Genomic DNA, 72,089 nt, shown 5'->3' with positions numbered 1-72,089 from the left:
CTTCCGGTTATAAGAGAAAAACTACATAATAGGGGTTTTGAATTTTCCCCAACATATCGCTTATAGATAGAGTTCTTTAAATGATTTTTATATATGTTATTCAGACTGCAGATGTCTAGAGTGACGTGAAATATCTTAGTAAACTTCACTTCCGGTCGCGTGTTTTCTTGTCCTCAAAATGAAAAGTTATTTCGGCGAGATCTCGGAAAAGGCATGAAAGTAAGACAGCAAACTTATAGGAGTAATAAAACTTGGTGAGAAGGCAAAACACATAGGGTTAAAAGCATCAGCCGTCACTTCCGGTCATCACAGGAAGTGATTAAAGAAATAGAAAATTTCAACTTTTCTTTTTAAAATTAAAACTTTCATCACTTTCTTGCTTCCCTTTCGCTGTTTTGAAATATGTTAGATTCCACCGGAAACAAAAACTTTAAACTTCCGGTTTTAAGAGATAAACTACGTTATTTCGTGGTTTAACTTTCTCATAAATATCACTTACAGATTGGTATTTGAAATGTTTTTTACATATGCTGTAGATACTGCAAAAGTCAAGAGAAAACTCAGAGATTTTTATTCAGTTTACTTCCGGTCGTGTGTTTTCCTGTCCTCAAAATTAGAATTTGTTCTCACAATTGTTCGGCAACAGTAAAAGACTGAAGTCTAAGACTTTCAGGACTTATAGTCAGTCATCAGTTCATTTGCTTCGTGTAAAGATCGTGTGTCGTCATTACTTCCGGTCGTGACATGAAACGAAGCAAAAAAGAATTTTTAAAGTTATTTTGTTTCTACATAAGTTTTAGGCTAATACCGACGTTGAAAAAGACATTTTCGTTCAAAGAGGAAGTAGTATAACGGAAGACCTTCTCATTACTAGTAATGAGTCTCTAGTTATTATTATTTTTCTTCCTGGGTACTTTTTTGTCCGTGAGTGATCTCCGAAACTACACATCCGATTGAGGTGAAACCTTTTTAGGGTTAATAGGAATGTTATGTAGATTTGCGGAACGAAGGTCATTTTGCGCGCACGCGCATGCACGTGCGTGCGCGTGCAATGAGTAAAATGACCAATATACTTGATATAGCCATAACTTTCATATCTTTTGATGAAATACTTTGATACTCGGAATATAAGGATATATTAATAGTGTAGACAAGATGACATGGTAAGAATGCACATGCATGCACGTGCGCGCATGCGTATTGATTGAAATAACCAATACAATTGATATAGACTTAACTTGTATATTTTTTGATGAATTGCTTTGAAACTCAGAATATAAATATATATTAGAAGTGTACACAAGATGACATGATCAGCGCACACATGCATGCACTTGCATGCACGTGCGTGCGCTTGCAATGAGTAAAATGACCAATATACTTGATATAGCCAAAACTTTACATATCTTTTGATTAAATACTTTGATACTCAGAATATAAGGATAAATTAATAGTGTAGACAAGGTGACAAGGTCAACATGCACATGCATGCACGTGCACGCGTGCGCAATGATTTAAATCACCAATACAATTTATATAGATTTAACTTGTAATGTTTTTAAGAAATTGCTTTGAAACTCAGAATATAAAGATATATTAAAGTGTAGACAAGATGACATGGTCAGCACACACATGCATGCACGTGCGTACGCGTGCAATGAGTAAAATTACCAATATACTTGATATAACCATAACTTTTACATTTTTTGATGTAATGCTTTGATACTCAGAATATCTAGACATATTATAAATGTAGACAAGACGACATTGTCAACATGCACATGCATGCACGTGCGCGTGCACGCAATGCTAAAATGACCAATATACTTGATATAGCTGTAACTTTTATACTTTTTGATAAAATGCTTTGATACTGAAAATATTTAGATATGATAGTAGTGTTGACAAGATGACATGGTCATCATGGACATACATGCACGTGCGCGCGCGTGCAATGCGTATAATGACAGATATACTTAATATAGCCGAATTTTTTTTTCATCTTTTGATGAAATTTGAATATAAAGATGTATTAAAAGTGTAGACAAGTTGACATGGTAATTTTGTACATGCATGCCCCTGCACGCGCGTGTAATGCATAAAAAAACCAATATACTTAATTGCCTTATTTAATGAAGCTTACAGGGAATAAGACACCAAAAGGAAGTTGGGGAGCGTTTGGGGAACATCTGTAACGGTCCCCGTTACAATTAATACTAGTTATAGTTTATCATTGGTGTACTAACTTTGAAATATGTCATTCCACTTGTGGATGATATTCATTCTCATTTAAGTTACTCCCGCGCAAGCGGGGAATTGAATTTATACCACTGAGGACAGAAAATATATAATTGTAGTTTCTACCGACAGCCTACAGGCTTATAACAAGAGGAAATACTTTGTTCAAAATCCCGCATGAAGTAGATGAATGTCTCCACCGCCCCCCCCCCCCCCCCCGCCCCTACCCCACCCCTTTCTGTAAAAACTTGAAAAATAACAATTTCGATAATTGACGTTTATTGTGAAACCTGTTATACTATTTATGGATGTTGTACTTCAGATGCTCTTATTTCATTTCCGTCAAGGATAAAAGCAGCGAATATGCACATTTTACTGATAAACTGCATGATTTTTTTTTCGGGGGGGGGGGGGACAATTCACAAATACTTGGGTCTTGGTTTATAAATATGTATGTACCTTATTTATACGTAAAAAATGTAGTTTACTTTTTTTTACACATCAATAGGGTACATACATATTTATAAACCAAGACCCAAGTAAAGGGTCTGTGTAAAAATTAGTTTTTAACGCCCTATGACTAGGCCGAGTATTTGATACAAAAGACTGTATTCAAAAAAAAACTGAAATGTATTGATTAAAGCACAATATTTTACACAGCTTTAATTGTATTTGAACAATACTTTATTCATTAATTTTCTCTTTTCATGTTAGCAAGTTTATTACGAAGTACAAATTGTACTTCGAGTTCGTTGCGACGATGCTCTCAGTAAGGAATACATGTATATATAATTTTACCGATAAATTTATTAGATAAACCTACTACATACATGAAATAGTCTTTTGATATATAAATATATTCAAAACTTATAGTGTTAACAATGATTTACCATTATTTCAATGACCATTCATACAAAAGTTGTTTTTTTTAAATGATCGCCTCGTTTTTCTTTTTAACATCGGGCTCGATGCTATATGATGTTCTAGAAGCTTCCGTCAATATACAGATCGGTGAATGACGAAAATAATTTGCATATTTCCCTCTTTAATCGGTTATCACAACTTATTTCTTTTATATCATTTAAATCAAGTTTGATTGAATAATCCAGTGATGACGTTTAATTAAATAAATAAATGATTGCTTGTTGTCAGTTTCATTAAAAATTGCTAGTATCTTAGATCCACCAACCGGAAACGCCACCGTACTCAAGTTTTTGCTATTTCATGGCTGTTTATAGAAAATAAAAGTACACTTTTAATTTGATGTACGATATGCGAGTGAAATCTAAGTATAGTTTACGGACATCATCTTGTATACAGTGTATTGTTAGAGGAGTAAGTAAGAACTCTGGTGCACCCGTTTCGAAGTTTATTTGCAAAATTTATTAATTTATAAGTATAGAAGTATTAAACTTGCAAAGATTTAAATGAAACGGGTTACTCCTGATTGTTTGCAGCACCATGATGTGCTGACTGGCGTTTTTCATACTAATTGTTAGGTCAATATATATACACTGAACTGTCTACGGATTTTCCCGTTTTTTCCCGATCATGACAAGGAGCACACGCCAACAAACCCCGGGGTAGAATATCAGGGGGAGGTGTTCCTGTCCACAAGTACCTGTGATGACTTGCCACATTTTTTATTTTTATTTTGTTTATCATAGTTTTAACGAATCATGCATACAAAGATTGTAGGTATACCATGAATTTTCTTTTGATTTATAAATAACACAAGAGAAAAAAGATGAAAGTTTGAACTACACATATAAATCATTTCAGAAGTGATACTAATATATTTTGCCTTTATAGAATAGTTTAACTTAATACATAAATTGCCTAAACCCGCTTTGAGTGGGTATTGAAACAGATGTTTCTCTCCTGGGACTTATCGAAAGGCTATTGCTCAATAGTGCTCTTAAAACATTCATAGGGAATTCTTTAAAAAACATTAATTACAAATTCCAAAAAAGAATATAGGTGGAAAAAACGTGACATCTACACTGTTTTCGTCGTAAACTGCATATAATTGAACACATCAAGTATGAATCATGTGTTAAAATAAAACTGATAAACGATGAAATCACATTTCTATATCCTCTTGGGTTCCGTCTAAACATATTTGATTGAAGGAAATAAATGCAGAACTTTCTCATCGCCATGTTTGGGAGAACATTGAATATGTTCATACTTAGACTATGTCATTTACTCCGAGTAATTATCATGTCCATAGTCTGAAAAATCTTAGAAGCCAGAAAAGAGTCTAAAAATACCATATCTTTCACTGAAATGACAAAATATGCACGTCTTTCTTTGCTTGTGAAAATATCCATGCAAGGAAAAACACTACAGAGTTTAGGAAACATTGATATTACTATGTTAGCAAATTTTATGTTTATTTTGTCTAATTGTAATAATTTAGGTATATGTTTGAATCAATGCAAAATCTGACAAGCTCATTTCTGTTTTTCTTCTGAACCCATTATTAGTTATATTGTAACTATTATAAAAGATCAAATTAGTGTTGATAACAGTTTTCTCTATAGCTACTTTCCACTCCCTTTTTTCAGTCTCCTAGCAATGACACCGGGGAAACTAGAGGTTTCTATGTCACTTCATTTTTAATTTGCTAGCAAATTTTATTCGAGTATCAAGATAATTCGTCATGTTTCATTCGTCATTTTTACCGCGTAACTCCAATTTCTTTAGATCCGCAATTATGAAAAGCCCATGGTTTTGATATGATAATTCATTACCTTGGAGGCCGTTCATCGTCCAATACAGAGTCTCTAAAACAAAAAAAAAATAATCCTGTGATATTTATATAATTTTTTAAATGTATTTTTTGCTTCTTTCAGTTTTTTTTTAATTGTTAGGGAATTTTGTCGACTGCAGCACAAAATTGCATCGTCCGTGACGTCACACGACGTCATCTTTTTTTTGTCCTTTCCATTAAGGATTACTTGGCTTCTGCAACTGATTTCTGTTCAACAAAACAATATATAATACCACGATTGGCACAGGAAATGATGTAACCATATTCAATCTTAGTATCTAATTTTTATTTTGTTTTAATGCCATTTGAAATAGATATGGCTATAGACATAACATTTTAAGGTATGTTGCCATTACAGCACTGAATTTTGGCTCAGTTTTGCAATTTTTTAGCTCACCTCAACGAAGTTGGGGGGAGCTTATGTAATACCCTCGGCGTCGGCGTCCCAGGTTAAGGTTTTTGGAGCAGTTTTCTTTTCAAGTACTTCTATAGCCTATATTAGTCAGAGATGCATGGAGGATGCTTCTAGTGTGTTTTATTATACCAGTCAAGGTTTCAGATGCTGCAATTTCAGCTAAAGAATGACCAGGTTAATGTTTTTGGAGCAGGTCTCATTTCCAAGTAACTATAAGCCCTATATTGACCAAACTTGCATGGATGATACATCTAAGGATGCACACTACTGAACTTGCTTCGGATGCTGGATCTGACCTACATTTTCCGGATGAGTGACTAGGTTAAAGTTTTTGGAGTAGATTTCATTTCCAAGTAACTATAAGCCCTATATTGACCAAACTTGCATGGATGATACATCTAAGGATGCACACTACTGGACTTGCTTCGGATGCTGAATCTGACCTATATTTTATGGATGAGTCACCAGGTTAAAGTTTTTAGAGCAGATGTCATTTCCAAGTATCTATAAACCCTATATTGACCAAACTTGCATGGATGATACATCTAAGGATCACACTACTGAACTTGCTTCGGATGCTGGATCTGACCTACATTTTCCGGATGAGTGACTAGGTTAAAGTTTTTGGAGTAGATCTCATTTCCAAGTAACTATAAGCCCTATATTGACCAAACTTGCATGGATGATACATCTAAGGATGCACACTACTGGACTTGCTTCGGATGCTGAATCTGACCTACATTTTCGGGATGAGTGACTAGATTAAAGTTTTTGGAGCAGATGTCATTTCCAAGTATCTATAAACCCTATATTGACCAAACTTGCATGGACGATACATCTAAGGATGTACACTACTGGACTTGCTTCGGATGCTGGATCTGACCTATATTTTACGGATGAGTAACCAGGTTGAAGTTTTTGGAGCAGATCTCATTTCCAAGTAACTGCAAGCCCTATATTGACTAAACTTGCATGGATGATACATCTAAGGATGTACACTACTGGATTTGCTTCGGATGCTGAATCTGACCTATATTTTATGGATGAGTGACCAGGTTAAAGTTTTTGGAGCAGATGTCATTTCCAAGTAACTATATACCCTATACTGACCAAACTTGCATGGATGATACATCTAAGGATGCACACTACTGGATTTGCTTCGGATGCTGGATCTGAGTTACATTTTCTGGATGAGTGACCAGGTTAAGGTTTTTGGAGCAGATCTCATTTCCAAGTAACTATAAGGCCTATCTGAACCAAACTTGCATGGATGATGCATCAAGGGACAAACAATCTCAAAACTTGCTTCGGATGCTGGATTTGACTTACATTTTCTGGATGAGTGACTAGTTTTAAGTTTTCAGATAAGTCTATTCCCAAGTAACTGCAAGCCCTATCAGACCAAAATTGCATAAATGTTGCATCTAGGGATGCACACTCCTAGATTATTAGTTTAGTGTAGGACTTTACCTTACTTAAAGACAACATTCGTTGAGGTGAGCTCTGTAATCTCTGATTACCTATGTTTAAAATATATCATGATATATTCAGATTTTTATGCCCCCGGATCGAAAGATCCCGGGGGTATATTGTTTTTGTCCTGTCTGTCTGTTTGTCTCATTATCTGTTTGTTTATCTGTTTGTCTGTCTGTCTGTTGTCAACTTTAACCTTGCCCATAACTTTTGATTGGTTGGAGCTATGACTTTCATGTTTCACATGTGTATTCCTTGTGACAAGATCTTTCTTTGGGTACCATCATTTTTGACCTTGACCTTGGAGTTTGACCCACTTTTGCAAAATTTTATGAGACTTTAACCTTGGCCATAACTTCTGAACAGTTGGTGCTTGGGGTTTCAAACTTCAAATGTGTATTCTTTGTGACAAGGCCTTCCTTTGGATACCAACAACTTTGACCTTTTGACCTTGACGTGTGACCTACTTTTGAAAAACTTTAACCTTGGCCATAACTTTTGAACAGTTGGTGCTAAGGGTTTCAATCTTCACATGTGTATTCCTTGTGACAAGACCTTCCTCTGGATATCAACTTCTTTGACCTTGACCTAGGAGTTTGACCTACTTTTGAAAAACTTTAACCTTGGCCATAACTTTTGCACGGTTAGAGCTAGGGCTTTCATATTTCACATATGTAATTCCTGTGACAAGACATTCCTTTGGATACCAACCACTTTGACCTTTTGACCTTAACCTAGGAGTTTGACCTACTTTTGAAAAACTTTAACCTTGGCCATAACTTTTGAATGGTTGGTGCTAGGGCTTTCATACTTCACATATGTAATTCTTGTGACAAGACATTCCTTTGGATACCAACCACTTTGACCTTTTGACCTTGACCTAGGAGTTTGACCTACTTTTGAAAAACTTTAACCTTGGCCATAACTTTTGAATGGGTGGTGCTAGGGCTTTCATACTTCACATATGTAATCCTTGTGACATCACCTTCCTTTGAATACCAACCACTTTGATCCTTTGACCTTGACATAGGAGTTTGACCTACTTTCGGAAAACTTTAACCTTGGACATAACTTTTGAATGGTTGGTGCTAGGGCTTTCATACTTTACATATGTAATCCTTGTGACAAGACCTTACTTTGGATACCAACAACTTTGACCTTGACCTTGATGTTTTACTTACTTTTAAAAAAACTTTAACCTTCGCCATAACTTTTGAACAGTTGCAGCTGGGGCTTTCAAATTTAACATTTTTTATCTTTTGGCCTGGATTTTGACTTGCATTTGAGAAACTTTAATCTTCGCCATAAGCTGCCATACGGGGGCATCAGTGTTTCAGAAACACATCTTGTTAAATTCATTTTTTTTGGGGATTTATTGTTGAAATATTTCTACCAACTTTGGTCATACTATGGCGTTAAATAAAAAGTTATTTTTGAATAACCCTCTTATATTAAAAGCTCATTTTTTGTATGTGAGTCTATCGTTGCATATTTATCGCGGGTTCGAATCCCACTACGGGGCTTGGAGACCGGTCTTTCGAATGAAACCGTACAAACCAAGGTCTCGAGTCGCAGGTGTTGGCAAAAAAAGATCCCTCACTACTGACAGGCCGCAACTTCCTAATACAGGTCTAACTTTGCAGCCCTCAACCGGGAAGCGGTGAGTGAAAAATTCTCGAAGAAACGTTTAAAAAATACAAACGAAGAATTAATTTCCAACTGTTTTCTCTGTGATCACCTTGAAAGTTAAGTATGCTGATTTCTCGATCTTTAAAACTGAAAGTAAATTTCACAAAGTAAAAGGTAAACAGTTTAATACGCATGTCAATCTCTCGCGGCTGTCTTTGCCTGACGTCAGTGGGCGAGGACTATAGAAATGACCATGGAATGCCTTGTGTATTCTAAATGTTTTTGAGAGAATTTTTTATTATACCCCCCGTAAACGAAGTTTAAGGGGGGGGGGGTATATTGGAATCACCATGTCCGTCTGTCTGTAGACAAGATTTTGTCCTGAGCGTTTCTCAGAAACTATTGCATAGATTTGTCTGAAAATTTGTAAACTTATTATTCACCATATAAAGGTGTGCACCTGGTATTTTCATCATGATTAAATAATTTTTCTGCATTTTACAGGTGGTTTTTTTTTTTCATTTTTATTATGTGGTTTTGTCCTGACCTTTACTCAAAGACTTTTTCATAGAATTATATGAAAATTTGTACACTCATTATTTACCATATGAAGATGTGCACCTGGTATTTTCAACATTATTTGATAATTTTTCTGCATTTTACAGGTTTTTTTTCTCATTTTTATTGACTTAGTCAATTTGGGTTTATTTCTAAGATTTGAGACACAGAATATAGAACATCTGTACAAAAATGTGAACTACAGCTTAAAGCTATTCATTAAAACAAAAAACAAAGTCACCAAGTATTAAAAACACTTTTTACATTACATAGCAGATAGTGTAAATCCATCTCTCCCTTGGGACTAATGAGTGGACATCATCCAGTTAGAGATAAATTAATGAGTTCAGTGTGGGAAGATGTTAGGGCATCTCTGATCAAGCATGTGTTTTCTATATCTCCTGGGAATTTAAAGATCTCTGTTCTTTAATTCTCTTAAGGTAGTATGGGATACCTCCACGTTATGACGTATTTCCGTTTGAAGTATTGTTTTGATTTGCATGAGTGCTTATTATCGGGTCAAAATTTGTAGTTACACCGTTGAAAAGAACACTCTGAAGCCTATTTCAATGCAAGTTCTCACAAGTCGGCATTTTAAGTAAAAACAGACAAAAAAATCGCAAGTATATAAATTTACTTATAATTGTACAACGGACATTTAAAAAAGCAAACCTCGGTAAAAGGTAGTTTCAACATTGCTGCTTTTGAACACTTTTAAGCAAAAGCTGTATTTCAATTGTTTGAGTAACTGTACAGCACCCTGTGTGCGGTGAGGCATGGATAAGTGCGATTACTTCACATTGTGCTGAATTATCACCAATCAATTATCACGTTAACCACAGCTGGACTTTTTTGTTATTTAATTCAAGAAGTAACTGTTTGGTCACAAATCAGCTAGCTGTTGTAGATAGTCCCAAAACGTTCAGATGAATGCAATTGCTCTGAACAAGACACGTCCTGGAAAGCGATTGTCCATGCATTGTTTTCAAAACCGCTCAAAGTTGAAAACTACGCGATTTTTTTATGGTTGGGAAAAAATGCTCATCATTTCTAAAATAGCACCCAGGTTTTTTCAACCCTTGGAAAATAAAGAAGGATAACTCTTCCGCTCGGATCTTTTAATTCAAAAAATTTTAAATGCATTTTATATTTTCCATTTATACATATATTTTCAATTTGTTTATTTCACTTTGCTAACATATTAAGATACATTCTTATTGTAGACTTTCATGAAATGTTATCCGTCTGTTTTCAAGAAATAAAGTTTTCCCAGTTTTTTTACGCTTATTTTTTGTTGAAAATTAAAAAAATACTAAGACATATTTCTTGTCATTTTTGTTTTTATATACACTTTATATTAGCAAACGCCTGCCTATAATATTAAGCTTATGAAAAAAGAATTATGCAAGAAAAAAATCATTTTTGTATTTCTCATTAAAATAATAAAAAAATTATTAAAATTACACTTTAATATACTGAAAGGTGGGGGTATTTCAAATCCTTCTAATTTGGGTACATAAATATGTAGGAGAAGTTTCGTTTGGTATCCCATACCACCTTAATTGTAATTCATTGTCTGTCATAGTACATAGTTACTGGATGACCAGCCTTTCATTTTTAAAATGAATTTGATATAAAGTTATCAAGATTAATTTGATTTTGTAATTTATTGATTTTTTTTTCCAACAAACAATGCAGAATACCATGTCTCAAAAAGATGACAGAAAGTTGCAATTTATTAGCTCACCTGAGCTGAAAGCTCAAATGAGCTTTTCTGATCACCCATTGTCCGCCGTCCGTCCGTCTGTCTATCTGTCCGTCCGTCTGTAAACTTTTCACATTTTCAACTTCTTCTCAAGAACCACTTGGCCAATTTTAACCAAAATTGGCACAAAACATCCTCTGCTGAAGGGGAAGTTAAATTGTTAAAATGAAGGACCAAGCCCCCTTACAAGGGGAGATAATCAAGAAAAGACAAAAATAGGGTGGGGTCATTAAAAAATCTTCTCAAGAACCATTGGGCCAGAAAAGCTGACACTTATGTGGAAGCATCCTGGGGTAGTGTAGATTCTAAATTGTTAAAATCATGACCCCCAGGGGTAGGGCAGGGCCACAATAGGGAAACCAAGTTTTACTTTGAAATATATAGAAAAAATCTTTAAAAATCTTCTTCTCAAGAACCACTGGGCCAGATAAGCTGAAACTAATGTGGAAGCATCTTGGGGTAGTGTAGATTCTAAATTGTTAAAATCATGACCCCCGGGGATAGGACGGGGCCACAATAGGGAATCCAAGTTTTACATTGAAATATATAGAAAAAATCCTCTTCTCAAGAACCACTGGGCCAGAAAAGCTGAAACTAATGTGGAAGCATCTTGGGGTAGTGTAGATTCTAAATTGTTAAAATCATGACCCCCGGGGATAGGGCAGGGCCACAATAGGGAATCCAAGTTTTACAATGAAATATATAGAAAAAAATCTTCTTCTCAAGAACCACTGGGCCAGAAAAGCTGAAACTAATGTGGAAGCATCTTGGGGTAGTGTAGATTCTAAATTGTTAAAATCATGACCCCCGAGGGTAGGGCAGGGCCACAATAGGGAATACAAGTTTTACATTGAAATATATAGAAAAAATCTTTAAAAATCTTCTCCTCAAGAACCATTGGGCCAGAAAAGCTGAAACTAATGTGGAAGCATCTTGGGGTAGTGTAGATTCTAAATTGTTAAAATCATGACCCCCGAGGGTAGGGCGGGGCCACAATAGGGAATCCAAGTTTTACATTGAAATATATAGAAAAAATCTTTAAAAATCTTCTTCTCAAGAACCACTGGGCCAGAACAGCTGAAACTAATGTGAAAGCATCCTGGGGTAGTGTAGATTCTAAATTGTTAAAATCATGACCCCTGGGATAGGCAGAGTTGTGGAAAACTGCCGGTCATGCCGGCAAAACCGACAAAAAATGTGTGTGACCGGTAAAAATGCTATCGATGTCTGTCCAAATGACCGGCCCCTTTTTAGCTCACCTGAGCCAAAGGCTCAAGTGAGCTTTTCTGATCAAAATTTGTCCGTTGTCTGTCGTCGTTGTCGCTGTTGTTGTTGTAAACTTTTCACATTTTCATCTTCTTCTCAAGAACCACTTGGCCAAATTCAACCAAACTTGCTACAAAGAATCTTTGGGTTAAGGGGATTCAAGTTTATTCAAATGAAGGGCCACGTCCTCTTTCAAGGGGAGATAATTAGGAATTAGTGAAAAAATAATGGCATCATTTAAAAATCTTCTCAAGAACAACCACTGGGCCAGGAAAGATGAAACTTATGTGGAAACATCCTCAGGTAGTGTAGATTCAAGTTTGTTCAAATATCATGATCCCGGGGGTAGGGTGGGGCCACAATGGGGGATCCAAGTTTTACATAGAAATATATAGGAAAATATCTTTAAAAATCTTCTTCTTAAGAACAGTAAAGCCAAGATTGGTCATATTTATATGGAAGCCTCCTCAGGTAGTGTAGATTCAAGTTTGTTCAAATCATGATCCCCGGGGGTAATGTGGGGCCACAATGAGGGATCCAAGTTTTACATAGATATATATAGGAAAATATCTTTAAAAATCTTCTTCTTAAGAACAGCAAAGGCATGATTGGTCATATTTATATGGAAGCATCCTCAGGTAGTGTAGATTCAAGTTTGTTCAAATCATGACCCCCGGGGGTAGGGTGGGGCCACAATGGGGGATCAAAGTTTTACATAGATATATATAGGAAAATATCCTTAAAAATCTTCTTAAGAACAGCAAAGGCATGATTCGTCATATTTATATGGAAGCATCCTCAGGTAGTGTAGATTCAAGTTTGTTCAAATCATGACCCCGGGGGTAGGGTGGGGCCACAATGGGGGATCAAAGTTTTACATAGAAATATATAGGAAAATATCGTTAAAAATCTTCTTAAGAACAGTAAAGCCATGATTGGTCATATTTATATGGAAGCATCCTCATATAGTGAAGATTCAAGTTTGTTCAAATCATTACCCCGGGGATAGGTTGGGGCCAGAATGGGTGATCAAAGTTTACAGAGGAATATATATGAAAAGGTATTTTTCTCAAGAACAGAAAAGCCATGATTAGTCAAATTGAGATGGAGGCATCTTTAGGTAGTGTAGAATGAAATTTGTTCAAATGAGGGCCCCCGGGGGTAGGGTCGGGCCACAATGGGGGATCAAATTTTTACAAATGAATATATGGGAAAAAAATCTGCTGCTCAAGAACAACAAAGCCATTTGTTATATTGATATGAAAGCATCATCGGATAGTTTAAAATTTAACACCCCCCTCCCTGTAAACTTTTCAATACTGTATTGATTTTTGCTTTTTTTTCCCTAGCCAATGTGCTCAGGTGAGCGATGTGGCCCATGGGCCTCTTGTTTTTTTCAATGTATTAAAAAACAATATAACTACAATATCTTGGTATTGATGTTTTATTAGGTTGTTCCTTGGTTTCATTCATTAAAAAATATAATGAGCAATTATTTTTTCACTCTAAATGTTAATAAGAAAACACCTCTTAGATCCATAAAATAGTAGTGATTTGGCACCTCTGAAAAACCCAGCGGGGGGTATTTGTCCCTTTTGGACAGTTCTAGTTCAAATTTACATTTTTATTTCACATACAAATATAAGGAATCAATGTCTAGTTTGTTGGGTATGCCAGGGACAACAACGACAGTTGTAAACGTGCGATAATATATGCATAACGGTCTTCGCCCGTTATCCAAAATTATTCCACGTTTTCAACAGTCGCTGATGTCCTAGCATACCAAACAACAGTGATTCCTTAAGAATTGCAGATCAAGTTTGCACTCCGATTAAGTTACGACCCATACCATCTTGGTATATCAGTCCATACCATACCCGCTCGACCAGTGGTTAGAGCGTTTTCTTCAGAGTCTCGGAATAAGGAGTTCATCTTTACCCACTGCGGGACGGGCATGGAGACCGGTCCTTCGGATGAGACCGTATAAACCGAGGTCCCGCGTGTTGCAGTAGTTGCTGTCACGAAAAAGATCACTCACTGCTCAATGGCCCTCAGTACCGCGTACAGGTCTAAATTTGCAGCCCATCACCGGCAATTGGTAGCGTCTCAATATGATTGAAAATTTCTCGAAAGAGACGTTACATGAACAAACAAACGGCCCATACAGTGTGGATACGTAGTTACCATCTTGGTATATCAGTCCATACCATACTCGCGTGACCAGTGCTTAGAGCGTTTTCTCCAGAGTCGCGGAATAAGGAGTTCATCTTTACCCACTGCGGGACGGGCATGGAGACCGGTCCTTCGGATGAGACCGTATAAACCAAGGTCCCGCGTGTTGCAGTAGTTGCTGTCACGAAAAAGATCACTCACTGCTCAATGGCCCTCAGTACTGCGTACAGGTCTAAATTTGCAGCCCATCACCGGCAATTGGTAGCGTCTCAATATGATTGAAAATTTCTCGAAAGAGACGTTACACGAACAAACAAACGGCCCATACAGTGTGGATACGTAGTTATCCTTAAGCAAAATATTCTCGGAATGTTTCTTTCTTTTTTTAAAATGTAAAATACCCAATTTATTACGTTTGTTTATGGTTTAACTTCACCTGATATTTTTGAAAAAGATTGTTATATTGATTGGGCTAATATTCCGATTATTGTCATTGTAATATCTGACTTACTTTCTAAATTTGAAGTTGATTTGTTGGTTGTAAGGGACCAATGTTCTTCTTTATTTTTAATTTTTTTGGATATTAGTGTATATCCCGTAAAGTTAATCGATGAAGAAGTTCCATTAATAATGATTCATTCTTCGTGTCGGGGGGAAATCCCTTTAATTGCTTTGAAATGAGTTTTTTCTACAAAATCTTTCTATATATTTCTCTCTCCAAAGATTTTCTATTAGAATAGGTCGGCATATAGTGCATTGATTGCTTTTAGTCAATTTAAAACAAACAAAAAGAAACTGCACCAGATAGAACTTTATGTTGAACCCTTTCCAAGTTTTAAAAGTGTGAAATTCAAAATTATAAATAGCAACCACGTTAGCTTTGATCAAGTGTCTATGTTCAAAACATTTTGTTTCTTATATTCTTGTTTCCTGCTATCTTTTTCTCTCTATCGTTTTACAATATCGGAAGTATGAAAGAGAGCAGATTTTAACACAAAATTTTATTTCGAAATTATCGGAGAAACTCCGCGTCGAATTTACGATAAACCTTTTAACACTGCCTTCAACTTGCAAATCTTTTTTTTTGCATTAATAAGTTCTTTGAATGTTTAGTGCATTAAGTAAAGACTAAAGATAATTTTTTTTTTCAATGGAAGCCAACTATAAGTCAAAATTTACGTAGGACAGTCACTTGACTATTGTGTAAATGACACAGGCTCGATTGAATGTATAGAATCATCTCTCTGGTAGAATTATATTAGGGTCATACATGTATGTTTGTCGTTGGACAGTCAAACAAATTGATTTCGATGGTTTCAAAGTATCCTTCAACGAAGGTTGTATATCACTTATGTTAAGGTATTCAATGTATAATGAAGGGATCTTGCACAATTTTGAATCATTTCAAAATAGTTAAAAATTCATCGCTAGATAACGATGAAAGTGAAATGAACCAAATTCACATCTCTGATAGCATGTAAGAAGCCGGTTATTTTATACTTCGACGTCTTTGAAGAGTTATCTACCCTTAATGAAAAGAAGAAAATTTTAATTCTTTCAAAATATCTGTGGCAAATAATTCATTTTATTTCACAATTGAATAAGGAGATAAGTTATGCATATCTTAACCAAAAGATTTGTATGAAATTCAAATTACTTTTTACAGTATCTTAATAACATATGTACTGCCCATAGAATTCAATGTAAAATTCAAGGTGCAATTAATTGGACCATAAACAAAATTTTGTAAATTCCTCTGGTGGAGTATTTTTTTGATAACAACTTCAAAATGCTACCATGATTAAAAATATCAGACCATTCATTTATGCGGTACAAAATATGGTTGTTATACATTGCATACCTTAACATCACCACATCTCCTCCATCTAAAATAATAATTTCTTACAAATTTTTTTTATTCCTTCAATTTGTTCAGGTAAAACTTCTAAGAAATTATTCAACTCCTTTAAACAAATGTGATATGATTTCAAATCAGATTAAAAATAAAAATAAAGAAAAATAAAGTACTAAATTTGTTATATTTATATATGAGTAATCAGAAACAGAGAATTTGTTCTATTTGTTCTTTGAAGAGCTGACAAGATTATAAACTCTAACACCCTCTCTAACGATCAGCTTGACACAGGTCTTTTATTAGTCTTATATGAGGAACGTGATGAAACCTAAGCTGTTGATTTTATTTGTGAACAAGAAATGGCTTTGACGTAATTTAGCTGCAATCTCATAATTTATCGAATAAAAAGTTGCTGCTGCTCCTGAAGCCGTTAATTATTCTATCTCATGCAACGCAGAGAAATTTCACTCTTCTAACAACACTGGATGAAGCAGGGGAGGCATGAACCCCCCCCCCCCCCCCCATAAAAAACTTACAGATGAAGGAAATGTTATTTACAGTAATACGTAATGAATCTACCATGAACCTGGGTGCTAGTAACCCTTTATGTAAATCACTTTACGGGCCTTTAGTGCTCTGACACATTTAAAGAAATATTTGATTTATATACTGTAAAAATAAATAAAATCACATATAAAGTTCTCTTACAACTGAATGCCATAGATGATGCAACAGAGATAGCAAGGATTAAAAGATTTGATTTGTGAGTGTAAATGCAATTTTCTGAAGAGAATAGAGCTATGCAAACTTTGTACCTAAGGAGAAGAAAATATACCATGACCTGAATTGAAATGCATTTGACATTTATAAAGTCCTAAAACTAAATGAAATATATGGAGATAACGAACAGTATTCAAGCTCAAAAGTCCATTAATCAATACAAAATAGGAGCAGAGCAAACACGGACCTCCAAACATCGGAGGTGGGATCAGGTGCCATGGAGGAGTGAGCATCCCCTGCCGACCGGTCACACCCGCCGTGTGCTCCTTGTCATGATCGGGAAATAACGGAAAAATCCGTCGACAATTCAGTGTGTAAATAATGGCCTAACAGTTAGTGTGAAAAACGTCAGTCAGCATTTGACTCGATGATAAATTGTATTTGCTGACAAGGTCATTGTATCGACCATAGAACTTACGAAATGATGACTTTAAACGAGACAGCTGATATTCTTGTTTCATCAACTTATTTGTCAATAATTTACCTCATTTTAGAAATTGTACATACGTAGAGCATGCTCTTGCGTATCGAATCAACTGAGAGATATATACCCTGTATGCAGGTGATGAAGGTATATTGCTGCATAAGTAAGGGAAGTTGACGATTGAAAAGTTAAAGTCATCACGTTTATCATAAAGCTTTGTTGTTAGATTACCATTAACGTCTTTTTCAAGTAAAATATCCAAATATGAAACAGATGTGTCAGACTCCGTGGTATCTTTTATCTCAAGTTCACAAGGATATATCGCATCGACATAAGAATGGAAATAGCTATTGTTAATTGACAATACGTCGTCGATATATCTAAATGTCGAGTTGAAGGCCACAGCAGTGTTTTCTTCTTTTCACGTACAAGATTTTGGACAAATTCTGCTTCATATGAATACAAAAAAAGGTCTGCTAATAACTGGGCGCAATTGGTAACCATGGGAATTCCAATAGATTGTTGGAAGACCTGGTCTCCAAAAACCACATAGATATTATCAATCAGAAACTCAAGCATCTTTTTAATGTCAACTTCAGAGTACTTGTGTGAACAATCAGAATGTTTTTTAACAAAATAATTTTGCAAATGACCAATGACAAGGTAAGTATATTTACGAGTTCCATTTTTATTGAAAAAGCAGCTGTCAATGATATCAAAAAGCCTGGACTTTAATTTATCGTGGGGAATGGTTGTGTACAAAGTTGAAAAGTCGTAAGTTTTTAAGCTGTTGATTTTGGTAAAATCTTGTGATTTCAAATTTTCCAAAAGTTCCTTGGAATTTTTAAGTATCCACATCTGATTTACACCACTTCTCGAATATATAGTTGCACAGTACTCTTGAAGTTTCTCCTTCACCACTGTTAATATCTTAGTGAGGAGTAAAGATAGAGGCTTGGTTGAACATTTACTGGAACCCGCTATGTATCTTTGTTTGTAAGGATTTTTATGAAGTGTCGGAATCCAATATAAATATGGTAATTCAAGTTCATTTTGGTTGTTTGGAATATTAAAAATATTCAAAACTGACATATGATTTTGAAGAATTTCTTCCTTAGAAAGGGAACTATGAGTATAAGTTGGATTACCACTTGTAGAATTAAATACAAGTTCCTCTAAAATACATTTAATATAATGAGCCTTACAAACAAAGACAATGTTGTTACCTGCTTTGTCAGCAGGGATAGATTAGATATTTAATATGCACAATTATATGCATCGATCTGATGTATCGGTTTTCAAGACAATTGATTTGTGACAATGGAACCATGTTTAAAAATTTATCAGATTTTCTATAAACTGTAGCAATGTTAAATGATGCTCTCAATAAAGACGTCCCAGCGTGAAATACTTATTCCTGGAACGTAGGATGTGACAATTAATTTTGCAGCTTTAGTATTCCTTAAAATGCATCGGTGCTTTTGCCGAATTATATCATCTATCAAATTAGCACGATATGTTTTGTGAAGCGGGATGACACTTTAGACTCATGTATCTCGAAGAGGCGTTTTTCGAACGCTAGCAAAAGTATATGGCTGCTCAGGAATGTATGTAATCGTCATTTTTTCAATGAATCATTGTCCAAAGTGCAACATATTCAGTAAGTCTAACACGTGACGAAGAAATCTGTTGTATTTGGACAAAGACCAAAAAAAAAAAAAAAAAATCCTGGAAGCTCTAACATAAAACGCTGATCCTTTAATCCGGGGAGGTTAATCTGCATCTGCAACTTTTAAATCCATTTTAATTTAAATCTGTACACAGACTTTATTAAAGAGCAATAACAAGAAAATGGCGAGTGATGAAGTTTTTCTTGTTTTATTGCTAACTTTATTCTGCGTATCTCAAGGATATTTATTAGAAACAAATCCAAAGGATATTCAAATGAAGTATTTTTCTGACAACGATTTTCGTGTAACTTGTTCTTTTAATTACGATATTTCTGACAAAGTCAGGGGGCAAGTTTTAGAAAATATAAGAGCGGTAGTAGAAGTGACACCGGAGTACACAAAAGGTTTCTATTCATCATGGACACTGTATTCATGGTGTCCAAATTTAAGTTCTGTGAGTTTCAAAATGCCTCACATTTCAAGGGTGGAACAGAATGGGAACGCGACTCAATATTATCTCGATTTTACTCTACAAGACAGTCGTGTTTTGGAATGTATGAAAAAAAGTGTTTGGAATCTAACTGTTTCTCTGTTTGATGAAAACCTAAAACTAAAAACAGTAAACGAAAAGGATCCTTTTTCGTTCAAGAAACTGGAGGCTAATTTTAAAGGTGAGCATCTTTATAGAATAAATTATGATTTCTCTTTAGAGAAATATGAAACGCCAACACTAAATAGATACAACGTTTGCTTAAATGGGAAAAAAAATGATGTATATATTGGGGATTATTTCATTTAAAACCTTCAATGGGGAATAAATCCTAATAATTTTGTGTATTTATCTGTATCCAGTGTGTACCGACCGTCCTCAGTGCACATTGGCATTGGCAAACTTCACAGTCACTTGTAATGTATAAACGTGTCTTTTCTAAATACAAAATGATCAGTCATCAAAGAGTAAGATGTGCTAAATAATTAATCAACGAGGCCTAAAGTTTCGCAAGAATAAAAAAAAGTACAAATTAGTTGAGGAAACTTTTGGTTTAACTATTTTCAAAAAAGTCATTAATCAAATGCTTCATGTAGTGCTGTAAATCTTGAAACGCGCAGATGTTCTCAAAGAAAGCTCAAAGGCATATCTTTACGAAATTCCTTTGTAAAAAACAAGTAAATTATAATACGCACAATAAGTAATAATATCTTCATGTCTCTCCATGTACACGCTATAATTAAATCCCCTGGGACTCATCAATAGAGATATACTATGCGTGTATACAATAAATAATGTCATTTGACTGTTAGGAATATTCAGTATTAGTTTAAATCTCTATCTTCACGCTGTCGAATTTTTGTAATCAATGAGGGTTTTTATTCTTAAAAAAATACAACAAACGTGGACTAGCTTGCTTCAAATATTGTCATAAATAAATAATCAAAGTGTTTGTAAGAAGCCGAATAAAATAACAGAGTTTGTAAGGGACCAAATGTCAAAAAAAGTTTATTATGGGGAGAGCTGTTCATTGGATGGGAACATACAAATACTCATCGATTTCATAACTATAGGTAATGGCCATGCATGATTAATAATGCATTCGTTTTTTAAAATAGTTAAGTGAGACAAAGTTTTTGACTTGAAAACACATCAAAGAACTTTGAATTTTTGCACTCGTGCTTCTAGCTATCTCTGACCCAGGAACTTCTACTCTCGATCCTGGAGCTTTTATTCTCGATCAAAGAGCTTCTATCCGCGCCGTCAACTATACCACTGCGTCTACTTTACGATCATGTGCGTGCTTCTAGCTATCTCTGATCCAGGAACTTCTACTCTCGATCCTGGAGCTTTTATTCTCGATCAAAGAGCTTCTATCCGCGCCGTCAACTATACCACTGCGTCTACTTTACGATCATGTGCGTTACTTAAGCGCGCCAACGGAGCCTTTAGAGACCCAACCGCGCTGTTACGGTGACCTTAAGACGTTTCTACTGCGTGTTTATCAGAAAGCAGAGCCATGGGGCGTACTTTTTGCATGCTCAATGTTGCGTGGCGTTCTAGGAGACCCAAACTCGTCACTAAGTGATCCCTCCGAGTTCCTGCGGCGCTGTAGGAGACTACTGCGCGCACATCGGCGCTCTGCTTTTCAGCTCACCTGAGCCGAAGGCTCAAGTGAGCTTTTCTGATCGAAATTTGTCCGTTCTCTTTCGTCGTCGTTAACTTTTCATAATTTCATCTTCTTCTCCAGCACCACTGGGCCAATTTCAACCAACCTTGGCACAGAGTATCCATGGGTGAAGGATTCAAATTTGTTCAGATGAAGGGCAATATCCTCTTCAAAGGGGAGATATTTACAAAATAGTGAAAATTTAATGGCATCTTTTAACAAGAGGCCCAAGGGCCTTAACGGTCACCTGAGTATAATACAACAATTTAGAGGATCCATAGAGTATAAAATGAACTGAAAGGTGAAGATTTGTTGCCCAAAAGCAAGAAAAATATGGTGATCAGGATCAACAAAATAATTAGTCTAGTATTCATTAACAGTTCATAAATTAGATTCTAATCTGTTCCCCATTTATCACTATCACCATATAGTATATTAGCAAAATATCAGTGCTTCTGTACTATTTTAATTCCTTGTTGAAATCTCTTACATTGGCTTCTCTTGGTCTTTGATGAACATTTAAAAAGACAAGTTACTTTTGTCTCATTTTTATTTATCTATTACTTACAAGTATACCTGATCATTAAAACTATGAAAGTACTTTTTTTATTATACAATAAAATTCTTGCATAATTCTCTTATTCTAGTAACCTTTCAAGTACATTATTTACAGTGATTAATTATCAAAAGTAAATGGCAAAGGGGAATAACTCCTCTCAGTAGAATACAAATTAATAGAGCCCTGGCCAGGACCAGAACACTTGACCAAATGGTCCAGATGTTCAAAAATCTGGTAAAAATACTCTTCCTTATTAAATTTTTTACTCTTTTTGCCCCTGATATGCACAGGTGCAGAGAAGATTTTTAAATAAATAATGCATTTTTATTACAGATTCACTATATTATCAATAGAGCCCCCCCCCCCCCCCCCCCCCAGTGAGAAACACCAGATCCTCTCACCCTGGGACCAGAAGTTTGCTCATCATAAGTAATCACTTTGTTTATCTGCTTAACACTAAGAGAAGACAGGATTATTTAATATAATTAATGCATTTTCACTATATTATCAAGAGCCGCACCCTTACACCAGCACATCTGACCCAGGGGTCATGCAATTCACTACTCTGGAAGAAGCACTCTTGCTCATCATAACTATACACTTAGCTTCTTTGCTTTTTAACCAGGAGCAGAAAAGAATATCACTATATAATCAATAGAGCCCCCCCCCCTTTTCACCAGAACCCCTGACCCTGGGGCTATGAAATTCACAATTTTGGAAGAAGCATCCTTGCTTATTATAACTATATATTTAATTTGTTTAAATAATACCCAGGAGTAGAGAAGATGATTTTCAAAGAAATAATGCACTTTCACTATCTGATCTATATAGCCCCACCCTATCACCAGAACCCTTGACCCTGGGGCTATGAATTTCACAATTTTGGTAGAGTCACTCTTGCTTATCATAACTATGTATTTAATTTGTTTAAATAATACCCAGGAGTAGAGAAGATTTTCAAAGAAATAATGCACTTTCACTATAGGATCTATAAAGCCCCACCCTAGCACCAGAACCCTTGACCCTCTGGCTATGAATTTCACAATTTTGGTAGATCCACTCTTGCTTATCATAACTATGTATTTAATTTGTCTAAATAATACCCAGGGGCATAGAAGAAGATTTTCAAAGAAATAATGCACTTTCACTAATATGATCTATATAGCCCCATCCTAGCACCAGAACCCCTGACCCTGGGGCTATGAATTTCACAATTTTGGTAGAGTCACTCTTGCTTATCATAACAATATATTTAATTTGTTTAAATAATACCCAGAAGTAGAGAAGAAGATTTTCAAAGAAATAATGCACTTTCACTATCTGATCTATATAGCCCCACCCTAGCACCAGAGCCCCTGACCCTGGGGCTATGAATTTCACAATTTTGGTAGAGTCACCCTTGCTTATCTTAACTATGTATTTAATTTGTTTCAATAATACCCAGGAGTAGAGAAGAAGATTTTCAAAGAAATAAATCACTTTCACTATATGATCTATATAGCCCCGCCCTAGCACCAGAACCCCTGACCCTGGGGCCATGAATTTCACAATTTTGGTAGAGGGGTCAATGCTTATTACAATGATGCCAACAGTTTGACTGCTTGATGTCCAGGAGTAAAGAAGAAGATTTTTAAAGATAGCACTAATTTTGATGGTTTTAGCCCCACCCCTCAGGTCCCAGGGGGGCAGGGACCATGAAATTCACAATTTTTGTACCCCTTCACCCATTGATGCTATATGCCAAAATTCGTTGAAATTGGTCCAGTGGTTCAAGAGAAGAAGCTGAAAATGTCAAAAGTTTACGACCGACGGACGACTGACGACGGACGACGACGGACGAAAACAGATAGCAATAGGTCACCTGAGTGACTCAGGTGACCTAAAAATCTTCTCAAGAATCGATGGCCCAGGAAAGATGAAACTCGTGTGGAATCATCCTTAGGTGGAGTACATTCAAGTTTGTTCAAAACATGACCCCAGGGGTTAGGGTGGGGCCACAATGGACGATCAGAGTTTTACACAGGAATATATAGGAAAAGTCTTTAAAAATCTTCTTCTCAAGAGCAGCAAAGCTATGATTGGTCATATTTATATGGAAGCATCCTCAGGTAGTATAGAATTCAAGTTTGTTTAAATCATGACCCCTTTGGGTAGGGTGGGGTCACAATGGACGATGAAAATTTTACATAGGAATATATAGGAAAAATCTTTAAAAGTCTTCTTCTCATAAACAGCAAAGCTATGATTGCTCATATTTACACGGAAGCTTCCTCGGGTGGTGTAGATTCAGATTTGTTTAAATTTTGACCCCCGGGAGTAGGGTGGGGCCACTATGAAAGTTCAAACTTGTAGGAAAAAAGTCACAGTCAAAGAAATAGTTAGTGTAGATTCAATACCCCCCCCCTTCCCTTTTAGGGGTACTTTTGGACCACTTATGCATTTAAGCTTTTCAATACTGAACTGATTTTTGCTTTTTTCCTAGCCATAGTGCTCAGGTGAGTGATGTGGCCCATAGGCCTCTTGTTATGGATGTTGCAGCATCACCGCGAGGACGCAGAGTTAGTATGACAGGAATTTTACCCTCATAAAGGGGATTGACAATTTCGTGAAATTTTATTTCTCTTAATTCCTGATATGATCAGTAATTAACAGTAAGGAGGAAGTATTTTCAGTTTGAGGGACACAACCATACATTTTCAGTTGAGCGGGGGGGTACTAGCAACTTCCAAAAAATCAAATGTAATTCTTGAGGGGGCACAAGCATATAGCAGCTATGTTTTCCATAGAATTCTATATATCGGCATCATTATTGTGGGGGACCCCCCCCCGTGCCTCTCCCGGCTTCTACGGTCATAATTATCAATCTTCGAATATTCAAAAAATGATTTCATTAATTAAATTTAAAGTCAACATAAAAATATAACCAGCCGCATGAAACGGAGAATTAAAAAAATATGTAAAATGACGAAAATAAATGTTAACTTGTAATATAATTCATCCAATGTCCGAGGAATTAAGGCGCCGTATCAAGCACTTTTCTTTAGTAACGTGGATCATGTAAGAAAATAATGGTACTAGAAATATAGAAATATTATGGGGGTAGTAAAAATGATTCGTAGTATGAAATCTGAACTGTTTTCCGACTCAGAAATGTTAAGCTTTAAAGAGACAACTCCCTGCAATTATTTTTTTTTCGTCTCTCGGGTCTATCATATTACTTGCATTAGACTGCTGGATTTTGTAATACATTTGTACTTCATATAATTTCAATTCTGCTGCTTTCAGTTCCACTATCTTCAAATACTTACGTTTGATAAGCATTGCTATTTTTCTTATTTGTTATTGTGCTGTGCCCTGGTATTTGGGAAAAGGATGGGGTCCCCACTTTATTTGTAGAAAATATTCATACAAAGGCTGTTTGCCTCCCCCTTCACTTTTTGATGCAATATGGAGGAAGATTGTTCCATTTTTTAGGTCACCTGAGTCACTCAGGTTCTGGTGCTAGGGTGGGGTTATATAGATATATAGTGAAAGTGCATTATTTCTTTGAAAATCTTCTTCTCTGCTCCTGGGTATTAAATAAAGTAACTTAGTACATAGTTATGATGAACAAGAGTGCCTGGCCTCAGGGTCAAGGGTTCTGGTGTTAGGACAGGGCTCTATTGATTATACAGTGAAAATGCATTAATTCTTTGAAAATCTTTTTCTCTGCTCCTGGGTATTAAATAAACTAAGAACATAGTTATGGCGAGCATGGCTGCCTTTTTAGAAATTTTGAATTTCATGGCCCTTGGGTCAGGGGTTCTGGTGTTAGGGCTGAGCTCTATTGATTATATAGTAAAATTATTTGTAGAATAATCAATTGGTGTAGGTTAAGTATGAAAATATTCATACAAAGGCTGTTTGCCTCCCCCTTCACTTTTTGATGCAGTATGGAGGAAGATTGTTCCATTTTTTAGGTCACCTGAGTCACTCAGGTTCTGGTGCTAGGGTGGGGTTATATAGATATATAGTGAAAGTGCATTATTTCTTTGAAAATCTTCTTATCTGCTCCTGGGTATTAAATAAAGTAACTTAGTACATAGTTATGATGAACAAGAGTGCCTGGCCTCAGGGTCAAGGGTTCTGGTGTTAGGACAGGGCTCTATTGATTATACAGTGAAAATGCATTAATTCTTTGAAAATCTTTTTCTCTGCTCCTGGGTATTAAATAAACTAAGAACATAGTTATGGCGAGCATGACTGCCTTTTTAGAAATTTTGAATTTCATGGCCCTTGGGTCAGGGGTTCTGGTGTTAGGGCTGAGCTCTATTGATTATATAGTAAAATTGCATTAATTCTTTGAAAATCTTCTTCTCTGCTCCTGGGTATTTTTCATACAAAGGAAGTGCATGGTTATGATAAGGAAGAATGCCTCTTTCAAAATCGTGATTTTCATGGCCCCTGGGTCAGGGCTTCTGGTGTTAGGGCAGAGCTCTATTGATTATATAGTAGAATTGCATTAAAACTTTGAAAAACTTTTCTCTGCTCCTGGGTATTAAATAAACTAAGAAGATAGTTATGGTGAGCATGGTTGCCTTTTCAGAAATTGTGAATTTCATGGCCCTTGGGTCAGGGGTTCTGGTGTTAGGGCGGGGCTTTATTGATTATATAGTAAAATTGCATTAATTCTTTGAAAATCGTCTTCTCTGCTCCTGGATATTAAATAAACTAAGTACATAGTTATGAGCATGGCTGCCTCAGAAATTATGACTTTCATGGCCCCTGGGTCAGGGGTTCTGGTGTTCGGGTGGGGCTCTATTGATTATATAGGGAGAAGGCATGAATTCTTTCAAAATCTTCTTCTCTGCTCCTGTGTATTTTTAAAACAAAGGAAGTGCATGGTTATGATAAGGAAGAATGCCTCTTCCAAAATCGTTAAATTCATGGCCCCTGGGTCAGGGGTTCTGGTGAGGGGGGGGGGGGCTCTATTGATTATATAGTGAAAATGCATAATTTCTTTCAAAATATTTTTTCTACCACTGGTTTTAAAGTAAAGAAACAAATGTATAGTTATGATGAGAAAGGGTGCTTCTTCCAGAATTGTGAGTTCGTGGCCAATGGGTCAGATGCTCTGGTGTAAGGATGGGGCTTTATTTATTTAATGATATGCTTCTGGGGATTTTCAAGGCAAACAGAGTAAAAGTTTTAATATGCAAGGGATTTTTACCAGAATTTTGAACACCTGGACCATTTATTCAAGTGTTCTGGTCCTGGCCAGGGCTCTATTAACTATTCTGCTGACCAAAGTTATTCCCCTTTGCCATTCACCTTTGATAATTAATTAATGTAAATAATGTATTTGAAAGCTTAATAGAATAAGATAATTATGCAAGAAAATTTATTATTTAATAAAAAAAGTACTTTCATAGTTTTAATGACTTGGAAATAATAGATAAATAAAAATGAGACAAAAATAACTTATCTTTTTATATGTTCTTCAAAGGCCAAGAGAGGCCATTGTGAGAAGTAATAATATGGGGTTAAATAATAGACATTTTGTTAATAGTCTGCTTGGGAATAATGATAAATGGGGGGGGGGGGCAGATAGATACTAGACCAATTATTTTGTTGATGCTAATCATACTATTTTTCTTGCTTTTTGGCAACAAAGCTTCATTTTTCAGTTTATGGATCCTCTAAATTGTTGTATTGTACTCAGGTGACGGTTAAGGCCCTTGGGCCTCTTGTTTGTATTTAGAAAGGAATTTGCCAGAAAGTTAGAGGATCGTCCCCCCAACCCTTGAGCAGATTCGGGTTTTTTTCATGTCACATCCCCCCCCCTTTAAAAAAACGCTATGGACCTGTTATGGGTGTTCTTAAGTTTTTGAGGCCTTGAGACAGTGTTGAGACTGCATACTGAAGAGTTGTGATTCTGAAGTGTTTTTTTTTGTTGTTGTTTTTCCTAGTGATCTGCCTTTAGATGTGAAATAAATCAAAATGACCCCTTTGGGTAGGGTGGGGCCACAACGGACGATCCAAATTTTACATAGGTATATAGAGGAAAAATCTTGAAAAATCTTCTTTTCATAAACAGCAAAGCCCTGATTGGTCATATTTATACGGAAGCATCCTCAGGTGGTGTAGATTCAGGTTTGTTCAGGTCATGACCCCGGGAGTAGGGTGGGGCCACAATGAAAGTTCAAACTTGTAGTAAAAAAAACACTTTAGATGTGAAATAAATCAAAATGATCCCTTTGGGTAGGGTGGGGCCACAACGGACGATCCAAATTTTACATAGGAATATAGAGTAAAAAATCTTTAAAAATCTTCTTTTCATAAGCAGCAAAGCCCTGATTGGTCATATTTATACGGAAGCATCCTCAGGTGGTGTAGATTCAGGTTTGTTCAGGTCATGACCCCCGGGAATAGGGTGGGACCACAATGAAAGTTCAAACTTGTAGAAAAAAAGCCACAGTTAGTCAAAGAAATACGTAAGTATCCTTAGTGTAGATCCAATTTTGTTCAAATCATATCTCCGCCCCCTCCCCCTTTTAGGGGTACGTCTGGACCACATACATTTAAGCTTTTCAATACTGAACTGATTTTTGCTTTTTTCCTAGCCATAGTGCTCAGGTGAGCGATGTGGCGTATGGGTCTCTTGTTATGGATGTTCAGCATCACCGCGAGGACGCATAATTGGTATGACAGGAATTTTACTCTTATACAGGGGATTGACAATTTCGTGAAATTTTATTTCTCTTAATTCCATTCCTGATATGATCAATAATTAACAGACCCGTAAGAAGTAATTTCAGTTTGAGGGGCACACCCATACATTTTCAGTTGGGCGGTGGGCACTATCAGCTTCCAAAAGTTCCTTGACAAAAACAAAAAAAGTTCATCAAATGTTATTATCGAGGGGACACAATCATATAGTAGCTATGTTTTCTATAGTATTCTCTTGATCGACAACATTGGGTTGGGGTGGGGCTCCTCCCGTGCCTCCCCCCGGCTCCTACGGCCATGATTTACAATCTTCGAATATTCACAAAATGATTTCATTAATAAAATTTAGAGTTAACATAAAAACATAACCAGCCGCATGAAACGGAGAATTAATAAGTAAATATGTTGAATAACAAAAATAATTATTTACTTGTAATATAACTCATCCAACGTCCGAGGAATTAAGGCGAAAAACCAAGCCCCTCTCTTTAGTAACGTGGATCATGTAAGAAAATACTTGGTATTTGAAATATAGAAATCTTATGGGGATAGTAAAAACTAATTCGTAGTATGAAACCTGAACTGTTTTCCTACTCAAATATGTTAAGCTTTAAAGAGACAACTCCCTGCAATTATTTTTTTTTGTCTCTCGGGTCTATCATATTACTTGCATTAGACTGCTGGATTTTGTAATACATTTGTACTTCATATAATTTCAAATCTGCTGCTTTCAGTTCCATAATCTTCAAATACTTACGTTTGATAAGCATTGCTATTTTTCTTATTTGTTATTGTGCTGTGCCCTGGTATTTGGGGAAAGGAGGGGGTCCCAACATTTTTTGTAGAATAATCAATTGGTGTAGGTTCAGTATGAAAATATTCATACGAAGCTGTTTGCCTCCCCCTTTACTTTTTTGATGCAGTAAGGAGGAAGATTGTTCCATTTTTTTGTAATTAAAAAGGAATTTGCCAAAATGTTAGAGGATACTACCACCCCACTTCCCCAATCTTTGAACAGATTAGTTTTTTTTCTTGTCATATTTTTTCTTGCCCCCCCCCCTTTTTAAAAAAAAAACGTTGCTACGGATCTGTTGTGGGTGTTCTTAAGTTTTTGGAGGCCTTGAGACAGTGTTGGGACTACATACTGAAGAGTTGTGATTCTGAAGTATTTTTTTTTTTTTTTTTTTTTTTTCTGGTGATCTGCCTATAGATGTGAAATAAATGAAATTAAAATATCCACATCTGATTTAATTTAATACTCTGCCTATAGATGTGAAATAAATGAAATTAAAATATCCACATCTGATTTAATTTAATACTTGAGATGTATTCTGCCATATATATATATATATATGTATATATATATATATATATATATATATATATATATATATATATATATATATATATATATATATATATATATATAAAGCAAAATGGGGTTCTGTTCAATATAAAGTCTGTAAAATTTTTCCTGGGGGTAAAGGGTTTGGACCCTATGTTAAAAATGAAATAAATAGAACATTTACATTCTTATACAATATAAATTTTTTAACCAAAAATCATTTTTTCATTAGAGTGGCCTTAACAAAATATTAATGTATATGTTCATAATTTTCACTTGACAGCGACTGACTGCGACTTTAACACAAGTTCCTGTCTTTCTTGGACGACGAATGGCTCCATTGTGCATTCTGATTCCTGTCAACTCGAATGGTGTGAATACATACCCAAACCCCAAAATACCCTTTCCTACGTAGCGGCAACAGGTAAGGCATCATTATGCCTGATTAGATGGTAATAGTGCATTGTCTACAAAACTTATCCGCGCGTGCAACATGTATTATAATGCGAATAATTATAAAGGTCTTGTGCGATAATTTACCTTGTACTAAATTTTTAAAAATCTCACGACTTCAAGTGGGAAAAACAGATTGGATTTGGTTTTAGAAAGTGTTCTAGTCACTTATACGCAGCCAACTGTCGTATTTTAACGGTATTTATGTTCCCCAAACGAAGTTGGGGAACATATTGTTTTTACTCTGTTTCTTCTTATTATGTTCCCCAAACGAAGTTGGGGAACATATTGTTTTTACTCTGTTTCTTATTATTAAGGTCTTCCGTCTCCAACGGAAGACCTTATTGTTTTCGTTCGGTTTCTTTTTCCCTATTATTATTAGGGTCTTTCGTCTTCAGCGGAAGACCCTTCTATTATTCTTCGGTTTCTTTTTCACCTTTATTAGGGTCTTCCGTCTTCAGCGGAAGACCCTTCTATTATTGTATTGTTTCTTTTTCTTATTATTATTATTATTTTTTTTTTTTCCTACACCGGTATCTCAGTAACGGTTCGGTGGATTTTTATGAAACTTTCGGAGATGATAGGGAACGATGTTCCCTCGGGACGTTTTTTTCATTTTTGATGATTTCACTTCCGGTCGTGAAATATGACGTATTTTTGACGTTTTTCTGCAATTCCGGTCTGTCCTACTCTGAAGAAACTGCGCAAAATAGAAATTTGAAAATTTCAGGAATGATAGATTTGTGACCTTGACATGTGCACCTGACTTTTGAAATTTTAAGAAGATGTTTAAATTTTTCAAATTTTAAAGTTAAATTTTTCAAAAAAAAATTTTTAATCGAATTTTGAAATTTTTCATATTGTCAAATAGATCTTGGCGAGAACTTTCCAAAAATGTATTTGTTTTGCATGTGAGTACATTAATAAACAATATATAAGCTCAGGTGTGTTAGGTCACTTGAGTGCAAGTGTACTTTAAGAACTTTTCTTTAAAAAATCATTACTCTTTTATTTCTTGACCGATTTTAAAACTTTTTACACCGTCAAATAGATCTTTACGAGACCTTTCCAACAGTATATTTGGTTTTATTGTAAGTGCACTAATAAAGAAAATATGAGCTCAGGTAAGTTAGCCTTTTGTTTTGACAGGACATGTCAAAATCATTGTCAAGGACACTTGCGTATGACCGTACTCTTTGATCTTTGGCAGATATCCTTTGATTTCTTTTAAAAAGCATTACTCTTTTATTTCTTGACCGATTTTAGAACTTTATACACCATCAAATAGATCTTTACGAGACCTTTCCAACAATGTATTTCTTTTGTTTGTAAATGCACTAATAAAGAAAATATGAGCTCAGGTATGTTAGCTTTTTTTTGACAGGACATGTCAAACTCATTATCAAGGACACTTGTGGATGACCGTACTCTTTCATCTTTGGAGGATATCCTTTTATTTTTAAAAAATCTTTACTCTTTTATTTCTTGACCGATTTTAAAACTTTTTACACCGTCTGATAGGTCTTCCTGTGACCTTTCTTACAGTATATTTGTTTTGATTTTAGGTGCAATTTTAAAGAAAATATGAGCTCAGGTGTGTTAGAGAATTTTGACGACCCATGTATAAGTTATCGATTTTCTTCAGCGACGTTTAATACACAGTGACCTAGAAGAAAGCAAGGACATTCAATTAAGTCTGAAATAGTGATTTCATAATGTACCTGTGATTATGAAAATTTGTGTACTCAATTTAAATCATTGAAAGTTTTGAATACTTTAATTTCAAATTTTAAAACCTTTAAAATTGTAAGATTTTGATATATCCTCTAATGTTGAAAGCGGTAAGCTCCTACTTGATGAATTTTTATTACAGCATTTAAAACTTCAAAAATTTTCAAATTTGAAATAATTTAAAAGCCTTAAAATATGAAATCAAGGACATCTAAAATAATAAAACATGAATGAGAGTGATTAGGAGTCTATTGGAGGTCAAAAAGAGTGAAATTTAAACGATTTAATTTTTTTTTTAAAAAATTCAAAACTGCTTCCAAAGATGGAGAACATCATACAATGAGGTGAAATCTCTCAAAGGTCAAAGAAAGTAAAATTTTATCGATTTAATTTTTTTCAAAAAATTTAAACTGAATCCAAATGTTAAAACAAGGACTGTCTCTGTATTTTGAAAGATGTAGAACATAAAACAATGTGTTTTGAATCTCTAAAAGGTCAAATAAAGTGAATTTTAAACGATTTAAATTTTTCAAAAAATTTAAATTGAATTCAAATGTTAAAACAAAGACTATTTCTATATCTTGAAAGATGGAGAACATCATATAATGTGTTTTGATATCTCTCAAAGGTCAAATAGGCTGAAATCTAAACGATTTAAATTTTTCAAAAAATTTAAATTGAATCCAAACGTTAAAACAAGGACTATCTCTGTATTTTGAAAGATGGAGAAAATCATATAAAGTGTTTTGAAATCTCTCAAAGGTCAAATAGACTAAAATTTAAACGATTTAAATTTTTCAAAAAATTTAAATTGAATCCAAACGTTAAAACAAGAACTATCTCTGTATTTTGAAAGATGGAGAACATCATACAATGTGTTTTGAAATCTCTCAAAGGTCAAATAGAATGAGATTTAAACGATTTAAATTTTTTTAAAAATTTAAATTGAATCCAAACGTTAAAACAAGGTCTATCTCTCTATTTGACCTTTGAAAGATTTCAAAACACATTGTAGTATGTTGTCCATCTCCCAAAATACAGAAACAGTCCTTGTTTTAACATTTGGATTTAATTTAAATTTTTTGAAAAATTTAAATCATTTGAATCTCACTCTATTTGACCTTTCAGTAATTTCAAAACACATTCTATGATGTTCTCTGTCTTTCAAAAAACAGAGATGGTCTTTGTTTTAAGAGTTGAATTCAATTTAAATTTTTTGAAAAATTTAAATCGTTTCAATCCCACTCTATTTGACCTATAAAAGATTTCAAAATACATTGTATGATGTTCTCCATCTTTCAAAATACAGAGATAGTCTTTGTTTTAACATTTGGAAGCAATTTAAATTTTTTGAAAAATTTAAATCGTTTAAATTCCACTCTATTTGACCTTTGAGAAATTTCAAACCACATTGTATGATGTTCTCCATCTTTCAAAATACAGAGATAGTCCTTTTATAACATTTGGATTCAATTTAAATTTTTTGAAAAATTTAAATCGTTTAAATTCCACTCTATTTGACCTTTGAGAGATTTCAAACCTCATTGTATGATGTTCTCCATCTTTCAAAATGTAAAAATAGTCCTTGATTTTACCATTTGGATTCAATTTAATTTTTTGAAAAATTTAAATCGTTTAAATCTCACCCTATTTGACCTTTGAGGGCTTTCAAAACACATTGTATGATGTTCTCCGTCTTTCAAAATACAGAGATAGTCCTTGTTTTTACATTTGGAATCAATTTAAATTTTTTGAAAAATTTAAATCGTTTAAATTTCACTCTATTTGACCTTTGAAAGATTTCAAAACACATTGTATTATGTTCTCCATCTCCCAAAATACAGAAATAGTCCTTGTTTTAACATTTGGATTTAATTTAAATTTTTTGAAAAATTTAAATCGTTTAAATCCCACTCTATTTGACCTTTGAGTGATTTCAAAACGCATTCTATGATGTTCTCTGTCTTTCAAAATACAGAGATGGTCTTTGTTTTAAGATTTGAATTCAATTTAAATTTTTTGAAAAATTTCATTCTATTTGACCTTTCAGTGATTTCAAAACACATTGTTTGATTTTCTCCATCTTTCAAAATACAGAGATAGTCCTTGTTTTAACAATCAAAATCACATCTCATCGAAATCGGACGGAAGACCCACTCGTTGCTCGCAACGAGATCGGATCTAGTTAGGGTCTTCCGTCTTCAGCGGAAGACCCTTCTATTATTCTTCGGTTTCTTTTTCACCTTTATTATTATTATTTTTATTCTTTTTTCTTCTTACAAATTTTGTGCAGACGATTTCTCGGAGATGGCTGTATCAATTTCATTCAAATTTTCATGGTAGATGCGTTTACATCTGAAGTTAATTCCGGCAATTCCGTTAAGGGATATTTACTTCCGGTCGGAAGTTATCTCCCTTTTATGAAAACTTAGAGGGCCTCCTTGTCTGCGATGGAACTCAAAAACGGCTTAAGCTAGAGTGCTGAAATTTTCAGTGATGATAGAGGACATGTTGCCGTTTTGCACCTGGGTTCGGATGTTTTCCGGAAGTGCCTAGTATGGAAGCTCGGTAGGGGTCAAAATTTAGGACACGAATCATGAGTGAATTTTTGAGACATTTTGTATCATATCTTTTAAAGTATAATTATTTTGTTAAAACATACTGAACATAATTTGTGCAGAATGACAAGATCTTTAATATGATATCAGGAAAAAAGGGCTGACTTATCATATTAGGGGCCGAGAGGGGCCAAAAGTATTAACTCAATAACTCTTTAACGATCAATATTTTGGTATACATTACTGAATCAAAAATGTTTATCTCAACAATTTACAACTACATATTATAATATTCATATCATATGTTACATAATTAGGGGCCATAAGGGGCCAGAATGCTAAATCTTTGACGCTTTATATCTCAAAAGTGGGAAATATTTTGATAAGCAATATTGAACAAAAGATGTCCAAAATAATGTTCTTAACAAGATGCAACCTTTCATTTTTTGCTAAACGTCCCCATTAAGGAGTTGAAGGGCCGGCCCCTAAATACTTCTTTTGCAAATATCTCAGAAACGAAAAAGAATTTCTGACTAGTTGTTGAACAAAATGTGTTCAAAATCATGAGAGCTTTAAAGTGATATGAAGAAAAGGGGGCTGGACCCTCAAATAAGGGGCTGAGAAGGGCCGAAAGTCTTTAATCAATAACTCTTTAACGATCAAGATTTTGTAATGCATTACTGAAGCAAAAACGTTTATCTCAACTATTTACAACTATACATTATGATATTCACATCATTTGTTACATAATTAGGGGCCATAAGGGGCCAGAATGCTAAATCTTTGACGCTTTATATCTCAAAAGTGGGAAATATTTTGATAAGCAATATTGAACAAAAGATGTCCAAAATAATGTTCTTAACAAGATGCAACCTTTCATTTTTTGCTAAACGTCCCCATTAAGGAGTTGAAGGACCAGCCCCTAAATATTTCTTTTGCAAATATCTCAGAAACGAGAAAGAATTTCTGACTAGTTGTTCAACAAAAAGTGTTCAAAATCATGAGAGCTTTAAAGTGATATGAAGAAAAAAGGGCTGGACCCTCACAATAGGGGCTGAGAGGGGCCGAAAGACTTTGAGCAATAACTCTTTAACGATCAAGATTTTGTAATGCATTACTGAAGCAAAAATGTTTATCTCAAAAATTTACAACTATATATTATGATATTCACATAATATGTTACATAACTAGGGTCCACAAGGGGCCAGAATGCTAAATCTTTGACGCTTTATATCTCAAAAGTGGGAAATATTTTGATAAGCAATATTGAACTAAAGATGTTCAAAATAATGTTCTAAACAGGATGCAACCTTTTATTTTTTGCTAAACGTCCCCATTAAGGAGTTGAAGGGCCGCGAATATCTCAGAAACGAAAAATTATTTCTGACTAGTTGTTGAACAAAAAGTGTAAAAAAAAAAAAAATCCTGAGACCTTTAAGGTGATATCAAGGAAAAGGGTCTGACCCCTTAAATAAGGGGCTGAGAGGGACCGGAAGTATACAATCAATAACTCTTTAATGATCAATATTTTGTAATATATTACTGAGGCGAAATAGTTCTTCACACACTTTATCTAAATACCATGATGTTGGTATCATATATTAGGCAATAAGGGGTCTTTAGGGGGCCAGATTGCATAATCTTTGGCGCAATATGTCTCGAAAAGGAAGAATATTTTGATAAACAGTATGGAACAAAAGACATTCAAAATAATATTCTGAACAATATGCACTCTTTGAATTTTTGCTAGATGTCCCCATTCAGGACTTGAAGGGGCGGCCCTTAATATTTCTTTTGCATATATCCCGAAAACAAAACAGAATTTCTGAATAGTTGCTGAACAAAAAGTGTTCAAAATCATGCGAGCATTAAGATGATATCAAGAAAAAGGGACTGACCTCTCACATTAGGGGCCAAGAAGAACCGAAAGTCTTTAATCTATAACCCTTTAATGATCAATATTCTGTTAAACATCATTAAAGCAAAATTGTTCGTCTTAACATTTCATTTATATCATTATATTCGAATGAAAATCTCAGTCAAATTCTTATCTCATCTAATCAAAAATCTGACGGAAGACCCACTCGTTGCTCGCAACGAGATCTCATCTAGTTATTATTATTTTTATTCTTTTTTCTTCTTACAAATTTTGTGCAGACGATTTCTCGGAGATGGCTGGATCAATTTCATTCAAATTTTCATGGTAGATGCGTTTACATCTGAAGTTAATTCCAGCAATTCCGTTAAGGGATATTTACTTCCTGTCGGAAGTTATCTCCCTTTTATGAAAATTTAGAGGGCCTCCTTGTCTGCGATGGAACTCAAAAACGGCTTAAGCTAGAGTGCTGAAATTTTCAGTGATGATAGAGGACATGTTGCCATTTTGCACCTGGGTTTGGATATTTTCCAGAAGTGCCTAGTATGGAAGCTCGGTAGGGGTCAAAATTTAGGACACGAATCATGAGTGAATTTTTGAGACATTTTGTATCATATCTTTTAAAGTATAATTATTTTGTTAAAACATACTGAACATAATTTGTGCAGAATGACAAGATCTTTCATATGATATCAGGAAAAAAGGGCTGACTTATCATAATAGGGGCCGAGAGGGGCAAAAAGTATTAACTCAATAACTCTTTAACGATCAATATTTTGGTATACATTACTGAAGCAAAAATGTTTATCTTAACAATTTACAACTATATATTATGATATTCATATCATATGTTACATAATTAGGGGCCATAAGGGGCCAGAATGCTAAATCTTTGACGCTTTATATCTCAAAAGTGGGAAATAATTTGATAAGCAATATTGAACAAAAGATGTTCAAAATAATGTTCTAAACAATATGCAACCTTTCATTTTTTGCTTAACGTCCCCTTTAAGGAATTGAAGGGCTGGCCCCTAAATACTTCTTTTGCAAGTATATCAGAAACGAAAAAGAATTTCTGACTAGTTGTTGAACAAAAAGTGTTCATAATCATGAGAGCTTTAAAGTGATGTGAAGAAAAAGGGGCTGGCCCCTCAAAATAGGGACTGAGAGGGGCCGAAAGTCTTTGAACAATAACTCTTTAACGATCAATATTTTGTAATGCATTACTGAAGCAAAAATGTTTATCTCAACAATTTACAACTATATATTATGATATTCACATCATATGTTATATAATTAGGGGCTATAAGGGGCCAGAATGCTCAATCTTTGACGCTTTATATCTCAAAAGTGGGAAATATTTTGATAAGCAATATTGAACAAAAGATGTTCAAAATAATGTTCTAAACAATATGCAACCTTTCATTTTTTACTAAACGTCACCCATTAAGGAGTTGAAGGGCTGGCCCCTAAATACTTCTTTTGCAAATATCTCAGAAACGAAAAAAAAAATTCTGACTAGTTGTTGAACAAAAAGTGTTCAAAATCATGAGAGCTTTAAAGTGATATGAAGGAAAAGGGGCTGGCCCCTCAAAATAGGGACTGAGAGGGGCCGAAAGTCTTTGAACAATAACTCTTTAACGATCAATATTTTGTAATGCATTACTGAAGCAAAAATGTTTATCCCAACAATTTTCAATTATATATTATGATATTCACATCATATGTTACATAATTAGGGGCCATAAGGGGCCAGAATGCTAAATCTTTGACGCTTTATATCTCAAAAGTGGGAAATAATTTGATAAGCAATATTGAACAAAAGTTATTCAAAATAATGTTCTAAACAATATGCAACCTTTTGATTTTTGCTAAACGTCCCCATTAAGGAGTTGAAGGGCTGGGCCCTAAATATATTCTTCGCATACTTCTCGGAAACGAAAAAGAATGTTTGAATAATTGTTAAACAAAAAGTGTTCAAAATCATGAGAGGTTTAAGGTGATATCAAGGAAAAGGGTCTGACCCCTTAAATTAGGTGCTGAGAGGGGCCGAAAATATACAATCAATAACTCTTTTAATGATCAATATTTTGTAATATATTACTGAACCGAAATAGTTCATTTTCACACTCTTTGTTTAAATAACATGGATGTTGATATCATATGTTACGCAATAAGAGGTCTTTAGGGGCCAGATTGCATAATCTTTGTTTATATCTCGAAAAGGAAGAATATTTTGATAAACAATATTGAACAAAAGACGTTCAAAATAATATTCTGAACAATATGCACTCTTTCATTTTTTGCTAGACGTCCCCATTTAGGACTTAAAGGGCCGGCCCTTAATATTTCTTTTGCATATATCCCGAAAACAAAGAAGAATTTCTGAATAGTTGTTGAACAAAGAGTGTTCAAAATCATGAGAGCTTTAAGATGATATCAAGAAAAAGAGGCTGACCTCTCACATTAGGGGCCAAGAAGGGCCGAAAGTCTTTAATCTATAACCCTTTAATGATCAATATTTTGTTAAACATTACTAAAGCAAAATTGTTCGTCTTAACAATTTATTTATATCATTATATTTGAACGAAAATCTCAGTCATATTCTTATCTCATCTTATCAAAAATCGGACGGAAGACCCACTCGTTGCTCGCAACGAGATCGCATCTAGTTATTATTATTATTCTTACCGATTTTGTGCACGCAAGTTCTCGGTAACGTCTTGGCCGATTTTCATGAAACTTTCAGATCTGATAGGTATTGATCTGAACCTTATTGGAAATTTTTTTCGTTGATGACGTCACTTTCCATCTCGAGATATTTAGGATTTTCTGATTTTCAGAGGGTCGGCTTGTCCTGGAAACTCCTCCGAAACGACTTAAGATATTAAGTCAAGATTTTCAGTGAAGGTAGGGGAAGGTTTGTAGATTTGCAGGCAGGTGTCCAAATCTCTCTAGTTCAAAAGGCGCCGAAGCTCGGTAGGGCTCAAAAAATGTCTCAGAAACATCTCACAAAATTTTACACCTTTTCTTTCATATCTTCATACATGTTAAGAATTTGTTAAAACATATAGAAGAAAAGTTGTGCAGAATGATACGACCTTTCATTTGATATCAAGAAAAAGGGGCTGGCACCTCAAATTAGGGGCTGAGAGGGGCCAAAAGTCTTTCATCTATAACTCTTTAACCATCAATAATTTGTAATACATTATTGAAGCAAAAATGTTTATCTAAACGATTTACAACAATATATGATAAGATTCTGATCATATGTTACGTAATAAGGGGTCACAAGGGGCCAGAATGCAAAATCTTTGACGCTTTATATTTCGAAAAGGAAGAATATTTTGATAAGCAATACTGAACAAAAGATGGTCAGAATAATGTTCTAAACAACATGCACTCTTTCAATTTTTGTCAGACGGCCCCATTAAGGACCTGAAGGGGTGGCCCCTAAATATTTCCATTCAGTATATCTCCACAACGAAAAGAAATCTCTGAATAGTTGTTGAACAAAAAGTCTTCAAAATCACAAGACCTATCATTTGATATCAAGAAAAAGGGGCTGACCCTTCAAATTAGGGGCTGAGAGGGGCCAAAAGTCTTTCATCTATAACTCTTTAACCATCAATAATTTGTAATACATTACTGAAGCAAAGATGTTTATCTTAACGATTTACAACAGTATATGATAAGATTCTGATCATATGTTACGTAATAAGGGGTCACAAGGGGCCAGAATGCAAAATCTTTGACGCTTTATATTTCGAAAAGGAAGAATTTTTTGATAAGCAATTATGAACAAAAGATGGTCAGAATAATGTTCTAAACAACATGCACTCTTTCAATTTTTGTCAGACGGCCCCATTAAGGACCTGAAGGGGTGGCCCCTAAATATTTCCATTCAGCATATCTCCACAACGAAAAGAAATCTCTGAATAGTTGTTGAACAAAAAGTCTTCAAAATCACAAGACCTATCATTTGATATCAAGAAAAAGGGGCTGACCCTTCAAATTAGGGGCTGAGAGGGGCCAAAAGTCTTTCATCTATAACTCTTTAACCATCAATAATTTGTAATACATTACTGAAGCAAAGATGTTTATCTTAACGATTTACAACAGTATATGATAAGATTCTGATCATATGTTACGTAATAAGGGGTCACAAGGGGCCAGAATGCAAAATCTTTGACGCTTTATATTTCGAAAAGGAAGAATATTTTGATAAGCAATACTGAACAAAAGATGGTCAGAATAATGTTCTAAACAACATGCACTCTTTCAATTTTTGTCAGACGGCCCCATTAAGGACCTGAAGGGGTGGCCCCTAAATATTTCCATTCAGTATATCTCCACAACGAAAAGAAATCTCTGAATAGTTGTTGAACAAAAAGTCTTCAAAATCACAAGACCTATCATTTGATATCAAGAAAAAGGGGCTGACCCTTCAAATTAGGGGCTGAGAGGGGCCAAAAGTCTTTCATCTATAACTCTTTAACCATCAATAATTTGTAATACATTACTGAAGCAAAGATGTTTATCTTAACGATTTACAACAGTATATGATAAGATTCTGATCATATGTTACGTAATAAGGGGTCACAAGGGGCCAGAATGCAAAATCTTTGACGCTTTATATTTCGAAAAGGAAGAATTTTTTGATAAGCAATTATGAACAAAAGATGGTCAGAATAATGTTCTAAACAACATGCACTCTTTCAATTTTTGTCAGACGGCCCCATTAAGGACCTGAAGGGGTGGCCCCTAAATATTTCCATTCAGTATATCTCCACAACGAAAAGAAATCTCTGAATAGTTGTTGAACAAAAAGTCTTCAAAATCACAAGACCTATCATTTGATATCAAGAAAAAGGGGCTGACCCTTCAAATTAGGGGCTGAGAGGGGCCAAAAGTCTTTCATCTATAACTCTTTAACCATCAATAATTTGTAATACATTACTGAAGCAAAGATGTTTATCTTAACGATTTACAACAGTATATGATAAGATTCTGATCATATGTTACGTAATAAGGGGTCACAAGGGGCCAGAATGCAAAATCTTTGACGCTTTATATTTCGAAAAGGAAGAATTTTTTGATAAGCAATTATGAACAAAAGATGGTCAGAATAATGTTCTAAACAACATGCACTCTTTCAATTTTTGTCAGACGGCCCCATTAAGGACCTGAAGGGGTGGCCCCTAAATATTTCCATTCAGCATATCTCCACAACGAAAAGAAATCTCTGAATAGTTGTTGAACAAAAAGTCTTCAAAATCACAAGACCTTTCATTTGATATCAAGAAAAAGGGGCTGACCCTTCAAATTAGGGGCTGAGAGGGGCCAAAAGTCTTTCATCTATAACTTTTTAACCAGCAATAATTTGTAATACATTACTGAAGCAAAGATGTTTATCTTAACGATTTACAACAATATATGATAAGATTCTGATCATATGTTACGTAATAAGGGGTCACAAGGGGCCAGAATGCTAAATCTTTGACGCTTTATATCTCGAAAAGGAAGAATATTTTGATAAGCAATACTGAACAAAAGATGGTCAGAATAATGTTTTAAACAATATGCACCCTTTCATTTTTTTGTCAAACGGCCCGATTAAGGACTTGGAGGGGTGGCCCCTAAATATTTCCATTCAGCATATCTCCACAACGAAAGGAAATCTTTGAATATTTCTTGAAAAATCGTTTCCAAAATCACAAGACCTTTCAATTGATATCAAGAAAAAGGGGCTGACTCCTTAAACTAGGGGCTCAGAGGGGCCAAAAGTATGTCATCTATAGCTCTTTGATAATGGTATATAAATCAAAAGAATGAAATCTAATTAGGGAAGTCTATATATTATTATCTTTTAACAAAGATCATAATCAAAATCATATCTCATCTTATCGAGAAATCGGACGGAAGACCTACTCGTTGCTCGCAACGAGATCTCATCTAGTTATTATTATTTTTCTTCTTCTTCTTCTTCTTCCTGGGTACTTTTTTGTCCGCGAGTGATCTCGTCAACTACTCATCCGATTGAGGTGAAACCTTTTTAGGGTTAATAGGCATGTTTTGTAGATATGCGGAATCAAGGTCATTTTGCGCGAACGTGCATGCACGTGCGTGCGCGTGCAATGCGTAAAATGACCAATATACTTGATATAGCTGTAACTTTTATATTTTTTGATGAAATGCTTTGATACTCAGAATATAAGGATATATTAGAAGTGAAAACAAGATGACATGGTCAACATGCACATGCATGCACGTGTGCGCAGGCGCAAAGCGTAAAATGACAAATATACTTGATATAGTCGTAACTTTGATACTTTTTGATGAAATGCTTTGATACTCAAAATATTTATATATATTAAAAGTGTAGACAAGATGACATGGTCATCATGCACATGCATGCATGCATGCATATGCATGCACGTGCGCGCGCGTGCAATGTGTTAAATGACCAATATACTTAATATAGCCGTAATTTTTATATTTTTTTATGAAAAGCTTTGATATTAAGAATATACAGATATATTAAAAGTGTAGACAAGATGATGTGGACATCATGCTCATGAATGCACATGCGCGCGCGTGCAATGTGTTAAATGACCAATATACTTAATATAGCCATAACTTTTATATTTTTTTTTATGAAAAGCTTTGATACTAAGAATAAACAGACATATTATAAGTGTAGACAAAATGGCATGGTCATTATGAACATGCATGCAGGTGCGCATGCGTGCAATGCTAAGATGACCAATATACTTGATATAGCCGGAACTTATATATTTTTTGATGGAATGTTTTGATACTGAGAATATAAAGATGCTTTTATAGTATAGATGAGATGACATGGTCATCCTGCACATGCATGCACGTGCGCACGCGTGAAATGCAAAAAACGATCAATATACTTCATTGCCTTATTTAATGAAGCTTACAGGAAATAAGACACCAAAAGGGTGTTGGGGAGCGTTTGGGGAACATCTGTAACGGTCCCCGTTACAATTATAACTAGTTTATATTAGCATCAAGATAAAAAATCTTTCATATGGCCATTAACAAGAAGAATTTTCACAAGCAATCTAAATGAGGATACTGGCACGAATATTTCAATGTTAGAACTTCAAAAAGTTTTATGGTGATGGTTGACTGAATGATTATTGTTTAATGCCGAGTCGGCAGTATTAAAAATCATTATCAGTTGCAAGCAAGTCAGTTATTCCGAGGGACTCGGAATTCAATCTGTAGGACTTGCATGTATTCCAGTTCGTTAATTTTTCTTTCAAATTGATAAAGGATTCTTTAAGATTAATTTGAATTCTGATTTTTTTTATACCATAGAGGAACAGAGAACTCACTGGAGGTCCCGTGACATATATGGAAGCGGAACCAACTGTTCTCTTAATATTCTGATGACGGCCTACCGTTCCACTTACGTCACAGTTTCCATCAATTCGACGAGGGGGTCAACGCCCTTGATGCGAAAGACGTTCGATTCTGAAAAAATGTAAGGGCATTATGTAATTTCATATATTCTGATTATCTAATAAAGAGTGTATATTTATATTTGTGTAACTTGTGAACAAACACCCCCTCCCCACCCATCCACCCCACCCCCAAAAACCTTTTTTTTTTAAAACTTCCTCTCTTCATCTACACTGTCAAATTTGCATTTAAACAAGTATATTAGATTTTAACATAATGCATTTCCTGTTCCCATTCTGTAGTAATATCGTAATGTCTTTACTTATATGAGAAAATCAATTTGATGGCTACGATTATTTCAGTGTTACTAATTTTAGGGCCCTATGATTTCAATGTGAACCCATTTATATTTGACGTCACTGGTACATTTTATTCTCAGAAGAAACACCCATTAACAGATTTCATCATATCAAATTCAAAGTTTCTAATTGTCTTAAAGATTTTAATAAGTTAATGGACTCTTAGAAAATCACGAAGCAGTTTATTAAGATTCACCTGTTTATTCCATCTCTTGGGATTTCGTTTTAGAGTTTGTTTACCGTGAAAGATGATTTTCATTCACACATGAAATCGCTAAGCGTACTGACACCTCCCACAAATTCTCGTCACGAGCAATTCAATTAACAACAATCCATCAGTAAAGGGCAAGAGCAATTAATAAATAATCGATCCACAAGAACTTCAAGACAAAGCAAAAACAACTACCGAATCATGTATAAAACTTGAAGAGGAGCAAGTTTATTTATTTCCATGAATCACGCAAATTAACATTATATTATTACATTTTCTTAATTAAGAAGTGCAATACTGGTGTTTGACCTTGCAGGAACTGGACTGTTGTAAGAATTCCCGTCGGAAGGATGGACGAACTATTTCAACTTACTGTCTGTATCCACCCATTATATATAGCGGCAGTCCAGAGGATGTGGCTGGGAAATTGTATTGAAATTAAAGGTAGCAAGCATCATTTTGTGTGCCAGTATGAGTCATTGTGAAAGTTGCCTCCAAAATGTAAAGAGAACAAGGTTAGCTTTTTTAAAAAAAGCTGAGCGTCAGCCACTGGAATACAGAAAGTTTCTTTCTTGTTTTGTGATGGTATATGATTTGTTTTATCCATCATTTTGTGTTTATTAAAAGACATTGTCGTCTAAGTTAAAATTCGAACAGTCGTTTTCTTATTTGTAACATAATGCTGTACATAATAAATAATAAAGCATAGAATAAATTTTAGATAGACTACATCGTGATCTTTATGACCTCCAGTTAATTTCTCTTGGGCGCGGACATCAGATACAGGCCCGTAGGAAGCAATTTCAGTTTGGGGGTTGGGGGGTTGGGGCACAGTCATACATTTTCAGTTGGAGGGGCACTATTAACTACCAAAAATTCCTTGACAAGCAAAAAAATTAATAAATAAATAAAAAAAAAAGGTCATCAGACATTTTTATTGAGGGGGCACAAGCATATACATGTAGTAGCTATGTTTTCTATAGTAGTCTATATATCGGAAAAATTATTGGGGGGCACCCCCCCCCGGTTCCTACGGCCATGAGATAAAGTTCGTCTCAGAAATGAACAAAGCCACTATGATCCCAATCATTGAACGTTGAAGAATGTATATATTTTCAATTTTACTGTTAAATTCTATAAATGATATAGATTATGATGCTTAAAAGCAGAGACATATATCTATTATATGTCTCTGTTAAAAGGAAGGTAGACCTTGGGTTAGATTGTGTTAATTATCATTAGATAAAAGTTTTTAATCGTGCATGTTCGAGGCAATGCACGATAGGGGAAGGGGGAGGGGTGCATACTGTATGTATATTTAATTCAATTTATAAATTTAAGCATTCATTTTGGTGTTATTAGGAAAGAAAAGAATTGCTTCCAAAATAAAGTAATAAACTGGAAATTCAAAATATTTTATACATACAGTACGTATACCCTAAAATGATACTGGATTCCATCTCGCTCTCTCTCTAATTGGGGGGGGGGGGGCTGCCTATAAATCCGCGCAGTTTCTCTCAACTCTCAAGTTCTACTGTGGTCAGTTTCTCACCTGTGGGCGCGGTTCAAGTGCACAAGCGGCACTTACGTGTCTATCATCGTGTAAATTAGAAGACTTTACACATCTTAAGTGATCTTCTGATGTTTTCATAACTTTCATCATTAAAGTGAAAAGAGATTCTTTTTTTCACTGTTTGAACGGGACCTTACTGTGTGAATTCCGACCCGTACATGTCTTATGCAAGGTATTGATCGAGGGAGTCTTGCATCAGGCATTCAGAGGAATACACACAAATCCGTGAACTTGCAACGGCGATTGAGGGTATATATATCAAGTGTTAAATGTGCTCTGCATATAAACTTCTGATTTTCTATAAGAAGCACAGAAATATTTTCATAGTATCATATTTCCCACTTAGAACAATCTCTTCTTTAATTTTTCGTCGAGAACGACGAAGAACAATGCAGTCTATAAATAGATCGAGGTCGCGTCTTTGTTTAGAGGGTGTTTGTGAAGAATCACGCCCTTTGGTTGGAGCAAATAGCACGAGTTTCTCTAGAACAAGTCGTGTACATCTTTTTTCCCAGAATTCCAAATTACGCAAGCGCACTTGCAGTTTCATCCCACCGTAACTAGTCAGCCCGCCGGCTGACTAAAAATATCTTATTTGATATAAAAATAACACCGGGTATTTGTTTTTGTTTTTTTTTAAAGTTCGAGTTAATTGAGGTGAAATATCCCTCTGCTCCAAATTTCACCATTTTTTTTTTACATTCCTTACATTGATTTTCATCAACAACAATAGTATTAGATTCAAATTGAAAATAGTTTGAAGTATGAAACGTTGCATACTTTTTCAGAAATGAATATTATGTCTAATCATGATGTGAAGAATTGAAGATATGGAGAATTGAAAGATCTATATTTTTTTATCTCACCATAAAATTAAAAATATGAGGTATATATAAAAACTAATTTTAAAATTTACTAATTATACCTATCTAATTCACATTAGAAAACATAACGAAGCGTTGTTTTTTTATATATCACATTGTGTTCCGTGCTTGTAAAATAAAAACGCATTCATCTACGAGAGTTATCTTTCTATCGACAGGAGTTCTCATTCTTCAAAAATATTTTAGTGAAAACATATCAATTAATTGATTATAAAAATTTCTGTCACAATTAAAAGAATTATATTTTAAAACATAGAAATATTGGCAATAGAAAATTGAAATCAATATTTGTAACATAGTTCGGATTTGAATGAGTTAACTATATAAGGGTCTTCATTATTTAACTTTGGTAAAACAATTCATTGGATTTCTTGGAATAACGAAAGTATTTATATATATATATATATATTAATTACTAGTACTTTTCTCAAAAGTAATATTTTCCTTATAATATTTTATAGAAGTCGCACAGTGCAGTGATAAAGAATTCCGGTGTTCTACTGGTAAATGTATCATAAGGACAAAGTGTGCGACTTAAACCCAGACTGTCCCCTACAAGATGACGAAGAGGGAGACTTCTGCGGTATAATTACCTTGTCCTTGTTTCATTTTGCTCAAGCGAATTATTTTCTATCATCTGCTTTTAGTAGAAGAAAAATGGTTTACTTATTTGGTAAATAGAAGAAAAAAATGTTCTCCAATATATTTGACACCGCTTAAATGTTTTAAATCAAATATCATCGATTTTATAATTAAAAAAAAAAAGTTACTTATATAAACTATTCATAATTTCCAGTAGTGACTTTCATTAAGACTCGGCTTAGACTTTATTTCATTTCAGTCTTGCATTCATATTTTTTTTTTGTTTCACAGATATAAACAATTATAGAGCATTTTGTGATGTGGACAGTGATAGATGCAACTGGACCCAGAATCCTCAGTGTCCATTTCAGAGAAAGAGTATCAGTGAATACAACATCGTCAAATACAATAAGTATTGTCATTACGGTCTGACAGGTGCGTGAGGAATTATTGGCAAATTGTTCAGAAAAACATTGTTTTATGGCTATAAATACGTATGTATTGGCTTTGTTTGTTTTGTTTGTTTGTATGTTGTTTTACGTCCCTCTCGAGAATTTTCACTCATATGGAGACGCCCCCACTTGCCGGTGGAGAGCTGCAAATTTTGTCCTATGCTCGGCACTTACGGCCATTGAGCAGTGATGGATCTTTATCGTGCCAGCACCTACTGCGACACGGGACCTCGGTTTATACGGTCTCATCCGAAGGACCGGTCCCCACGTCCGACAGTGGGATTCGAACCCGCGACGTAAGGATCAACTCCTTACTTCGCGACTATAGAGCAGACGCTCTAACCACTGCGCCACGCGGGCGACGGGTGTGGAAAAGAATCATACACTTAATATGCAGCCAAGAAAGACGTTAATGTCCTATTTCTTACAAATGATCACTGACACTCAAAAATAGAACCACAGTGAAGTGATATCGGCTATTATAATGTTTTGCTTGAGATCATTGGATATGCAGTGAAATTTCTTTCAATTAACTGAAGCAAGATCTTATCAATTGTTGTACAAATTCATGAAAGTCAGTAAAAACTATTTTCACCAATACAAGAATGATTAATTGATTGTACGTTGTTTTACGTCTCGTTCGAGAACTTTTAACTCATATATAGATGTTACCATATACCGGTGAAGAGCTTCGAATTTAGACCTCTACTCGGGACCATTGAGCAGTGAGGGTTCTTTACCGTGCCGACGGCTACCGTGACAAGGGGCCTCAGTTTTTAAGGTCTCATTCGAAGGACCCGCAACTTTCACTCCAAAGTGCCGAGCGCTTGGTGAAGGAACAGTCCTACCTATTTTTTTCGTCTTAGGTCAGTCGCGGCCGTGACACGACCTTCCAATCACGGAGCGAGCTTTCTACCGACTGAGCTACCGTGACGGCATACAAGAATGAAGTTTCTGAGTTTTCCTACTGCGATTTAGTATTTCCGATGTTAAATGCTATCCGTATCAAATGTCATTCAAGCTAAATGGTTATCTGCATTATTTCATGACATTTTTTGAAATTTGACGAATGTTTAAGTTTATAGTATTCTTCATAAAATATTTACACAACCATTTTTCTTTTCTCCATTGACCATGGGGAAAATTTCCCCGAAACGTATGCCAACTTGGTAAATTTTAAAACTTCAAAGTTGATGTGATATCTTTTTAGACTTTGCCATTTTTGCTGATAAATGTAAAAACAAGGAGTCGTCCATATTGATAAGTCCAGTAATGCAGCCTTTCAATGCCTCTAACGACTGTAGGGTAGGTGTATATCACAGACTGGTATAAAAGTTTGAGGTGATAAATTAAGTACGAACAATAAAATTTACCCGCCATCGCATTTCTCAGGGAGTATTTGTCCAGTGTTTTAAAAACGTACGGTGAGTGGACGACAATGATATGGCTGCTTGAATTTAAAAGGATTTTATAAAAAAAAAAGAAAAATCCGACACATTTATGGATTTTGATTCATGATTTCAATGTTTTTATTACAGGTGCGGTTTTGGTATATAGCAGACATTTTAGATAAAATAAGTATCTCCATCTGTTTTAACGAATCCAGTTGTGAGATTGTACAAACTTTCCGGCGATTTACCGCAGAGTCGGAATGGCAGCGGGTATCTGTTAGTATACCACATCGATATCAATCGTAAGTTACTCGTGTATTCTTCCACAGTAGAACATGTATTCAAAGGTCCTGAAAGACTTCCACCATTATATTTTGTCCCCCGCTTTCACTGAAAGTGGGGGATATTAATTTGGGTCTGTCTGTCCGTCCGTCTCTCCGTATTTCTGTCTGTCTGTAACACTTTCGTTTCTGCGCGATATCTCGAGAACCCTTTGAGCTTTTGAAATGAAATTTTGCATAGGAACTCCCGATGGCCTAAAAAAGAACCTTATTTATTTTGAGGTCAAAAGATCAAAGGTCAAGTCATAAATTCTGTCTGTTTTAACACTTTCGCTTCCGTGCGATATCTCTCGAATTCTTTGAGCTTTTGCAATGAAATTTTACATAACAACTCCCTGTGGCCTAATTAAGACCCCTATTGATCTTGAGGTCAAAAGGTCTAAGTGTAAGGTCGTAAATTCATACATTCTGTCTGTGTGTAACACTTTCGTTTCTGGCGATATCTTAAGAAGCTTTTGAGCTTTTGCAATAAAATTTCATACAATAACTCCCTAGGGCCTCTCTGGCCCCTCTCAAAAGGTCCCGCCCCGTTTTTTTTTTTTTATTATTATTTATTGTATTAAAAGTCGCTTGGCACTATTATTAGCACAGGGGCATGTGGAGAGTTATTACGTATAATACAGGTTGTTGGCGGACGTTATATTCTTATTAGAGAAATACCGACATCTTACGAACGAACGTAACCAAAAAGGGGATCGTTCATTGTACTCACAATTGCATTATTAAACTCTTCAATGTTATTGCGATTTCAAAAGATAAAATTCCCGCAGGTTACCTCAAAACTACTTGTTGTCGTAGTCGCTACCGTGACGCTACAATAAATTTCAATGGACATTTAAACGAGCAAAGGGGTTCCGAAAAGGGAAATACACATGTAAAAGGAAAACGAAAAATGTCTCATTTTGAAGCATGAAGTCAAAGATTCTGTCTTACGAAAAAGAGGGCGAGGGAGAGTTAAAAAAAATAAACATAAAACACTGTCCTTTTTAGCTCACCTGAGCCGAAGGCTCAAGTGAGCTTTTCTGATCACATTTTGTCCGTCGTCCGTCTGTCCGTCCGTCCGTCTGTCTGTCTATCCGTCTGTCCGTCTGTAAACTTTTCACGTTTTCGACTTCTTCTCAAGAACCACTGGGCCAAATTCAACCAAACTTGCCACAAAGTATCCTTGGGTGAAGGGGATTCAAGTTTGTTCAAATGAAGGGCCATGCCCTCTTTCAAGGGGAGATATTTAGGAATTAGTGAAAAAATAATGGCATCATTTAAAAATCTTCTTCTCAAGAACCACTGGGCCAGGAAAGATGAAACTTATGTGGAAACATCCTCAGGTAGTGTAGATTCAATTTTGTTCAAATCATGACTCCTGGGGGTAGGGTGGGGCCACAATGGGGGATCAAAGTTTTACATAGAAATATATAGAAAAATATCTTAAAAAGTCTTCTTCTTAAGAACAGCAAAGCCATGATTGGTCATATTTATATGGAAGCTTCCTCAGGTAGAGTAAATTCAAGTTTGTTCAAATCATGACCCCTGGGGATAGGATGGGGCCACAATGTGGGATCAAAGTTTTACATAGAAATATATAGGAAAATATCTTTAAAAATCTTCTTCTTAAGAACAGCAAAGCCATGATTGGTCATATTTATATGGTAGCATCCTCAGGTAGTGTAGATTCAAATTTGTTCAAATCATGACCCCGGGGGTAGTGTGGGGCCACAATGGGGGATCAAAGTTTTACATAGAAATATATAGGAAAATATCTTTAAAAATCTTCTTCTTAAGAACAGCAAAGCCATGATTGGTCATATTTATATGGAAGCTTCCTCAGGTAGTGTAGATTCAAATTTGTACAAATCATGACCCCTGGGGATAGGGTGGGGCCACAATGGGGGATCAAAGTTTTACATAGAAATATATAGGAAAATATTTTTAAAAATCTGCTTCTTAAGAACAGCAAAGCCATGATTGGTCATATTTATATGGAAGCATCCTCAGGTAGTGTAGATTCAAATTTGTTCAAATCATGACCCCCGGGGGTAGAGTGGGGCCACAATGGGGGATCAAAGTTTTACATAGAAATATTTCGGAAAATATATTTAAAAATCTTCTTCTTAAGAACAGCAAAGCCATGATTGGTCATATTTATATGGAAGCATCCTCAGGTAGTGAAGATTCAAATTTGTTAAAATCATGACCCCCGGGGGTAGGGTGGGGCCACAATGGGGGATAAAAGTTTTACATAGAAATATATAGGAAAATATTTTAAAAAATCTTCTTCTTAAGAACAGCAAAGCCATGATTGGTCATATTTATGTGGAAGCATCCTCAGGTAGTGTAGATTCAAGTTTGTACAAATCATGACCCCTGGGGATAGGGTGGGGCCACAATGGGGGATCAAAGTTTTACATAGAAATATTTCGGAAAATATCTTTAATAATCTTCTTCTTAAGAACAGCAAAGCCATGATTGGTCATATTTATATGGAAGCATCCTCAGGTAGTGTAGATTCAAATTTGTTCAAATCATGACCCCCGGGGGTAGGGTGGGGCCACAATGGGGGATCAAAGTTTTACATAGAAATATACAGGAAAAAATCTTTTTCTCGAGAACAGAAAAGCCATGGTTAGTAAAATTGATATGGAGGCATCCTTGGGTAGTGTAGAATGAAATTTGTTCAAATGAGGGACCCGGGGGGTAGGGTGGGGCCACAATGGGGGATCAAATTTTTACAAATGAATATATGGGAAAAAATCTTCTACTCAAGAACAGCAATGCCATTTGTTATATTGATATGAAAGCATCATCAGGTAGTTTAAAATTCAACCCCCACCCCCACCCTCCCTTCATTAACTTTTCAATACTAAACTGATTTTTGCATTTTTTTTTCCTAGCCAATGTGCTCAGGTGAGCGATGTGGCCCATGGGCCTCTTGTTTGTTCATGCTACTGGCTAAACTTTGTACATGTAAATCATATACGGTGCCAATTTTGATGCACCAGAGGCGCATTTAAAGTTACATAGTGTCAATATCATGTGTTTCTTTTAAGTTTTCTTTTTCGTGTTGGGGCAAACTAAAATTATTTTTACTTGTATTTTTCTCCACAAATGTAGATTTTTTTAGGTTCTGAAACCTGTAATTTTCTGAGACGTAAAACTTTCAAGAATTGAATTAAATTTGCATGTGTCGTGCAAAAATCTTACTTCTGTAAATTTCCCCGTTTTTCCGTCACAGTGTCTCTTTAAACAAATTATGTCTCTTAAGTAGATTCCTTATTTTACGCGAGTGCTCAATATCGCGAAATGGCCGAGGGGCATCAAATCGCGAGAACAATAATTCGCGAATGGGTGATGTATCTAGAGATTTTACATACAGTAAAGCACCTTAAAAATAAAAGCGATTAATTTTATTTCGCGAGTGGTGCTTCTCGCGTAATTACGCGATAATTTATTCCTCGCGTATATTTAGGAATCTACAGTAATGCTCATGCCGAATCGTTGGAAATCCGAAATATTTAATGAAAAAAAAAATCAAGAGCTGAAAAGGGGGGAGGGGGGGGGGCAAAGACTGGAGCAAAATTACCTCTAAGGATCGTATGTATCTAAGAAGAAGCCTTATCAACCGAAAAATTACGAACGGGCTTTTTTCCCACGGATTCATGGTATCGCTATAATACATGTACATGTATATTAAAGCCGGGTTTAATTTTATTTTGATAGTTTTCTTAGCCATTACAAGGAATTGTCACCTCTGGCAATATCTGCGTAGAAAATTAATCAATAGCTATTCCTGACGTGATATACATGAGAATGATTTTGCAACTGAAACTCATGCACATTTCATTCAAAATATTCAGTTTTTTACAAATTAAAATGCAATGCAAATCAGCTGAACAGAAATTAGCCTTAGTAACCCCTGTCCACATGAATGCTGCTTCGGTAATTTCCAGACACGTGGTATCAGCCAAATTAGGTTAGACCATCTTTAAAAAATTCTTTCTTTGCCCTCACCGACTGGGTAAAAATGACCCGACTCAAAACTTGTTTAACCTTAGGAAACGATAATTTTTTCTCCCGAATTTTCTTTCTCCATCAATAAGAATGTTGAAATTTTCTGGAAAAAACATTATTACCTATCTACCGACCCAATATTTATATGATAATGTATGAAGAAAATTTTGTTCCAAAAAAGTTGGACCCCCCCCCCCCCCCCCCATGAAAGAAGGATTTTCGACTTTAAACCCCCACCCCCTTTTTTGTTTTGGTTTTGTTTTTGCTTGTCAGAATTTTTCTTGTAAGTTGATTTTTTTTCTCTGGCTCCCCCAACCCCACCCACTTTTAAAAACGAAAATTATATGTTTCTAATTCGACTAATGAATAATAAATAAATCTGCAGCAATATTACTTTTACCAGAAAGAATTCACGACTGTTTTAAAAAATGAAAAAAAAAATCCGTAGAAACTACTTCTACACATCAGTGAAAACTCGTCAGTTTTTTTTTATTTGCCTGTGTGTGCAGGTACATTTGAAGCATGCCTTGACAACTCAGTGAATCAGCACCATACACTTGATGTTCTCAAATTATTCATATTTTGAGAACTACAGTATCTCTTTGTCAGTATACTTGAATCAATCTATGATTTTTTTTTTCTTTGAGATGACGCAAGTTATAATTTCGACTATAGTTTTTTTTTCTCTGTACATTAGAGCTTCGGTCGAAATTACTCTGAGTGCGGGATCAAAGTTACCCTTCACGTATACAGTGTATCTTGTAATTTTATATTCTGACGAATAATGCATGCTTAACAAACAATGACATAATGGTACATAGCTTGAGTACAAAGAAAATTTAATGAATATACAGCACCCACAGACATGTAGCATCAGAGGGGTCTGCCCCACCTTGTGCACACATTACTTTTCACTGTTCGAAATGTTCATTGAAAGGCTTGTTGCCCCCCCCCCCCCCCCTTTGTTGCAGTACAGTCAAATGTAGGCTAATGTAGTAATGTATGAAAAAAATTGGTAGCGAAAGAAGAATTTTTTTTGCTTGTCAGGTTTTTTTCAGGTAAGTTGAATTTTTTTCTCTTGCTGTCCCCCCTCCCCATTTAAAAAAAACGATGCTACGTCTCTGACCCCACCCAAATGCATAATTTGCAGCTTTTATCATCCACATGTCTATACAGATATAACATATATCATGAAAGGCAGCCGAAAGATAAATTAAGTGAAGATTGCAACATAAAACAGCATTCAAGAAGACACTGTCTATCATATGAATGCTCTTTTATTTCTTTGAAGTGATATTTCACATAAAGAAAAACCTACCCTTCTTTCTTTATGAAGTTACTTTTTCTTTTACTAGATACGGTATGGAAAAAAAATTATTGCATATACATGCATTGCCCCATTCCACTTTTATAAGGATTGTAGTATATGGATCGTAGTATTCCATGTATTTACTTAAATGTATTGAAAATGGACATTTGATTCGATTAGTTGAGCTTCGACCCCCTCTCCTTCCCCAAGTACACAAACATCTACGCGCGAGCACTTTAAAAATATTAAGTTTTCCGGAGAAGTGCCAACTATTTTCTGATTTTTAGCTCTACTGGTCAGAGACCAGAAGAGCTTATGCGATAGTAAGGTGTCCGTCGTCCGTCCGTCTGTCTGTCTGTCTGTCTGTCTGTCCGTCTGTCTGTAAACAATTTTTCAAAACACTACTCCTCCTACAGTTTTGGTCCGATTTCAATATAATTTGGCACACAAGTAGACTACACTAAGATACATAATTTAGTGCATCGGTTTTTGATTTCGATGGACGCTGTTGCCATGGTTACTAAAAATAGAAATTTCTGTGAAATTTCTTTAAAACGCTACTCCTCCTACAGTTTTGGTCCGATTTCAATATAACTTGGCACACAAGTAGACTACACTAAGATACATAATTTAGTGCATCGGTTTTTGATTTCGATGGACGGTGTTGCCATGGTTACTAAAAATTGAAATTTCTGTGAAATTTCTTTAAAACGCTACTCCTCCTACAGTTTTGGTCCGATTTCAATAAAACTTGGCACACAAGTAGACTATACTAAGATACATAATTTAGCGCATCGGTTTTTGATTTCGATGAACGGTGTTGCCATGGTTACTAAAAATAGAAATTTCTGTGAAATTCCTTTAAAACGCTACTCCTCCTACAGTTTTGGTCCGATTTCAATATAACTTGGCACACAAGTAGACTACACTAAGATACATAATTTATTGCATCGGTTTTTGATTTCGATGGACGGTGTTGCCATGGTTACTAAAAATAGAAATTTCTGTGAAATTTCTTTAAAACGCTACTCCTCCTACAGTTTTGGTCCGATTTCAGTATAACTTGGCACACAAGTAGACTACACTAAGATACATAATTTAGTGCATCGGTTTTTGATTTCGATGGACGCTGTTGCCATGGTTACTAAAAATAGAAATTTCTGTGAAATTTCTTTAAAACGCTACTCCTCCTACAGTTTTGGTCCGATTTCAATATAACTTGTCACACAAGTAGACTACACTAAGATACATAATTTAGTGCATCGGTTTTTGATTTCGATGGACGGTGTTGTCATGGTTACTAAAAATAGAAATTTCTGTGAAATTTCTTTAAAACGCTACTCCTCCTACAGTTTTAGTCTGCTTCTAATATAATTAGGCATACAAGAAGACTATACTAAGATACATAATTTATTGCATTGGTTTTTGAATTCGATGAACAGTGTTGCCATGGTTACTTAAAATAGAAATGTCTGTGAAATTCCTTTAAAACGTTACTCCTCCTACAATTTTGGTCTGATTTCAATCTAATTTGGCACACAGTTAGAATACACTACGATACATAATATGTATTTCTGTTTTTTTTTTTATTTGGGTGAATGGTGTTGTCATGGTTACCGGTACTAAAAATAGAAATTTCTGTGAAATGCTTTCAAAACGCTACTACTCCTAGTTTTCATTTGATTTCAATATAACTTATCACAAAAGTAGACTACATTAAGATACATAATTCTATTTATTGTTGCATGTTGCAATGTTTCAAATCCAAGTGCTACTTTTCTTTTGTTATACAAACAGACCAGTAGAGCTACAGTCTCATCAGAGACTTCTGGTTAATGGTTGATTTCTGAAACGTTAGAAAACAATGTTACACTGTATAATTCATTACAACAATTATTGTCCATTGTGCTCTCGCTCTCTCTCTCTCTATTACAAACACATAAATGTACACTTTTAAATACAAGACACTATATAAGCGCATCACCTAGTAACTTGTTGCCTTTGCATGGATTTATACAGGTAATGAGTTTAGATTTCATCCATGCTATAAAACGTAACTTTCCCCAAATGAACACAGCGCACACTAATATATATATATATATGTATACGTATAACCACTGACGCATGACAAATGTGTTTCCTAACCCGTCATAGGTATTTTGGCGTATTTTCTTCTGTTTGTCCGCTTTTAATTACATTGTAAGTGATTACTGAAAATTAGACAGAAGAAATTATCATTTACAAAGTGATTGAAATACTGTCCGTTCTATTATACACATAATATTAATTTTTCCGATTTATTAATTTTAAACTAGGTGCAATAACTGGTCCCGGGAAAACTACCGAGATACGGGAAGTTAGGGCGAGTTATGTTCGTTCGTAAGATGTCGGTATTTCTCTATTACATCTATTAGAACTGTTTAGTAAAAGCTAAATTAGACAACATGTGTTCTGTAAAATTTTGACAATATCAAACGTGCATATAAACATTATATGTGACCTGATGTTTGCATTTTATTTGCTGCATAATCAAGTGCCTCCGTGGTCTAGGGATATGATTTTCGCTTAATATGAGAAAGGTTATGGGTTCAAATCCCAGACGATCGTTTTTTTCGATTTTTTTTCCTGGATTTACTAAATGATAGTACTCAGCATGTGAAATGAAAAAGTTATGACAAATGGCTTGTACAAACTCATAAAATCATGATTACAGTATGATGAATATTCTATATAAAAAGAATCTTCTATACACAAATTAAAGAATAAGCAATCAAATCTTTATATCAATATTGGCATTTTTTTATTTGCTTCAATATACATGTATACATTTAATAATTCTACAAATCCAGTGGGGGGGGGGTCGCCCCCCCCCCCCCTCCGAAATGCGCATCCTCTTCTTTTTTTCCCTAAGCGGGGGACACAAATTAACTGAATTAGCTTGTTTTCTTTAGCTTTGTCATGATTGTTAGATTTTTGCTATGTAAAAAGTTGTGTGTACTCTTTTGTAATACGTAGCAATTCAAATGTAAAAAAAATAATAAAAATAATATTCAAAATATAGTATTTATCTTTTCCCAATAATTACTAAGAACATGTACATCCTATAACCAGCTCATACACACATGTAGCTTACTTGTACTATTCTATTTTGTAAGATTCCACGTTGTATTACTTGCTCCTGTTCATGATGATGGTATTGTGGCCCTTGACCAGATAAGTTTTACACCTGACTGCTTTACAAAATCTGATGAATGGATGGAACCACACATGGAGGAGGGTAAAAATACTTGGTATATTCAGTGGACAAGCCTTTCATATTTTAACTCGAATACGTGTAAAACTTAACAAAAAATCCAACTTAATTAACAGAAATCGGAGGACTTTTAAAAAATTATAATGATACTATTTCTCTGCATATTAATTTTCGTTGACCTAATTTGGAAACATTCAGATAGTGTGGGTACAACTAAGTGGAGGCAAGAATATAAAGTTGCTTTGTGTTTTGTAGTATATTATATCGGCAAAATCCGTGTTCTCTTCCCGGTTCCGGTTAATACGGCCATGGTACTAATTTTCTAAGCGAACAAAACATATTTTAGTATTGATTATTGTATACTTTTTTAAAATTTGTATTTGGTTTTTGAATGTTTATGCAAGTGGAGTTAGACGACAGTTCTACTTTCATTCTTACAATTCTCGGGATTTGGGCTGGTATTGTCGTTGCTATGGTTACTGCTGTGATCATTTTCTCAGGTACATTCTATGTATTTATTAAAGGATTAGAAAAAAAGTAGGGAATTTCAATTAATTCTTTGATATTCCATATGAAATACAATAACTTTTTTTGTTGACAATGAATATTCATATGAAATGTAGAAATAAAGAAAAAAATCGGGACGCGTCGTGACCATGACATTAGAATTATTTTAATAGCAAATTCCCATTAGGTTATTTTACCTGCCTAAATTTATGTCACTAGTTTTCAAAAAGAGGCAAAACCTCAAGGACGAAATTCCTCGGAATATTCTTCCGGTTTCTACATCTACAACTTCCTCTGGAATAGATGGGAAATGTTCAGTTCCGGTTGACATATCTGACGCCTCTTCCGCTGACAGCGAGCGCCAGTCTCTTGTTCCCGGTAACTTGGCAGTGTCGAACATCTCACCGTACTGTGAATGGACCGAAGATAAGATTAGAAATATACCTAGAAAGAAAATCAAACTTGTTAGGCAAGTTATCTATTGAGGAAGATAAAAGTATTTCGTTTTTGTTTTTCATATTTCATTTTAATAATGTCTTATTTGTTGAAATTTACCTTCAATTTTCATTTTTGATAATTGTACTTAAATCAAACAATTTTTTTCTCTTAAAAAAAGGAAAGGAATTGAGAGATATTTTAGAGTTTAATATTTAGAGTTTGATATGGAGATGGTGATTTTGACAACAATCTTCTCAGTCTTTTTTTCTATTTTGATAACGCGTGTGTACTTTTCATGAGATAAATACTTATTTCAACTCCCAATTTTTTTTTTTTTTTTGCAGACTTCTAGGTAAGGGTGCGTTTGGTGAGGTATATTATGGACTACTTGCGGATGTATCGCGTCTTCGAACGGACTTACCAATAGCCGTCAAGGTAAAATGATAACTCATTCATCTCTTGGTAAAATAATGACGATTTTATCCCTTTTCATGTTGCCAATTTAATTCTGTTTCGCTGTATTGTTGGTGAAAATTTAAGAGGACGCTGACATTTATGCGAAAATTTGTAGAAATTGCCAACTTTATGTGCCGAACAAACTAAAGCAGAGCTATTTTTTGAAGCTGTAACATTAAGGTGAGATCAATGTAAAAAAATGATCGAAAAAAATCAAACTATAACCAATGAAAAGCCTTGAAATTATTAATCTATTTATCTTTCATTCTCTCTCTCTCTCTCTCTCTATATATAATTATACACAAATTTCATACCATTTAACACCATATTTAAAAGTTATATTTTCTAGCAAGTTTAATCACCCGAACATCGTTCGCTTTCTTGGCATATCTACCGATAATCGGGATCGTTCTTTGTATCTCTTGCTTGAGCTGATGGAGGGTGGAGAGCTCAGGACTTTCATTAGAGAATCACGACCAAAACAGGTGAACAGTTTTTAGCTCACCTGAGCTGAAAGCTTAAGTGAGCTTTTCTGATCACATTTTGTCCGTCGTCCGTTTGTCTGTCTGTCCGTCCGTCTGTAAACTTTTCACATTTTTGACTTCTTCTCCAGAACCACTGGGCCAATTCAACCAAACTTGCCATGAAGCATTATTGGGTAAAGGGGATTCAAGTTTGTTAAAATGGAGGGCCACGCCCTCTTTCAAGGGGAGATAATTAAGAATTAGTGAAAAAATAATGGCATCATGTAAAAATTTTCTTCTCAAGAACCACTGGGCCAGGAAAGATGAAACTTATGTGGAAACATCCTCAGGTATTGTACATTCAAGTTTGTTCAAATCATGACCCCCGGATGTTGGGTGGGGCCACAATGGGTGATCGAAGTTTTACATAGAAATATATAGGAAAATATCTTTAAAAATCTTCTTAGTAAAGCCATGATTGGTCATATTTATAAGGAAGCAACCTCAGGTAGTGTAGATTCAAGTTTGTTCAAGTCATGACCCCCCACCCCCCGGTGAGGGGGATAGGATGTGGTCACAGTGGGGGATCAAAGTTTACAGAGGATTATATAGGAAAAAACTTTTTCTCAAGAGCGGAAAAGCCATGATTAGTCAAATTAGTATGGAGGCATCCTTGGGTAGTGTAGAATGAAATTTGTTCAAATGAGGGCCCCCGGGGGTAGGGTGGGGCCACAACGGAGGATCAAAGTTTTACAAATGAATATATTGGAAAAAATCTGCTGCTCAAGAACAGCAAAGCCATTTGTTATATTCATGTTAAAGCATCATTAAGTAGTTTAAAATTCAACCCCCCCCCCCTAAACTTTTCAATACTGAACTGATTTTTGCTTTTTTTCCTAGCCAATGTGCTCAGATGAGCGATGTGGCCCATGGGCCTCTTGTTTAAATATCTTATCACTGTCTTCATGCTTGAAATTGTAAAAAGGCATGGAATGAAATGATTGAATGCAATTTTAAGAATTGTAACCAAATTGAAACACAAAATAATTCAAGGACAGTTTATAAATTATTTATGGGGGAAAGTTCTCAAAGCCCATTTTATTATTTCTTACAGTAACTTTTATCATTCGAAGGTTACCTGTTTTTGTTTCAGCCTCGTGAACGATCATTCCTTACTTTACATGATCTGTTGAAATTAGGAATAGATGTTGCTCGGGGATGTCACTACTTAGAACAAAACAAATTCATCCACCGGTTTGTTAATACATTACTTTCACATGTCTTATTGATTATTATTTGCTCTAAGAATGAAGGGAATTGTTGCAAAAAAAAACGCTCAACTTCTAACAATTCTTTTCTTTTTATAGGGATATTGCTGCAAGAAACTGTCTTTTGACTGAGAAAGGTCCGAATCGGGTGGCCAAGATAGGTGATTTTGGGATGGCAAGGAATGTGCTCAGGTATCGTCCTCATATTTGTTCAGAAATAATACTTATAATTAATAGAATTGCGTTAGAGTATTTGCAGTTCGGTTAATATGCTTCACAATTTATATACCCTTATCAATGTCTTTCTTTTAGAAATGAATTTAATAGGTACCCAAGTTATACTGGTATAACTTGGGTTGGAGTAGTTTACGTTTTATAAACCGCAAAGAGGTTTATAAAAAAGCGTAAACTGTTCCAACCCAGGTTATACCAATATAACTTGGGAAGCTATTAAATTCGTTCCTTATAATTTAATTTTCCATCATAAGTGTAAAAAACAAGACAATTTCTCCTTCAAAAATGCCTTCAAATTGTATGTATTTTAAATGTAACGTCAAGCTGATTGATACCTTCTTGACATAAGTCATTGTGACGTACGCAACCCAGGTTATACGATATAATCTATTTTTTATCCAATCAAAGGACGCGTTTCAACCAAAATTAAATTATATATATATATTTATTACAAACTTTAAGTCCCACAAAGTGATTTTTTTTTTCATCCGTCTAACAATTTCATTGTTGACCGGTCTGTCAGTCCAACAAGATTTGTTATACCGCAATGTCACTGCTACGTCACAATAGTCGTCGTTCAATATCGGCGACACGGAAATAAACGAAGTTTCAAGAGTTACCAAGTACCATGCTTTTTTAAAGATAAAGAATGTTTTGCAGTAAATAATTTCTGTGTTATAATAATTTAATGATCTTATTTTTCATTTATTATTGTTGTCATTTTTATAAGCCAAAATATTACTTATAAAGAAATTGTTTCATTATATGAGTAAATCTGTTTAAAGGTTTAATTTTAGTGTTCTATTTTAAGTGAAGGGTATAACAAAACAGTTTTAGACTGGGATTCTGGCAATATATGATTTGTTGGACCTGAAGGTGAAAATGTTGCCCGAAGCTTGCTGCCTCGGGCAACATTTTCACCTTCAGGTCCAACGAATCATATGTTGCCCTCATACCCAGTCAATGACTGTATAATAATATCAATTAAAATCATTGATTGCTCGTCTTCAGAACCAACTACTACAGAAAAAATGGCAGGGCGATGGTCCCGGTGAAGTGGATGCCACCAGAAAGCTTTCTTGATGGGATATTCACATCTAAAACTGATGTCTGGTATGTAGAAACATGATTTAGCAATCACACTTGAAATGAAAAGATTTTCACATGCAAGTCATAGTTTGTCACCAAAAAGAGCAACGTTATCAAATGTCAACTAGAAAGAAGAAATTACAGTTAATACTGATCTATCTATGAAAGTTTACTTTGTTTTACTGTATTTGAGATGATAACAGTTTCAAGGTACATGTATGTATATTATAATACAAATCTAGAATCTGAACAAACTACTAACACTTGTTAATTTGATGATCTTACAGGGCATTTGGGGTAGTTCTATGGGAGCTGTTTTCAATGGGACACATGCCATATCCCGGCAAATCTAACGGTGAAGTGATGAAATATGTCAAGGGAGGTGGAAGACTTGAGAAACCTCCTTTATGTCCCTACCAAATGTAAGATTTCAATTCTTAAAAATATTTTTGTCACTCAAATCTGGTTAACATAGTAACGCTGATAAATCTTTCAAACACTTTAAATTATATATTTTTTAATTATCAGTTATGGCTTGATGTTACGATGCTGGCAAGTTGATGCGGACGGACGTCCTTATTTTACTGGTGTTGTGGAAGAACTAAATAGAATTAATAATGTAAGACTTTTGTTTTTGATAACATGTAATCGCCATTCGATTATTTTATGGCGAATACTGAATATTGTTTTTCTTGGCATCATTAATCAGAATAAATCTCACTTTCCAAGTTTCTAATCATGCAGGAAGAAGATATTTCTTCATTGATAACTTATGAAGACGTTATGGGCATACAGTCCAGCACGTGTGACCAAGATCACGTGACTTCCGGAAGTGTAACTTACGCTGAGGACATAAAACATAGCATGGCTGAAACAAAGCTGTTCTCTGAAAATGACAGTCATTAGCCCAAAAGATACGATCGTCCTCATTAGCTTTACATTTATTCCATCACACTGAATGCATAGCTATTAAAAAATCATGCTATTTATGTTATTTTATGTTGTTATAAATTATGTTGTGAATTATCAACATGCAGTGTATCCTTTGAAGAAGTTAGTAAGTTGGCGTTGTAGAGAGAGAGAGAGTACTGCTTGAAATAAAATATGTGAAGATAACGAACAGTATTCGATTTCGAAAGTCCATTAAACATTACAAATAGGAGTAGAGCAAACACGGACCTCTAAGACATCAGAGGTGGGATCAGGTGCAATGGAGGAGTGAGCATCCCCTGCCGACAGTTCACACCCGCCGTGTGCTCCTTGACATGATCGGGGAAAAAAAGGAAAAATCCGTCGACAAATCAGTGTGTAAATAATGGCCTAACAATTAGTATGAAAATAGTTAGTCGGCATTTCACTAAATGAAAGATTGTATTTGCTGTCAAGGTCATTGTATCGACCATAGAACTTATGAAATGATGACTCTAAACGAGACTGCCGATATTCTTGTTTCATCAACTTGTTTGTCAATAATTTACCTCGTATCGAATCAACTTTTGCGTATCGAATCAACTGAGAGATATAAACCCCGTATGCTGGTGATAAGGGTATATTGCTGCACAAGTAATTGATGTTGACGATTGAAAAGTTAAAGTCATCACGTTTGTCATAAAGTTTTGTTAGATTACCATTAAAGTCTTTTTCTACTAAAATATCCAATATGAAACAGATGTGTCAGACTCTGAGGTATCTTTTGTCACAAGTTCACCGATATATATCGTGTCGACATAAGAATGGAAATAACCATTGTTAATTGACAATACGTCGTCGATATATCTTAATGTCGAGTTGAAGGCCACAGCAAGTGTTTTCTTCTTTTCACGTAAAAGATTTTGAACAAATTCTGCTTCATATGAATACAAAAATAGCTCTGCTTATAACGGGCCGCGGTTGGTACCCATGGGAATTCCAATAGTTTGTTGGAAGACCTGGTCTTCATAAACCACATAGATATTGTCAATCAGAAACTCGAGCATCTTTTTAATGTCAACTTCAGAGTACTTGTGTGTACGAATTTTTTAGTATCCACGTCTGATTTACACCACTTCTCGAATATATTGTTGCACATATATTGTTACTCTTGAAGTTTCTCCTTCACTACTGTTAATATCTTATTGAGAAGTGAAGAAAGGGGCTTGGCAGAACATTTACTGGAACCCGTTATGTATCTTTGTTGTAAGGATTTTTATGAAGTTTCGGAATCCAATATAGATATGGTAATTAGTCCCCTACCGGTGAAACAGGAGGGGACTACATGTTTCCTCTGGGTCTGTCCGTCCGTCTGTCTGTCCCCTTGTCTGTCAGTCTGTCCCACTTGGTTTTCCGCACTTTGTATCGACCATAGAACTTACGAAATGATGACTCTAAACGAGACTGCCGATATTCTTGTTTCATCAACTTGTTTGTCAATAATTTACCTCGTATCGAATCAACTTTTGCGTATCGAATCAACTGAGAGATATAAACCCCGTATGCTGGTGATAAGGGTATATTGCTGCACAAGTAATTGATGTTGACGATTGAAAAGTTAAAGTCATCACGTTTGTCATAAAGTTTTGTTAGATTACCATTAAAGTCTTTTTCTACTAAAATATCCAATATGAAACAGATGTGTCAGACTCTGAGGTATCTTTTGTCACAAGTTCACCGATATATATCGTGTCGACATAAGAATGGAAATAACCATTGTTAATTGACAATACGTCGTCGATATATCTTAATGTCGAGTTGAAGGCCACAGCAAGTGTTTTCTTCTTTTCACGTAAAAGATTTTGAACAAATTCTGCTTCATATGAATACAAAAATAGCTCTGCTTATAACGGGCCGCGGTTGGTACCCATGGGAATTCCAATAGTTTGTTGGAAGACCTGGTCTTCATAAACCACATAGATATTGTCAATCAGAAACTCGAGCATCTTTTTAATGTCAACTTCAGAGTACTTGTGTGTACGAATTTTTTAGTATCCACGTCTGATTTACACCACTTCTCGAATATATTGTTGCACATATATTGTTACTCTTGAAGTTTCTCCTTCACTACTGTTAATATCTTAGTGAGAAGTGAAGAAAGGGGCTTGGCAGAACATTTACTGGAACCCGTTATGTATCTTTGTTGTAAGGATTTTTATGAAGTTTCGGAATCCAATATAGATATGGTAATTAGTCCTCTACCGGTGAAACAGGAGGGGACTACATGTTTCCTCTGGGTCTGTCCGTCCGTCTGTCTGTCCCCCTGTCTGTCAGTCTGTCCCACTTGGTTTTCCGCACTTTTTTCCTAAACGCTTGCAGATATTGAGCTGAATTTGGGTATGTGAGTGTATCTTGATGAGTTACAGATCAAGTTTGCATTTCGTTCCGCTTCCATGATTTCTGACGGAATTTAAACCTGTTTAATTTTTTAGGGTTTTCCGCACTTTTTACTAAACGCTTGCAGATATTCAGCTGATTTTTGGTATGTGACTTTACCTTGATGGGTTATAAATCAAGTTTTATTGATTTTTGACGGAATTATGGCATTTTCAATTTTTAAAGGGAACCAGATTACACTTGCCGGTAGGGGACTAGTATTGCTTATACAATATTTCCAGAATATTCGTTTAACATACGAGACATTACATGGCACTTACTATGCCATTTAAGCATGGTTTCTTAAAAACATACCTACATGTATACATTTAAAAAAGAAATAACATGATCATTGCAGATCAGTTGCATTTCAATTCGTCTTACAAGCAAGTCCACAGAAAATAAATGTCCTTGTCATATGTCAGCGAAGGCTTTAAACGTTCTCATATCATATTATATATGCAAACATAACGGAACTTCTCGGGCCTTAATTATGTGCTGATTTCAAATTGAATTGATGCATCTCAATTTATTACTGGGGGAAATAAATATAAATGTTATTGTCTAACTTGTCTTCCCATGTAAATCTATTCTTAATTCTATGCCAAGCAAAATCTTATGTAAGAGACACATCGTTAACTGACACTATGAACCCAGAAAAACAATCGTACATTTTAATCAATAAAAAGAAACAGATTCATGTCAAATACAATAGAGATTAGTCATCAACAGTGATAGGCTGCCTCAGAGTTGATGTGATGCTCATTTGTCCTTAAGCTATTTTCCCTGCAGTAAACAATTGTCCTGAGATTACGATGGTGAAAAATGGAACTCCCATTCGCACCGGATTTTAATATGTTGTCCAGTTCATGACACTTTTGAGTTTCATACCATTCCACTCTCATCTACATCTGTATCTATGCAATGAAATATATTGTTCACAAGTTCCTATTTTATGGTTGTAAAGATTGAGATAAAGAAGATTTAAGATATTTCATTTTAATACCTTTGAGTTTTATAGGTTCTTTTTGATACCTAGAGAGTATAAAAAGTATAATTATTTTTTAGTTAGAATAGTTAAACTTATAACAAATATACAATATTTAAATGACAAAAAAAAATACTATATCATATAAATGAATATATATCTGTGTAAAGGATGGCGTTTTTCAGGGCTTTAGTAGACAGAGATGAATTGCTATAAAGTAAAATATCTTAAACAAGAAGCCCATAGGCCACAACGCTCACCTGAGTCAATATGGTCCTGCTTTTCTTCGTCAGCAGATTTCTTCTCCTATATATTCATATGTAAAGCTTTGATCGCCTGTTCTAGGCATATCCTACCCCTAGGTGCCATGTTTTGAATGAAATTGAATTTAAACTTTCTGAGGATACTTCTATATTCATATAACTAATCATGGCTTTTCTGTCCTCAAGACCATAAACTGAGAATAGACTTAAGTAAAAATTTTGATTTTAAATATCTTGAGCTCTAATTAATTTATGTGCATGACACTTTGCGGGTGTGTATATTACAAAAATTCATACACATGGAGAAAAAATTATTCCATTATCAAAATTATTTTAAAATTTATATTGATTTGAAATTTTGACTTAAGTCTGTTCTCAGTTTATGGTCTTGGAGCCTGTTCTTGAAAACCGAGTTCTAAAGATGTCTGTCACCCTACCCGGGGGGGGGGGGGTCATGATTTGAACAAACTTGAATCTACACTACCTGATGATGCTTCCATATCAATATGACTAATCATGGCTTTGTTGTTCTTGAGAATAAGATTTTTAAAAATATATCCTATATATGTTCTTTTGTAAAACTTTGATTCCCCATTATGGCACCACCCTACTACTGGAGGATGCCTTGAACAAACTTGAATCTACACTGCCCGAAGATTATTCCATATCAATATGACTAATTGTGGCTTTGTTGTTCTTGAGAAGAAGATTTTTCAAGATTTTTTTTCTATATATATTCCTATGTAAAACTATGACCCCCCCATTGTGGCCCCACCCTACCCCCGGGGGTCATGATTTGAACAAACTAGAATCTACACTACCTGAGGATGCTTCCATATCAATATGACTAATCATGGCTTTGTTGTTTTTGAGAAGATTTTTAAAGATATTTCCTATATATGTTCTTTTGTAAAACTTTGATCCCCCATTGTGGCCCCACCCTACCCCCGGGGGTCATGATTTGAACAAACATGAATCTAGACTACCTGAGGATGATTCCAATATCAATATGACTAACTGTGGCTTTGTTGTTCTTGAGAAGAAGATTTTTCAAGATTTTTTATGCCCCAGGATCGAAAGATCCCGGGGGTATATTGTTTTTGTCCTGTCTGTCTGTTTGTCTGTCTGTCTGTTGTCAACTGTAACCTAGCCCATAACTATTGCGCTGTCAAAGGTAAGGCTTTAATATTTGACACGAGTGTTTATTATGACAAGACCTTTCCATTGGTACAGAAATTTTTGATCATGTGACCTCAACTGTGACCTTTGACTTACATTTGAAAAACTTTAACATTGGCCATAACCATTGCACTGTATTCTACGTCCCACTCCAGAATTCTGTTACCATCGGGGTTGTAGTGTTTCACAAACGCATCTATTTCTATGTAAAACTTGATCCCCCATTGTGGCCTCACCCTACCCCCGGGGTCATGATTTGTACAAACTTGAATCTACACTACCTGAGGATGATTCCATATCAATATGACTAATTGTGGCTTTGTTGTTCTTGTGAAGAGGATTTTTAAAGAATTTTTCCTATATATTCCTATGTAAAACTTTTATCCCCCATTGTGGCCCCACCCTACCCCCGGGGGTCATGATTTGAACAAACTTGAATCTACACTACCTGAGGATTATTCCATATCAATGTGACTAATCGTAGATTTTTGTTCTTGAGAAGAAGATTTTTAAAGATTTTTTACCTGTATAATCCTATATATTACAATGTAAAACTTTGATCCCTCATTGTGGCCCCACCCTACCCCCGGAGGTCATGATTTGAAAAAAAAAACTTGAATCTACACTATGTAATGAAGGTTTTACATAAGTTTCAACTTTTTCAGCCCAGTGGTTCTTGAGAAGAAGATTTTAAAAAGATACCACAAAATTTTCACTAATTTTTAATTATCTCCCCTTGAAAGAGGGCGCGGCCCTTCATTTGAACAAACCTGAATCCCCTTTACCCAAAGATTCTTTGTGTCAAGTTTGGTTGAAATTGGCCAAGTGGTTCTGGAGAAGAAGTCGAAGATGTGAATAGTTTACAGACAGACGGACAGACAGACAGCTACACGGACAGACAGACAGACGGACAAAATGTGATCAGAAAAGCTCACTTGAGCTTTCAGCTCAGGTGAGCTAATAAAAAAATGTTCTAAATGAACAAAATGACCATGTAATTAATCATTACCAGTATCAAAAGTTCAGTCTTACATGTACTAGTTGAAGAAAATATCTAAGAGTAAAGGTAAATTTTTGTTGTTGCAGAAGAAATTCGGATCAATTTTTTTATATATTTTTTTTTTTTTTTTTTTTTTTTTTTTTTTTTTTTTTTTACACTGTGTATAGCTTTATTATGAAAAATAAGACTTTATGTGATTTTCATACATGTATCAATTTGCAAATATGCGTGTCTAAGCTCATGTATTATTTTTCATACTTGAATAGGATGCAATAAAATAGTATCAGAAATATTAACAAAACCAGTTTCAGGCAACATATCTCAAGAATTTGATCACTGACCTCATATAAATCTTTTACTAACAGAAGAAGGCAATAAAAGTAAACTGAGGCTATAAATACTTTAGGGTTCCTATCATTCATATTCTTGTAAGTTTACGTAAAAATGGGCAAAATTTAGAAAATCACCATAGGAAATTCGGACTGAAATAAATGACAAATTTATTGTTCAAAATTTGATTTTTTGTTTTCAGCAACACTATTCCATTTTAATATATTTCCTTATCTAAAGAATTCTCAAACTTAATTTTATTTTTAAATAACGAAAATATTGGCCATAGCGTAAAAAAATTAGGTCTTCTCTGAAAAACACTCAGGGTGTATTCGATTGAGCGACAGGAGTTACTAGAGTTGTAAATGAAATAGGACATCTTCGACACGAGCGGCCAACCCGTGTTACCCGAGTATACTCGTCAGTTTACCTGGAGTAACAATTGAAAAAAAAGTGGCGGGAAGTGAAGACGCAAAGCAAGTGTGAAAAATTTGTCAGTGTTTATATTAGAAATTTACAACGTCCAGGAAAAAAGTCTATATTATTTTGACATTCTTTTTTTTCCTGTTTAGTATTCAGATCAGCCTGATCAATTTACTATTGTGTTATTATTGACAGTTTTTAATCTTTTAAGAAGCTTATCTTTTTTTGTTTTAGCTATGCCTATTTGTTGGATTATAAAAATGTATATCTATGTATATTGATCAATTAAATCATTCTAGATCTTATAGATTAAATGATTGTAACATACATATTTCGTGTTAATGGTTAAATATTTCAGTTTTAAAATAGTGTGAGAGCAATGGCAGAAAATAATCTATTTATAATCTAAATATGGAGGTCTCATCCCTAGAACCAACTGGTATGTCTTTTACTTTCTATACATCTATACTTAAAAAGGTTGTAACTATATGGAAATTACCTTGTCATCCTTCAATCACAATCATATCATTGTACCATGACATACGTAATTTTTGTAAAAGATGAATTTAGTTTAAATATTTACCATAGTTAAATGCCACAGCCATTTAAGACCATGAAAACCATGAAACAACATAAGCTCAAGATTGTTATTTCTAACCGGCGTCACAATTTTGGCGGGCTGCATTTCATCTCCGAAATTTTTAAAAATATTCAACTTTTCATTCCCGATATTTTTTGGATTTCATCTCCGACATTTTATCATGAAGTACTTTAACGGCAATGAAAACAGAATTCAGGACATTCCTTCTAAAAAAAAATTAAAAGAATAAATAAATGATATTCTCCATAAATTCGTTGCAGTCTCCGAGGTATAATTCAGTGGACATTAAATTTTGATGAAAAAGTGCATGCTCATTTAGCACATGCAAAAAATTTAACTAAACTTATTATACTGTATTAAATACAGTGTATTGTAATATCTTTATGCGGGAAATCTGGTTTATTTATATCTTGTTAAAAGTTATTTCCCCCTTCTTTGTTAACATTAAGGATGTACAACACACCCACCCCCAAAAAATTCCTGCCGTTTAATTTTCGTTATTTTTATATATTTTATACATGACTATATCTACTATGTGCATGCCCATTTTAAACAAAATCGTTTGAGTCGTATTTGGACAGGAAGTTCCAAAAGTTACCCCCCTTTCGCTGTTCACGAGAAGAAATTTCCAATCAACCAACAATAAAAACCTAGATTTTCAAAAACATCGGGATAGCCTGGCTATCAAACTTCATCCACTAATTCATTTGACCATTAAACACACAAATAAAGTAATTTTGTAGAAGTATATATCGACACAAATCATTTGAAGATCTTAAACTGAAAAACTAAGGTTCATCTTAGCCTTCAAAAATGCGTATTTTTCAATTTAAAATATTTTTTGTGAAAAAACCTATCGTTTAATTTTGGAAAAAATACTTTCTTTATGTCGCTGGTTGAAAAAATAATCTTCATAATTTTTTGTAATTTTTTTAAACGACACGTTTTGAATTTATAGCGGAAAATTACCCCATCCGCCTTCCACCCTAAATCACGTTTCTCAAGCGCCTTTCAGGCTTGGGACGATAAAATGCCATGAATCTACAAATACACATAAAATTTTCAAGTTGGAAAATATCTCTTGCTTTAAAAATGATATTTAGATTTTTTATTATCATTGTTCTCAAATGTAAAGCGCATTTAAATGTAGATTTATAGGCATTTTTTTACTACGACCCCCCCCCCCCCCCTCATTTCCACCCTTACCTTTCTTTATTTGCGACACAGACTATTCGAACTTGATGATACATCGGATACATTGCAGATATATTTAGTCCACTGAATTCCTGATGTACTA

At 34.9% G+C, this 72,089-nt stretch overlaps 1 pseudogene; it reads left to right on the top strand.

Moving 5' to 3' along the window:
• The first annotated feature begins 20,805 nt into the window (after nt 1-20,805).
• Nucleotides 20,806-63,569, top strand: LOC133180390 (uncharacterized; annotated as a pseudogene).
• Nucleotides 63,570-72,089: the final 8,520 nt, after the last annotated feature.

This window comes from Saccostrea echinata, unplaced genomic scaffold (genome assembly GCF_033153115.1).
Source record: "Saccostrea echinata isolate AGI-Se365-2 ecotype Australia unplaced genomic scaffold, CSIRO_AGI_Sech_v1 ptg000006l, whole genome shotgun sequence".
Lineage (NCBI taxonomy): Eukaryota > Metazoa > Mollusca > Bivalvia > Ostreida > Ostreidae > Saccostrea > Saccostrea echinata.
The sequence above is the reverse complement of the archived record's forward strand: the minus strand, read 5'-3'. Positions and strand labels throughout refer to the sequence as shown.